Raw genomic sequence first — 70,400 nt, 5'->3', positions numbered from 1 at the left:
ACTGCTGGACTTACGCAAGTAATAATCCTCATTATAGAATGGCGTGTCAAAGTCAAGACGTCGTTTGACTGGGGTTGGATCTGTTGCTTGTACTTGTGGGCCAAGTCTCCCGAACACTTGCCAGCTTTGGCCGGCACCGAGTTCCTTCAGAGGTTTTACTGCGGTCGTGGACGGCTAACATGAAGTTGGAGCCTGAGGTGTTCTCTCTTCAGGTTCGGTTAGGGCAATTTGTGTTTTACAACGGCCGCACAAACCCATTGGTTCATCAGTTTCTTCGAAGCTAGAACCCGACATAGGTTTGACGATGGCCGACCCTGAAGATTTCGTAGGTGGTTCATTTGAAAATAAATCAATCTTAAGTCTCGACTTACCATTCTGCTTACGGACATGTTGTACTGGGACGAATTTAGCCTTCATTTTCCCTTTGTTTTTAGGGAGATGAGCATCCACCATGCCAATTATGGTCGAGGGGAAGGGATTGACATCAATCGCCATCTGTTTCTCAGGAAATTTTAACTTACCTTTCTCAATCCAACTTTGAATCGCATCACGGAACACAACGCAATTATTGGTAGCATGCTTGTTCAAATTATGGTACTTGCAATACGTTTTGCCTTTCAACTCTTTGGCCTTAGGAATGTTGTGTCCTGGGCCAAGTTTTATGATATTTGCTAACAACAACTGGTTGAAAATTGCATCGGCCTTGGTGATGTCGAAAGTGTAAACTTTTGATGTTTTAATCGTCTCTTCAGAGGCCGAGCGGGTTTTGGTATCCTTGGGATTGATTTGAGCTAATGCTTTGCAAATGTATGGTTTGTCTATTACTATCTCGGCCGCATCTAGTGTATTGGGGATCCTCGCTTTCGGCCAATGTGTAGCTGACCGTAGGATTCTTGTATATCGTTCCCCGGGATGGGGACTTTGAGATTTTTTCCTATCGGATCAAATAATCATACTTCTCAATGTACTGAGCCAATTCGTACATATCTCGGATATTTGCCCCCAGGAATTTCTTTTTGTATTCCACGTCCAGGACGTTTAGAGTGATTCTGATGAATTCAACTTCAGGGAGAAGTATTCGGTACCAATTCCTGGCCAACTTGAACCTTGTTAAGTATTCTATTGGCGATTCATATGAAGCTTGAACCATCCTAGCTAATGATGAAACAGACATTTCCATCCCTGGTCGATATAATTGTTCATGGAATTTCTCAACCAATTCATCCCAACTCTGGACGGTGTTTGGTGGGAGGTTGATGTACCAAGCAAAGACTGAACCCGTTAGTGAGAAGTTAAATAGCCGTAGTTTATGGAAGTCGCTATTAACGTTTCCACATTGTGCAGTGAACTTAGCTACATGTTCTAACAAAGATAAGGACGACTCTCCGGCAAAAAGATTGAAGTCTGGGATCTTGAAGCCTTTAGGATATTCGAACTTTTCCACATAAGCCGGGTACAGATGAATGAACTTTGGGAACTTCGGCCCCTTTTTTAAGGCCGAATCAATCATCCTTTGGACCTCGGTCATATTGACGGATGCTGCTTCCACTCCCTGGTCAGGTCCATCAGATCTACTGCTTGATCCTCCTCTTTTTTTCAAGTCAATTGGTTGGAGCCGAGCATATTCTTTCTCGGCTTGTAATGGGGCACTCTTAAAAGGAAGCTGTCGAGGTTGGCCAATGTGGCCATCTTCGAAGGCTTTACTGACCTATAGTTCGAGCAACCTGGTCTATGTATCACTATTGATTTGTATTGCCTCAAGTAAATTATTCATTTTCTGGCCAATCGATTGCTCGACCTACCAAGATTGTTCATCAAGTCGTCTTTGAAGAAACGACCTAGTTGGGGGATCAGAACCTTCCCCAACGTCTTCGTCGTAATCTTCCATTATTCCTTTGATGAAAATGCATGCAGTTTGGTTGGGAATTTCTGGGTTACGATGCTGTCTGCCGAGACAAACTTCATTTTCTTGGTGTGTCACATTTGTAGCCTCGAGTGGCACAACAATGAGGGGATTTTGTACCTAAGACAAATCTTGTCCAGGGCCTTGTACTGGCAAGTCAATTGTTGACTTTCCCATGATTGTTTTCTTTTTTACGGACCGTGTCTCAATGGTCATGAACTCCAAAAGTCTAGCACAAGGTCCCACCGGGTGTGCCAAAATGTTGACCCTAAAAATTACAAAGCCTAAGTGGCGCGCAGGCCGAGTAACTAATGAGCTAACTACATCCTTCTGTTGATGCGGGGCTTGCCAACTCGTTGGCCGAGCCTGGCCGAGGAGTATAATTTGTTGATGTTGCGTTGAGCGCGTTGCTGACTTCTTTATCTTGCGATTGCGGCCGAGGAAGGAACAAGTCTTGGCTTGTGGATTCTCGAGCTTGAAGACAAGGCTGCCAGTTCTGCGAATTTTACGAATCGTCAGCCTCGGATTCGGTCACAGTGATTATACTCGTGAGAGTATAAACACGTCGAATCGACACCAGACTATATGGACACAAGTACTCAAAGGTGATGTGTGTCTTGATGGTAAATATGGTTCGGTCATTAGAATGTCGAACTCTGAAACTCACTTGTGAATATCCAATCATAAAATCACTCGGCGTTCAATGTGCCGAATATTGCAACTCGTAACACCTTACTTCGCCGAGAAGGCTACTAAAATGACCTCTACCAATAAGGATTCGAAAAACAGTCTTGACCGAGACTTGGATAAATAACCAGTTGGCCTCGACACAGTGCTGTTTATCCAAACTGAAGATGCTCCGGGAACGGCTGATTCTACTACAATAGTGTTGTTTATCCAAACTGAAGATGTCACTGGTTGCCTTCACAGTGCTGTTTATCCAAATTGAAGATGTGTTGGCGGAAAACGAAAATAAAAATTCTCAAAATGTTTGAGAGGTTTGCGCAGGGCAATTGTGTGTTGATTTGGAGGAGCCCTGAATGATACACTTTGCTCTCTATTTATAGCCACAAAACCTCCTCAAGATCAAGTCGAAACCATATTCGAACTGGGACTTTTTTTTCCAACTTTATCTCGACTAATCCTATTCCTATTTGGACTTTGAACTCACCCTCATTTTAAGGCCGTATTCATTGTCGGTCAAGAATCCGTATTGCACTAGGCTTCCTTATCGTATTGGGACTTCTTCGACCCATCCGCTCATCCAAACTACTATTTCTTGCAATAGGACTCGATCACCTTTTCTGAACAGCCCAGGGCCACTAGGCAACCCATAATATATTTGGAAAAGCTTTGGGCCGAACCTAAGCTTGGCCCAAAATATTATTTTGGGCCCAAACAACAACATCTTTAAAATATTTCAATTTCATACATTTAGTTATATTTCTTTTTAGTTTCATACATTCGTTAAAAAATTTGTTAATAACCGTTAAGTGATGACGTGGCAAATATAAGATCCATATTTGTGCTGACATAGATGCCAACTTTGCACCCTGTGAATTAAAAATAAATAAAAAAAGATTAGTGGATAAAAAAATCAATTTAGATTATAATTAAAAACTAAAAAAATTTGAAAAAAGGATCTGGGCAAAACTTGCCCCGATAACCCCATCTCTTCCTCGACTCCATCCCATTTCCTATGTGGTTCTCCGCAACCAAGAATTTGATTCTTGGTTTGGGACGCTTCTTCCGTCGCCGCCTTCTCCTTGATTCGACTCCATCCCCATCTGCATGTTCATCTCCAACAAGTCCATCAACGACATCCTTATCGGCTTTGCCGTCCTCGACGCCGCACCCATCTCTATCGGCAACATGTTATTTCTCGTTTCTTCTCCCCCTTCGTTGGCTTCTTCCGTCACAGACGATGCCAACGCGGCAACCTCTTGCACTACTACAGCTTCCCGCACTGACAACGATCCATCCTCGTTAAGCATCATCCTTAATCGCCGTCTTGGTGAGTCTTTCGTGACCTCATTGGCCGCGAACTGCACGGAGCTATAGCACGAGAACATCAAGGTGAGGGGTTGTCCACATCCACCTCGTCGAACGAAATCGAGGTGTTGGGGCTGAACCGAGTGCAGGCCTGCCGCCGGATCTGCCTTTCGCCCTACTGAGTCATGTTGAGATCGAACTCAGGTTGACGAAATGGACCTTGCTGCGAGCGAGTTGTGAGATCGTGGGTTCTGGTGGTGGTGATTGAAAGTGTATAGGAGTGTGAACTAATGTAAAGGACTGGGTTATTGGGACGACAGCCAAAAAAAAAAAAGAAAATTCCTTTACCAAGCTGTCCAATCCTGTTTTCAAATTTTTAAGTTTTTAATTATAAAAAAATTGATTTTTTTATTAAATAATACTTTTTTATTATTTTGTATTCACTTGGTGCAAAGTTGGCATTCATGTCAGCACAATGTGAACCTTACATTTGTCCTGTCATCATTTAACAATTAACTTAACTGATTTTTTAACAGATGTATGAAACTAAAAAGAAATATAACTAAGTATATAAAATTGAAGGAGTGTGCTATCCACACACCTCTTTTTACTTCTTACACATCCTTTGTTAATTTCCATCATTTGATCTTCTTCAACTCATCCGATCCGACGGTTGAAAATTAAAAGGGTGTATGAGAAGTAAAAAAATGTGTGTGGATATCACACTCTAAAATTGAAATATTTTAAACATGTTATATGAGATTGCAATTGATCTCATACTTGAAGAGGTAAAATATAATTTACTTAAGAAATTATTGAACATGACTAACTAGCTACACGGATCGAGATCTCGGCGTATCGATCATAAATATATTTTGACAAAAAAAGATCATAAATATAAATGAAATAAATGTGTGTTCTCAAAAGCATTTGCTGCATGTGGCCACTAGTGGCAGCGTCTCCATTATTTATCACGTGAAGGTTATCCTTTGTCAGCCAACTACAATTTGTCAATTATTTGCCTTGATTTATTGTTCTTTTGCTTTTGTTCGTCAATTCTGAAAATCGTGCTTACCAGAATAATATACTCCTGTACAGGCAAATAGACAATTGCAGAAGATAAAAACAAATGATAACTGAAAAGGCTGTTGGAGTGAATTAGGATATACGGTTATTTCTATTTGAACAACCTAATATTAGGATATAGGGTTATTTCTAGCTTCATTTGTAGATGAAATATGTTGAAAGAGTGAATTTGACGTTGGAAAAATAAGGTATTTTGTATGTGTTTACAAGTTATTGGATTAATTCTGTATATTGTCAATTAGTTTTGTGATGTAATCTCAACTTACTCTAAACTTAGTACGGCTTACTTATTTCGTGGTTTAACCCAATTCACCACTTGTATAATTGGTTGAAAGGATGTCGGATAGTATGTAAACCTTAACATCAACCAGTCCCTATTTCATTTGCGAAGTACAAAACCTACTAGACATTGGCCGACTAATTTTTCTTTCGATTTGTAACTCTTGATTTAATCCTTGTTTTTTATATTTATTATCAAAGTAAATTCAATTACCCAGAAAACATACATATTTGGAGGCCTAGATACACTTAAAACAAAGATACAAGATAACAAACCTCAAAGCAATACCAATATAATTTTAGACGGTGGGATTTATTCTACTTATTATACTGACAATATGATTCAGACTGTATGTTTGACACATGTAAATTTGATTTAAAAAATAACTGGGTCGGTCTATTCTATGGCGAAGCATCCAAAGTATAACTGCACACTCTAACCTTAACTCGCTTATTACTTTGGTCAAGTTAGCACATGATATGAGATTCAGTATGTTGGTGGATCCTACCTATATTAGAGAGATCGTCCAAATGTTATATGTGGAAAATGTGGTAAGTGTAACATTATTCTGATCTCTTGTGCAACACATGTGAATCCTACCTCTTTAGAAAGTTGATACAAAATATAAAGGGATCTTTTGATATAGGCTCCTCAGTTTTGATTTTTTTAGATCAAACATCCACGTCTTTTAGTGATATGATTAAACTTTTTTTTTGTAATAATTTTGATGCTATATGCACATTATATTGTAACAAATTTCCTATAATCTAGCCTTCTAATTGCAATCTCATCTGTTAGAGATAATTGTAAAGAAAAACAAAAAAAGTTGGTTAGATTCAATTTATTTTCACAATAATGCTACAATTTAGCAATAATTATCTACGATTTAAGATATTTTCTTTCCAAAATAGTTTAAAATATTTTTAAATCCCACAAAATCAAACGTACTGAAATAAGTTTTTCTTTTAGTGCGTTAAGAGAAAATAGGATTGAGAATAATATAAACGTACCAATACACAACGTGTACAAAATAAAACGTACCAAAATAAAATTAATGTACCAATATTAACAATATGTATAAAATCAAACGTACCAAAATTGCAAATAAACATACCAATTAATGATTTTTGTAAATTTAAACGTACCCAGAGACGGATCTACAGAGGGTCCTGGGAGGTCCCAGGACCCCTCGGCCATCCTAAAATGTTGCTAGAAATTTTCCGCAGGACCCCTCGTACTCGAACACGAGACATGTGCAGGCTGTCTGTGTTGCTGCAGCAGCAGGTTGCAACTGTTGCAGGTTGCAACGCAGAAGAAGAAAACAGGGGAGAAGAAAGAAAACAGGACATTAAAAAAATTAGTCCAAAACGCAGTGTTTTGGCCTTTTTTTTTTTTTTTTTTTTTTTGTTAAACCAATGAAATCAACGTTTGAAATTGGTCCACCAAGGCACCGATTACATATTCTTTTTGAAGGGCCATCTTTCCTGTTGTCCCTTTCACTTCCCTTTCCCCGTTCCTTCCACTGCTTTTCCCCCAAATCCCCCCATCTTTCTTATATTCACCCAAAACCCTAAATTTCTAATCCCACCCAATCCAATATTATAATTACATTACTCCAATATTATACCTCCACTTGTTTCAATTCTCCAAGCCACCACTATTTGGTTCCAAATTCAAGTAAGTTTTTTGGTATTTTAATCTAATCTCAATTAAATTATATTAGATATTGGTGGAGATTTTTAGTCTATTATTGATATGATTGTTGATGTGTTTTATGTTTGTATACTCATTTTATAATTGAAATTTAGATGGAATTTTTGTTTATTGGTTGATTGGTATATGTTTTGTGTTTTTGGTTAAATGTGTAGTTTAGAAATAAGAAATATGGAAAGATTTTTCAAGCCAAAGCCAATAGCATCATCTACTTGTTCGGGTAGTTCGAGCTCAAGACAAAATGAGTGTGACATTGATTTTAATAATCTTGAGAGAGACCCGGGAAAAAGAATTCGAATGAATGACTATCCTTCTAATATTCAAGATGAGGTCCGCAGAGCATATTTGCAAATGGGACCTTGTAGGCCTATAAAGTATGAGTTCCCATACACTTTGCATGCAAAGAAAAAACGACGATTTGTTGTTTCGTGGTTTGAAGAATATGATTGGTTGGAGTATAGTATATCTAAAGATGCGGCATTTTGTCTTCATTGCTATCTCTTTAAAATCAACTTTTCACAATTAGGAAGCGATGCCTTCACTGGGGTAGGCTTTAAGAAATGGAAGAATGCAAGAGAATGTTTTGACAAACATGTTGGTCCTATTGGTAGTTTCCACAATAAAGCTAGAGAAGCGGCTAGTTATCTAATGAACCAAAAGACACATATTGAAGCAGTTGTGATCAAACAATCAGAAGAAGAGTGTATGAAATATCGTCTTTGCTTGAATGCATCAATAGATTGCACTAAGTTCTTGTTGCGACAAGGCCTTCCTTTTCGTGGCCGTGATGAAAGTGTCACTTCGAATAATAGGGGGAATTATTTAGAGCTCTTGCAATTCCTTGCAAATCATGATGAGAAAATAAAGGAAGTTGTGTTGGAAAATGCTCCGGGAAATCTCAAGCTAATAGCTCCTTCAATTCAAAAAGATATTGTCAATTCATGTGCCTTCGAAACTATTAAGGCTATTATGAAAGAAGTGAAAGAGAGTAAATTCTTTTCTATAATGGTAGATGAATCACGTGATATTTCAACAAAGGAGCAAATGGCGGTGATTTTGCGTTATGTGGACAACAAAGGTCAAGTAATTGAAAGGTTCGTGGGAGTCCAACATGTTACCGAAACAACTTCAAGTAAACTAAAGGAGTCCATTGATGAGTTCTTGAAACTACATGACTTGAGCTACTCCAACCTACGAGGTCAAGGTTATGATGGTGCGAGTAATATGAGAGGTGAGTTCAATGGCCTTAAAAAAAAAATTTTGGATGAAGAAAGTTGTGCATTTTATGTTCATTGTTTTGCTCATCAACTACAATTAGCTCTTGTTGCCGTAGAAAAGAAAAACTCCGATGTTGCCGCTTTTTTCACATTGACTAATAGTTTGGTAAATGTTGTTGGATGCTCATGTAAGCGTCGTGATGCACTTAGAGAGAAACAACAAGAAAATCTCTTGAAAGCTATTGAAAATGATTGTCTTGAAACGGGGCAAGGGTTAAATCAAGAAACTAGTCTCAAACGTGCTGGGGATACACGGTGGAATTCACATTATGGTGCTTTGATTAGTTTGATTACAATGTTCTCATCTGTGGTGGATGTGCTTGACATGATTGTTGAAGATTGCTACAATGATAGTGTTGGTGAAGCAAAAAGGTTATTAAAAGATTTACAATCTTTTGAGTTTGTGTTCCTCCTCTTTTTGATGAAATCCATATTAGGAGTTACAAACGATTTGTCACAAGCATTGCAAAAAAAAGATCAAGAGATTGTGAATGCAATGGCTTTAGTCAAGACATGTAAAGAACAACTACGTTGCATGAGGAATGATGAAAATTTTGATCTTTTGGTTGATAAAGTATCATCTTTTTGTGTTGAACATGAAATTGAGGTGCCTAATATGGATGATTTATATGTCATTCAAGGGAAGTCATTGCGTAAGGCTCCAAGAAAGACCAATCATCATCATTACAAAGTGGAGCTCTTTTTCGAGGTCATTGATTTCCAACTTACAGAATTAGATGATCGCTTCGCTGAAGGTAATACCGAATTGCTTATTTGCTTGGCATGCTTGAGTCCGAATGATTCATTTGTAGCTTTTGATAAAGAGAAGCTTGTTCGCCTTGCTCATATGTATCCTAAAGATTTCACGGATCGAGATAGATCGGCACTTCAAGATCAACTTGATATTTACATTCATTTTGTGCGTTCTGATAATGATTTTTCTCAATTGCGGGGAATTAATGAGCTTGCTAAGAAAATGGTGGAGAAAGGGTTGCATCGAACATTTGCATATGTATATTTGCTTGTTCAGTTGGCTTTGGTTTTACCGGTTGCAACTGCTTCAGTGGAGAGGGCATTTTCCGCTATGAATATCATTAAGGGTCCACTTCGCAACAAAATGGGAGATCAATGGTTGAGTGACAGCTTAGTTGTTTACATTGAGAAAGATGTTTTTTCATGTATTGGTAATGAAGCTATCATGGAACATTTTCAGACCATGAAACCTCGTCGTGGACGCTTGAATTAGGATTTTATAGCTTGTAATATTGTTATGCAAATGATTTTTGAATAAAATGTATTATATTTAACTTTTCAATGTTATTTTTGTCTATAAATTTTTTAACCTTTACTATTGGGACCCCCCGAGTTTAAAATCCTGGATCCGCCACTGAACGTACCTGCATATAATATATACGTAATGTATTGTACCTAATAATAATTCATCAACAACTATACTTAAAAAAACAGCAAAAAAAAAAAAATCACAAAAAAATTGAAAAAATTACACGGAGCTTTTATGTTGATCACCAACTATCTTGAAAAAAAAAACCATTTGGAAAAAAAAAATATTAAATGTTTGCATAACGAAAAGAAAAAAAAAACTATGATCGAAAAAACATATCTGGAATAAGAGAAAATATAGTTTAATTACTAATATCTCCACTAAATAAGGAAAAGTGCATCATACAAATAAAAGAATAAATTCAAAAATTATTTTAATTTAAAAAAAAAATTAATGACATGTAATTTAGCTTGAGATGGTTATTGGTCAAAACGTTTTAATCAAATTTTAAAAAGATCTAAATGATATAGAAAAACTATAAAACTATAAAGGATTCTAATTTTTCTAAATATAAAATATAAGGAATATGCCAATATGTACAGATATCAAATTTCTTTTCCACGTAACAAACCGAAGAAATACAAATATTAATTTTGGACGTTAAGTGGTAAGTTTAATAAACAAGTCAGCTTTGGCATGCCACCTTATAGTTTTGCCGATATCTCTCAGGAACAGTTAGGAAAAGTAAAAGAAAACAAGGAGAAGAAGAAGCAGCAGCAGAAGAGGAAGGGGAACATTAGAAAAGAAGAGGAAGTAGATATATAGCAATGTTGGCAAGCTCTGGAGGTTTAGAGAGGAGTGAAAATACTGAAGTGCTCTTAGTAGAGGCAGGTGGTGGTGGCGGCGGCGGTGATGGAGATCAAGAAGGAGCTAAAAATTTACCAAGGTGGTGGTGGAAGAAAGTGTTGGATGTGGAGGAGGCCAAGAAACAGGTCATGTTTTCACTGCCAATGGTTTTTACCAATCTTTTTTACTACTTGATCACTTTGGTGTCAGTCATGTTCGCCGGCCACCTTGGCGACCTTAAGTTGGCCGGTGCAACCCTTGCCAATTCATGGGCCATTGTCACTGGCTGCGCTTTCATGGTAACTTTTCCACTTTTCCTCATTCATACCATATTTCTCTTTACAATATTTTGTAATTTCTTCAAAATCTAATACAAATTTTGGAAAATGGTAGAAGGACGAACATAACGAAACATGAGTGTAGGGAGAAAAAGAATGTGCGGTTATCATTTTGCTTTTAGTATTCTAATTGTTTGAAACTTTGGTGTAGGTTGGGTTAAGTGGAGCTCTAGAGACGCTTTGTGGGCAAGGGTTTGGTGCAAAGTTGTATAAAATGTTGGGCATTTATCTACAAGCTTCCTGCATCGTATCTTTCTTTTTCTGTTTCATCATATCTATAATCTGGTTCTATACAGAATATTGGAAGAAGGACAGCACGGTGCTGTCACTTACAGACAGCACAACAAACATACAGCACGGCAAGCATGGGTAAAGGAAAGACAGCAAGGGTGTGCACTCTGGAAAGGAATGTGCATGTGGTTGCTGACTCATGGACAACAGGGAAAGGCATGTGTGTGCATGCTGTCTCTTACAGATTGCATGTGTGTGTGCTGTTAGTTTGTAGTTTAATGTGTAAAGGTGTATAGGTGGTGCTGCGGCATGTGTGTGCATGCTGTCTCTTACAGATTGCATGTGTGTGTGCTGTTAGTTTGTAGTTTAATGTGTAAAGTTGTTGTTGTGGTGTATATATCAAAGCCTTCTCGTAAGGCCTGAAGATATGAAATTTTGAAGTATTACCATTCAAATCAGAAAAATCAACATGGTATCAGAGCAGGAAAAATAACCTGTCTCTGCAAAGCCTCTTGCTGCTGCCTGTGCGCAACTTCTTGCTGCTGCCTCTGCACAGCTTGTTGCTTCTGCAGAGAAAACTCCAATAGCAACAGTGTCTCTGTAATACTCAGACTGTGGTATCCGACGTTTGCGACCCGGTATCAGCGCTGTACCGAATCGGGTTTTCCGGCGATGCACCGGAGATACCAAGCTCTCTCTCGCAACAAGGCAGGGACTTTGTCGCCAAGTGTTTGATTGGAGACCCACTGGAGAGGCGACCGCACTGCACACAGAGTGTGGGTCTTGTTCCTCCTCTTTCCGAAAGCAACAGGATAGAGCAGAATAAGCAATTGAAGCAATAAAGTCTTTTGATTGGGTTTGCTGGTGGATTGGTGAATTTGTTTTTTTTTTATATATATAAAATAAAAAATAAAAAAAAAGGGAAAAAAAAAAGAAAAAAAAAAGGAAGAAAAATTCTTTCTTTATTCTTATAGGTCTTTATATGGCGGAAGAGAATTCTTATTCGTTTGGAGATTCCCAGATACCTTCCTCCTCAACCGTGTCTGAGGTGGATGTCAATCCAAATCAAAGATTAAGCTCGATCTTGTTAAATGAGTTTAATTACTTACCTTGGTCAAGAGCAGTGAGTCTTGCCCTAGGTGGAAGGTCCAAGCTAGGGTTCATAAATGGAAGCATCGAAGTTCCTGATGTTTCTTCACCAACTTATGAAATCTGGCTTTGCAAGGATCAGCTAGTTATGTCATGGCTCCTAAATTCCATGGAACGTAAACTAGCTGAAATATTCAGTTATTCTGAATCATCATTCAAACTATGGCAGACAGTCAAGGAAATGTATGGCAGCCAGAACAATGTTGCACGTGTGTTTCAATTGAAGAAGAACATTTCCAACATACAACAAGAAGGAAAGCCCTTTGTTCAACTTCTAGGCAGCATGAAGAGCATGTGGAATGAGCTGGAAATGTATCGGCCTCACACAACTGAGGCGTCTTTACTACTAAAAAGGGCAGAAGAAGACAAGATATTCCAACTCTTGTCAAGTCTCGATCCAGGATACGAAGACCTACGAAGCCACATACTCATGAACCCCGAACTACCTTCCTTCACCAGCGTATGTGCAACAATCCAACGTGAAGAAGTACGAAGGAAAGTCATGAACACTGGCACAAAGACCAGTGTAACTGAAGCAATGGCTTATCTAGCCAAAGAAAGAAAATACAAAGTGAAGAATCCACACTTAAAGTGCCAACACTGCAACTATACTGGTCACGTTAAGGAGACATGCTGGATTTTACATCCAGAATTAAAGCCAGAGTTCATGAAGGATAACAAGGGCTCACAAAGACTGAACCGTGCACCACATAGAGCCAACAATGCAACTACCTCAACCTCTCATAGGTCTGATGCACTCAAGAGCTTCACTGCAAATCCAGCTGCACTCATAAATGAGTTTGCAGTGTATCTTCAAAGCAAGAAAGAAAGGATTAAGAGTGACCAAACGGTCGGCTTTGAAGATGGAAGTTCAATAGCTTTGTTAGGCAAATTTGCTGGATTTCTGACAGAAACACAACACATGGCCCAAGATGACATGCAAGGTATCATGACTGCTTTTAAAACTGCTCTTAATGTAAATATGATGCATGATTTGTGGATTGTTGATTCGGGTGCCACAGATCATATGACCAACCATGTTTCTAAGTTTCACAAGTTTGAAAATTTTTCAAAACCGTCTCAAGTCTCAACTGCCAATGGTGAGAGATCTAAGGTTTTAGGGAAGGGAAATATCAACTTAATATCGGACAAAATTGAGTCAGTAGCCTTATTTGTTCCTTCTTTTCCATTTCAACTTCTATCTGTGGGAAAAATCACCAATACCTTAAATTGTTTGGCCATTTTCTCTCCTCACAATGTCATTTTTCAGGATTGCCTCACCAAGAAGACGATTGGTGAAGGGTTTTACCTTGATGGCCTCTATTACATATAAAAAAACAGTCCCAGAGGATTTCAAGCCAAGTCCAGTCCATCCCAAGATAGTCAATTGTGGCATCAACGTTTAGCTCATCTTTCCCAACCTGTTTTGTCTTCCTTGTTTCCAAACTTAGGTAATGATTTAATTTCGTGTGAAACATGTCATTTGTCTAGAGCCACCAGATTGCCTTTTACCTCATCCTTATCTAGGACTAGTAAAGTTTTCGAACTAGTTCACTCAGATGTATGGGGACCAACGTTTGAATCTTTTGATGGTTATAAGTATTATGTAACTTTTGTCGATGATTTCTCTAGAGCCACATGGTTGTACCTTTTAAAGTCTAAGAGTGAAGTGATTGAAGTTTTTAAGGATTTTCACAATCTTGTTAAGAACCATTTTTCCTCTCAAATTCAAACCTTAAGATCTGACAATGGCACCGAATATATGTCCTATATCATGTCATTATATTTGAGCAAACATGGTATCATGCATCAAACAAGTTGTGTCGGCACACCTCAACAAAATGGTGTAGCTGAAAGGAAAAATCGTGACATTCTGGAAAAAAACGAGAGCATTAATGTTACAAATGAACGTACCAAAGAGATTTTGGTCACAAGGAGTCATGGCGGCTGTGTACATCATCAATAGACTTCCTAGCCGAGTCTTGGGGTTTAAATCTCCACTTGAAGTCATGAAAGGAAGAAAAATTGACCTTTCACATCTTAGAGTCTTTGGCTGTGTTTGTTTTGTTCATATACAGTCACACCATCGAGATAAGTTGGACCCTAGAGCTCTCAAATGTATTTTTCTTGGTTATTCATCAACACAAAAAGGATATAAGTGCTATGATCCTCAACTAAGAAAAATAATTGTATCTAAAGATGTACGATTCCATGAAGCTAACCCTTTTTTCAGCAAATCACATGAAGCCACAAGTCAGGGGGAGTGCATCTTAGACCTAATTCCTCTACCAAGAATCTGTACTTCTACACCTCCCATTGAAGTCAATAATGAAGGTACTCATCCTGATAATTCTGTGCATGATGATGACAACGGCAACATAGAAAATCCTCAAGGTGTGGATGACAATTTGAACGAGGATGAGACAAACCTCCTAGTACCTCGACGCAATCCTCGGCGTGATAGACAACCTCCCACAAGGTTTCAAGATTTTGTCACATATAAACCGAGGCATCCAATTTCAAATTGCGTGTCGTATCAAAAGGTAACTCCATCTCATGCTGCCTTTCTTAACAACATTTCAAGTCACAGTGAGCCTCAAAACTTTTATGAGGCTAATAATCAAGATGTGTGGAAAGAAGCAATGAGAGATGAACTCAAAGCACTAGACCAACACAAAACCTGGAGCATCACCAAACTTCCACAAGGAAAAAAGGCAGTGGGCTGTAAGTGGATCTATAAGATCAAGTTTAATTCTGATGGTTCGATTGAGAGGCATAAAGCCAGGCTGGTGGCTCGAGGATTCACTCAAACATTTGAGGTGGATTACAAGGAAACATTTGCTCCTGTTGCAAAAATGAACTCAGTAAGGGTTCTATTGTCTGTTGCCGTCAATAAAGGTTGGTCTATGTATCAAATGGACGTGAAGAACGCCTTTCTACATGGTGATCTTGAAGAAGAAGTCTATATGAGATTGCCACCAGGACACCCTCAAAGCCAAGAGCCTAATTTGGTGTGTAAGTTACATAAGTCAATTTATGGACTGAAGCAATCACCACGTGCTTGGTATGCAAAACTAAGTACTGTTCTTCATAGCATTGGTTTCAAAAGGAATAATGCAGATTCATCATTATTTGTTCGCACAAGAGCTGCAAGCAAATTAGTTGTGTTGATATATGTGGATGACTTAATAATTACAGGTGATAATGCTGCTGAAATCACCACACTCAAACAGTCACTTCAACAACAATTTGCGGTTAAAGATCTTGGGGTGTTGAAGTATTTTCTTGGAATCGAAATGGCATCTTCTTACAAGGGACTATTTCTTAATCAACGAAAGTACGTCATGGACCTACTTAAAGATGCCAATATGAGTGATGCCAAGCCTGCACTTACCCCTCTTGATAGCAAGCTCAAGCTTGACTTGGGAGGCACGCCACTCTCGGATATCAGCTTATATTAGAGGCTTGTTGGCAAGCTGATCTACCTAACGATCACCAGACCAGACATCTCACATTCAGTAAGTATTGCCAGTCAGTTCATGCACTCTCCCACCATCGAGCATCTGAACCTTGTCAAAAGAATCTTACGTTACTTAAAAGGGTAGGTTGGTCGTGGCATCCTCATGGCAAAGAATGACAACACTCAAATCATGGGGTACTGTGATGCTGATTGGGCAGGAAACGCAATCGATCGCAAGTCCACCACTGGTTATTGTACCTTTGTTGGTGGAAACCTGGTCACGTGGAAGAGCAAGAAACAAACTGTCATCGCAAGATCAAGTGCCGAAGCTGAATATCATGCAATGGCCTCAACCGCGTGTGAGCTGATATGGCTAAAAGGACTTTTATGTGACTTAGGTGTGTTCACAGCTCAACCAATGACCTTATTTTGTGACAACCAAGCTGCCATGCACATAGCATCAAACCCCGTCTTTCACGAGAGGACGAAGCATATTGAAGTCGACTGTCACTATGTCCGTGAACAAGTACAGTCGCAGGTGATTCAGACACATTATGTAAAAAGCTTCGATCAGCTGGCTGATATATTCACCAAACCTCTGGCTTCTCATCAGTTTCAAAGACTCATCTCCAAGCTTGGATCCATCAACCTACTAGATCCAGCTTGAGGGGGAGTATTGGAAGAAGGACAGCACGTTGCTGTCACTTACAGACAGCACAGCAAACATACAGCACGGCAAGCATGGGTAAAGGAAAGACAGCAAGGGTGTGCACTATGGAAAGGAATGTGCATGTGGTTGCTGACTCATGGACAGCAGGGAAAGGCATGTGTGTGCATGCTGTCTCTTACAGATTGCATGTGTGTGTGCTGTTAGTTTGTAGTTTAATGTGTAAAGGTGTATAGGTGGTGCTGCGGCATGTGTGTGCATGCTGTCTCTTACAGATTGCATGTGTGTGTGTTGTTAGTTTGTAGTTTAATGTGTAAAGTTGTTGTTGTGGTGTATATATCAAAGCCTTCCCGTAAGGCCTGAAGATATGAAATTTTGAAGTATTACCATTCAAATCAGAAAAATCAACACAGAACCTATACTTATTATACTCTATCAAGATCCTCAAATTTCCAAATCCGCTGCTGTTTTTATGAAGTTTCTGATTCCGGGATTATTTGCGTATGGATTCCTGCAAAACATCTTGAGATTTATTCAGACACAATTTGTTGTCCTGCCGTTAGTCTTTTCGCTTGTACCTGTTGTTATTCATGTTGGCATTGCTTATGGTTTGGTACATTGGACAGCTCTTGGTTACAAGGGAGCTCCACTAGCAGCTTCAATTTCGTTATGGATATCCGTGCTTGCGTTGGCCACGTATGTCGTCTGCTCAAAGAAGTTTGAGCATACATGGCAAGGATTCTCATTAGAATCATTTCATTATGTTGTTTATGATTTAAAACTTGCCCTCCCCTCAGCACTAATGGTATGGTAAGTATCACATTTTTCCTTACTTTTAGTGTTAAAAGTTAACAATGCTGCATTAAGCTTTTTGGAAACCTTTTCTGCATCAGACATAGAACCGTAACATAGAAGATAGAACTAATACTGAAAGAATATCGAAACCGAATTATAATCCAAATGAAGGGTTTATACTTTAAAGCATGGACATCAGATTCAGATGCTGCACAACAACTATAATTTATCAGAATTATTGTCAATAGGATTCAGAACTTAATTGCATTATTTAACTTAAAACTAGTGCAAAATATATCCAGTTTGGAGGAATGGGCTTTTGAAATTCTGGTGTTGATGGGAGGATTGATGCCGAATTCGAAAGAAACCACTTCACTAATTGCAATGTGGTAAGCTTCAATGTACCTTTTTTGTCATCTAAACCTATTCTTGCTTCCTACCTCAAGTAACCTTTTTATAATCATCTCTTCAGTGTGAATACAGAAGCAATTGCATACATGATTATGTATGGCCTAAGTGCTGCTGCAAGGTTGGTTGACTAACAATTCTTGTGTTGTGTTTTCCTTTTAATTTGTTCGATTATTACATTCTGTTTCGTTCATTGAAACAAGGTTTACTTATTGTGGCGTAGCACAAGGGTGTCAAATGAATTAGGCGCAGGAAATCCCAACAAAGCGAAGAATGCAGTGGCTGTGACTTTTAAGCTCTCTCTGCTTCTTTCTTTTGCTATTGTTTTGGCTCTAGCACTTGGTCACAATACCTGGACTCACTTCTTCAGCGACAGCCATATAATAGCAGATCAATTTGCTTCCATGGTACCATTGCTTACAATTTCCATAGTCGTGGATTCCGTTCAAGGTGTCTTATCAGGTTATGATCAACCACTTTTTTGTAGGGTTAGTTCTACATTGCTCTTTTTCCCGTAACTTAGCGGATTTTTGGTATTTCAGGTGTGGCCAGAGGATGTGGGTGGCAACACTTGACTGTGTATGTAAACTTAGCAACATTCTATTTGATTGGTATGACAATCTCCAGTCTTCTTGGATTTAAGTTCAAATTACATGCCAAGGTAAGATAATACATTAATAAGTTGATTTGTTTTGGTTTTATTTTATTTTTTCAAATCACATTTTGGTGCTTCATTTTTCGTTGCAGGGTTTGTGGATTGGTTTGATCTGTGGCCTCTCCTGTCAAGCCAGCACGCTTTTGTTCATAACACTGCGCACGAAATGGAGCGTGTTGGATTTACCGGATTTATCAGATGTTGAAGAGAATGAAAAAGCAGTTTTGGTGTGAACAAATTGTCAGAAATTAAGACGTGATAAGATCATATAACTGTGAGAAGTTTATGCATTGTTAGATGCATGCATTGCTTAATAGAAGGAAGGACGTTAGACTGACTGCAACAATGGAATCCGTGTGTTGTGCTTAAACTAAGCCTAAAACATGTATTTTGTTAACAGCTTCTAAATAGACAAGTAGGGTTTGATGCTTCATTGTGCGGTTCTTTGGAGAAATACTAACTGCAGTTACTTTCTCCCAATGTTTCAAAAACGCGCCTAGACGGCTTTGGGGCACGGTGATGATGAAAACGCCCCTACTGAGTGAGAGTACACTTAAACTCGCTTAGACGTGCGCCTGAGGCATTCGACTGGGGCCTTATTTTTTTTAATAGAGACTTGGCAATGAAGAAGATGAGCCTACTGAAACTCTTATGGGCTGTTAGTTATGGTATTGTGGGCCGGGTATTCCTTAGGTCCATTTTCATTTGGTCATTTAGAGACGAGTGTAGCAAGATGTAGTTATAGGCTACAATGAGTGGCTTTTTGTGGAGGTTTTGTACTAGAATAATGTTGAGATCAAAATTTTTAACAAATTTGCAAACTGATCAAAACTTAAGTAGTAATTCAATAATCACCATTCATATAATCTGGTTTGCAAAATTTGGCATCTCTAACATTACCCTTTATAAGGGATCCAAACTTTTTTTTGAGACCGTTGGATTTAACCTAACAAGGTAAAGTTACCCAAAGAGAAAGGGAAATCTCTTTTATTTTTTTTTTTTTTTTTTTTACAACAAACTATATTATCTACACTAAAGGAAGGGGGTGGGTTTAGCCTCACAATGTGCTAACAATAATATTGTTTAAATTCATCTTTAGCAAGAATCTAACCTAAAACCTCTCACTTACAAGTGAAGAGGAATACCACTAGACCGTAGTACAAAGTAGCGAAAAAGAAAGATTTTTTAATTGAAAGGGAAAGCTCCTTTTTATCAAAAAATAAAAGATAATGCTAGAGAGACTAAATTTGTAGACAAAATTTAAAAAAACTAAAGAACATGGAAGTTGATGATTGGTTTATTACTTAAGCGTTAATAAACATGTTCATTCTTATTGGTAACATATTATTTAGTTTGTAAATTTTATCTATAAACTTAGTCTCCCTAACATTACTAGGAAACATACTTGAAAGTAAAGTTACCCAACAAGAAAGGAAAAAGATCTTCTAATTAAGCCGCAAGAAACCGATATATAAGAAGAACAAATAGGACTAGAGAAAAGCAAAAACAAGCTGCATATATCAAGCAATAAACTCATAAAAAGCTTTAGATGCACTGCCATTAATTGTGGTTTGGTGGCCACTTCAAATTCGATTTAATATTCCTAGTAACTTGATTTCTCTTAAGTGGTGTTTTAATTAGGAATTGTGTTGTCATTTAGTAATAGTCATTTTGATGCAGTGTATTAAGGAGGTTGATTAAGTAGGGATCTTGATATTCTGGATGGTCCTTTAAGTTTTCAAATCTAGTTAATATCCTTAGTAATCAAGTATTTAGAATATTGTGTTTTTTAGTTATGTGGTTGGGTTGGAACTTGGTGATTATTATTTCTTATGTTGTAGTGGATTAGGAAGTTGAGCTAGTGTTTAATTGTGTTGAATTATTTTATATAAACAGATATTAGTTCTCTACATGTTCTTTGGGTCTAGTTGTGCTTGAGATTTCAATAATCATCTCTCTGTTTTCATCCATGCATTACATTTACTGTGCTATAGTGGGCTAGGAACTTGTGTTTGTAGTTCTTACTGTTGTTGGCTAGGCTTTCTAAATACTTGACCTATCTGGTCGGAAAGGAATACCAAAAGTTGGAATGGCAAGGAAACTAGTGAAGCATTCACAAAAGAAACAATCTTTCTACACCATCCTACTCGGTGATTACGCGCGGCATCTGGTATGTAACATCCTCAGACTTTTTTCTCACTATAATTTCAAGAATCAATAAACAAGATTGCCTCTTTCTTTCTGCCTTCTTGTTTTTTTTTAAGCTTAATGTTCGGCATGCCTTCAAGTTTAAACAATATGTTAGATTCGGAAAGATGCCCATGAATTCAGCTAGTTGAAGGTTGATGATAACCTGTTCGTGGTCATATTTGAAACTACTTCTTTTCACTAGAGGAAAAGCGAGGTTTCTGAGGGTCAAAGGCCCTCCCGGCGGGGGCCGAGGGGGGGGGTGTCACATCCCGGCCCGCTCCACCACCGTAGCACGATATTGTCCGCTTTGGGCCCCGACCACGCCCTCACGGTTTTGTTTTTGGGAACTCACGAGCAACTTCCCAGTGGGTCACCCATCATGGGATTGCTCAAGCCCCCTTCTTGCTTAACTTCGGAGTTTCTACAGAACCCGAAGCCAGTGAGCTCCCAAAATGCCTCGTGCTAGGTAAGGATAGGAATATACATTTAAGGATCACTCCCCTGGGCAATGTGGGATGTCACAATCCACCCCCCTTAGGGGTCCGACGTCCTCGTCGGCACACACGCGACCAGGGTTAGGCTTTGATACCAAATTGTCACATCCCCGCCCGGGGCGGACCACTTCCCGAGCCCGCTCCACCACCGTAGCACGATATTGTCCACTTTGGGCCCCAACCACGACCTCACGGTTTTGTTTCTGGGAACTCACACGAGAACTTCCCAGTGGGTCACCCATCATGGGAGTGCTCTCGTGCGCTACTCACTTAACTTCGGAGTTCCCATGGAACCCGAAGCCAGTGAGCTCCCAAAAGGCCTCGTGCTAGGTAGGGATGAGAATATACATATAAGGATCACTCCCCTGGGCGATGTGGGATGTCACAATCCACCCTCCTTAGGGGCCCGACGTCCTCGTCGGCACACCACAGTCAGGGTTAGGCTTTGATACCAATTTGTCACATCCCGGCCCGGGCGGGACTACTTCCCGGGCCCGCTCCACCACCGTAGCACGATATTGTCCGCTTTGGGCCCCGACCACGCCCTCACGGTTTTGTTTTTGGGAACTCACGAGCAACTTCCCAGTGGGTCACCCATCATGAGATTGCTCAAGCCCCCTTCTCGCTTAACTTCGGAGTTCCTACAGAACCCGAAGCCAGTGAGCTCCCAAAAGGCCTCGTGCTAGGTAAGGATGGGAATATACATTTAAGGATTACTCCCCTGGGCAATGTGGGATGTCACCGGGGGGGTTGTTGGTTGGGGTGGGCAGTATCCTTGTGTGTACCATGTTTCTATTGCCGTATTATATTGATAAACTGAATGTCAGCTGGAACTGGGACTTGCTCAAGGAGTTTGTAGACTTCTTGTAGCTCAAATTTGACAATCAGTGTTATGTTGTTTTTGTTAACACTAACTTGTCATATAGTCATCAGATCAGATGAGTTTCCATGTTCATAGTTTAGTATTGAGAAGCACATATATATTGGTTTTAAAAAAGCAATTAAATTTTGTAGCGTATACCACCTAAATTCGTCAAGAACTTCAATGGATGGTCACCTTGCAAATGTGTTCTTCGAGGCCCCAGTGGATTACGAAGGACTGTGGAATTGGAAGAGAGAAAGAATGGCTTATTCTTCAATGGTGGTTGGCAATATTTTGTGAAGGATCATCATTTAGAAAACGGGGATCTTTTGGTTTTCAAATATGATGGCGAATCAAAGTTCAAAGTCGCAATCTATGATACTACTGCTTGTGAGAAGGATGTAGAGATAGCTGACAGCTGGAGGATTCGCAGTTCTGTTCCTTTGTTTAACAACGGACATGCTCGAGTAAAAGAAGAAATTGTTGAACTTGAAACTGAAAACTACAACGAAAACCGTGAAAACAAAGTGTTCATTTCCGGAAGAAAGAAATGTAAGTTATTGGCTTCTACAAAAGATCTGTATGTGCTATTTATTTTCTCTAGCAGCTTTGTTTGTTCTTTTCTTCTCGAACTGTTGGTAATGTACAGGCAATCATCTGATATCGGGGAAGATACCTGCACACGATCACAGAGAAGCAACATCAACTCAATCCGTCTTGTTCAAATCGAAGAACTCGTGTTTTATAGCAATCTTTAACAATCCAAGGCGATATCGCGCGGTGAGTACGTTAATTATCATCCAATTCTGAGGCTAACTATATATATATATATATATTTTTATATAACTTTCCCTCTTATGATTGCAAATGGTAAAGAGATCGTTAGAATATCATAAGCACTGCACTATATATGGAATTTTTTTCTCCATTGACGTCGTTGATGTTCTAAATTGCAGACAATCCCAAAGAAACTAGCCGTAGCTGAAGATGTTTTAAATAAGAAGTGTATAATGATTCAGGATCCGACTGGGAGATCGTGGCTCGTTAAACTTGACGTTCGCGGCAAGGGTTCTCAGTGTCGTGTGGATATGGCCACTGGTCTGGGAGAATGCTGTAAAGCCAACCAGGTTTTACCTGGGGACGAAGTCGTTTTTGAGTTTGTCAAGCAAAGTCTTTTGCAAATTCATATCTACAGAGTGGAAGCATTAGGAGGCAAATCACTGCGATTACTTTCTCCGAATGTTATAGAAAATGCGCCTTAAGATTGGTCTAAGCGGCCTTGAAGGCGGAGCAATGATGAAAACACCTCTGCCCAGCAGATTAAGCTTAAACTTACCTAGACGTGATCGAGGTGCGCCTAAACGACTGAAGTGCTGCGTTTGACTATGATTTTTTTTTTTTTTTTTTTTTTTTAAATGGAAACTTGGCAACGAAGAAGAAGAAGATATTACCTTTAATTTAGATGAAGAGATTTGGATGAGTGACTCTTTTTTTTAGTATGTTTAACTTTTTTTTTTGTGATTTGTGCTTTTTTAAATGACAATGGGCATTTATTTTACATATTATATTATACATAATATATATATTAATAATTTTAGGTCTCGTGAGAATATCGTCTAATGCCTCAAAACTTTCGTCCAAACGAAGTTATCCATGAAATTACTTAACTTCGCCATCACCTTTTAAAACGACTTAACTTTACCTACTTGTGATTCTTTCATTTCATGCCATCAGTAATTCATTTGCAAAAAACAGACAAGCACATATTTTAACTAAACAAATTAAAACATTAGAAAACTAGCTTCTTGGCATGCTGTCACGGTGCATCAAGATTGGACATGTGATTATGTTACTTATCATCCAAGGAGATATCGTGCGGTGAGTATGTTAATTATCATCCAATTCTGAAGCTAACTATATATATATATATATATATTTTTTTTTTTTTTTTTTTTTTTTTTTGTTGAAAACTTTCCCTCTTATGATAGCAAATGGTAAAAGGGATCGTTAGAATATCATAAGCACTGCACTATATATGGAATTTTTTCTCCATTGACGTCGTTGATGTTCTAAATTGCAGACAATCCCAAAGAAACTAGCCGTAGCTGAAGATGTTTTAAATAAGAAGGGTATAATGATTCAGGATCCAACTGGGAGATTATGGCTCGTTAAACTTGACGTTCGCGGCAAGGGTTCCCAGTGTCGTGTGGATATGGCAGCTGGTTTGGGAGAATGCTGTGTAAAGCCAACCAGGTTTTACCTGGGACGAAGTCGTTTTTGAGTTTGTCAAGCAAAGTCTTTTGCAAATTCATATCTACAGAGTGGAAGCATTAGGAGGCAAATCCCGGCGATTACTTTCTCCGAATGTTATAGAAAACGCACCTTAAGATTGGTCTAAGCGGCCTTGAAGGCGGAGCAATGATGAAAACACCTCTGCCCAGCAGAGTAAGCTTAAACTTACTTAGACGTGATCGAGGTGTGCCTAAACGACTGAAGTGCTGCGTTTGGATATGAATTTTTATTTTTTTATTTTTTGAAATGGAAACTTGGCAACGGAGAAGAAGAAGATATTACCTTTAATTTAGATGAAGAGATTTGGATAAATGATTATTTTTTTATCTTATTTTTTAAGTATGTTTGAGAGTTAAATTTTTTTTTGTGATTTGTGCATTTTTAAATGACAATGGGCATTTGTTTTACATATTATATTATAATATATATATTAATAATTTTAAATCTCGTGAAAGTATCGCCTAATGCCTCAAAACTTTCATTCAGACGAAGCTGTCCATGAAATTACTTAACTTCGGCATCGCCTTTTAAAACTACTTAACTTTACCTACTTGTGATTCTTTCATTTCATGCCATCAGTAATCCATTTGCAAAAACCAGACCAGCACATATTTTAACTAAACAAATTAAGGGGTGTGATATCTACACATTTCATTTTACTTCTCACACATCTTTTTAATTTTTGGTTGTCGAATCAGATGAATTGAAGAAGATCAACGGATAGAAATTATCAAATGGTATATGAGAAATAAAATGAAGTGTGTGCATAGCACATTCCCAAATTAAAACATTAGAAACCTAGCTTCTTGGCATGCTGTCACGGTGCATCAAGATTGGACATGTGATTAGACTCCAAGCTTTTGGGCCTACTGAAAATCTTATGGGCTGCCTGTATGGCTATCGTGGGCTAGGTATCCTTTGGTCCATTCGCATATGGTCATCTAGAAAAGGTTAAGTTACCCAAAAAGAAAGAAAGGGAAAGCTCTTTTAATTGGAAGAGAAAGCTCCCTTTGTGGAGGTTTTGTACGGGGTGACAAAATTATCGAAAAAAATAAAACTAGGAAACATAAAGCTCCCCAAAACGAAAGGGAAAGCTCTTTCAATTGGGCCACAAGAAACCGATATATAAGAACAGATAGGATTAAAGACAAGCAAAAACGAGCTGCAGATATCAAGCAGTAAACTCATAAAAAGCTTTGAAGTGTCGGATTCACTGAAGACCAGAAGGGTTGTCAGCTGCTCTTGTTTCAATAAGCCAATCATCTGTTCTGTAGAGTCCCGAGCGAACTATCTAGTTTGAAAGGAATACCAAAAGTCGAAATGGCAAGGAAACTAGTGAAGCATTCACAAAAGAAACAATCTTTCTACACTATCCTACTCCGTGACTTCTCCCGGCATCTGGTACGTAACATCCTCAGACTTCTTTCTCCCTATAATTTAAAGATACATAAATCAAGAATCAAGAATCTCTCTTTTCTTTCTGCTTTCATGATTTCTGTGTGTTCGGTTCTTGTTTTCTTCCAAGACTATTCTTTGGCGCCCTTCAAGTTTAATCAATATGTTAGATTCTGAAAGATGCCCATGAATTCTAGCTAGTTGAAGGTTGATAATAACCTGTTCATGGTTCGTGTTTGAAACCACTTCTCACTAGCGGGTGCACATTAAGGAGGCAAATTTGCCACCATAGCACGTCTACCGGAAAAGCGAGGTTTCTGAGGGTCATACTGTTGGTATTCACAAGAGTTTGCTAACTCAATACCAAAATATGTGGGTGATAAGTTTACAAACTCTATCACACCTCTCACTTTCACTCTCAATAAAATTGGACAAAGAAATAGAGAAAGGAGGGAAGCAACAAGCTTTGACAAACAAGGCACTTGGACTTTGATATATGAAAAGAGAGTTTACAAAAAATCAATAGCTTACAAGCTGAAAATGAGAATGGGAAATGGGATTTGGATGATATGCTCTAAGGCTTAGCAAGATGGCCTATTTATACAAAACTGAAAAAATAAACAATCCAACAATACATATAATGAATGATGGTGTTCCACATCTTTACACCCTTTCAAACACATGCAGCAACTTTGATAGTTGGCATACACATGCATTGCATCATGGCAGGTTGTAATAACCACCTTTCGGCTTGCACACAGCAGCTCACATCTCTGCTGTCTTTCAATCTCCTTTCGGCTAGCACATGGAGGAAGCAATGATCTTTGTAGTTGCTGAAAAACACCCTGGAAAGAAACTGACAGCTTGTTTTAACCATTAACAACCTGTTTTTATTTGATTTTCCAACACACCTCCTCAAATTAAAACGCCTTTATCCCTAGCATTTCACGTAGCAACTTGAATGGCTCAACTGGCAGTGGCTTAGTGAAGATGTCTGCCACTTGTTCCTTCGTGTGACAATAGACAAGCTCAATTGTCTTTTGCTTCACATGATCCCTCAAAAAATGGAACCTGGTAACGATGTGCTTACTCCTTCCATGTTGGACTGGATTCCTAGCAAGCTTGATAGCTGAGATGTTATCCACATGAATCACAGTCGATTCCACTTGTGGATGACACACTGACTTCAACAGATTTCTTAACCAAATTGCCTCACACACGATTGAGGCTACATCAACGTACTCGGCTTCACACGATGACAAAGCAACAATTGATTGCTTCTTTGAAGTCCATGAGAAAGCTGTTGATCCTAGAAAAAACACATAGCCAGTTGTGTTTTTCCTTTCATCTTGGTCACCTCCCCAATCACTATCTGAATAACCAAATAATTTTGCATCTTCACCAAAATTATAAAATAGACCATAGTTTAGAGTACCTCTTATGTACCTCAAAATTCTCTTGGCGGCCAGCCAATGAGACTCCCTTGGTGTTTCCATGTATCGACTCACGAGTCCAACACCATAAACTATATCAGGTCTTGTGATTGTAAGGTACCTTAGGCTTCCAACCAAGCTTTTGTACACGGTTGAGTTTACAAACTCACCTTCTCCTTCCTTGGACCGCTTCAATCCAGTTGCAACTGGAGTGTTGACAATATTGCACTTGTCCATATTGAATTTCTCCAATATATCTCTCATGTACTTTTGTTAAGAGATGTAGATACCGTCACTTTCTTGCTTCACCTCTATGCCAAGAAAGTATGACATTAATCCATTGTCAGTCATCTCGAATTCACTGAACATGGATTGCTTGAACTCATAGAACATTGCTTCATTGTTTCCTATAAACAACAAGTCATCTACATAGAGACAAATAATTAAGAACTCCCCTTTTTCACCGTTCTTCATGTAAACTGAATGCTCGTATGGACATTTCTGAAATCCATTTTGGTGAAGGTAGTTGTCAATCCTTGAGTTCCAAGCTCGTGGTGCTTGCTTGAGGCCATACAAAGCTTTCTTCAAACGATACACCTTATCTTCTTTTCCTTGTACTTGGAAGCCTTCTGGTTGTTCCACGTACACTTCTTCCTCAAGAACTCCATTAAGGAAGGCTGACTTGACATCTAATTGATAAATTTTCCATTTATGCTGAGCGGCAAGAGAGATTAGTAATCTTACCGTGTCAAGTCTTGCAACTGGAGCATAGACTTCATCATAGTCCACTCCATACTTCTGTTTGTAGCCCTTTGCTACAAGCCTTGATTTGTATCAATCCACACTTCCATCTGCAATGCGTTTGATCTTGTAAACCCACTTGACACCAATAGCCTTCTGATTTGGTGGGAGCTTTGTTAACTCCCAAGTGTCATTCTTCTCGATGGCATGGATCTCTTCTTCTATGGCTTTCTTCCAACAATCTTCTTCCACAGTTTCATTGAATGAGAGAGGCTCATGATCTGCATAGAAGCAGAAAAAATTGGTTTCTTCTTCTTCTTGTCCATAAATCTCTGTGAGACTCCTTAACCTTACTGGAGTTGAGGAGCTGCTTTCCTCACTAGATGTAGGACCACTCCTTGCAATTCTGTGCACTGGAGTTGTTGTGATTGTTTGAGCAGGCTGTTGCTCAATACGTGGTACAACTTCTGGTTCTTCAAAATCAGTGGAGACGATCTTCTCTTTACTGACTTCTTTGTTGTTCCACTTCCATGTCTCTTCCTCACTGAAGATGACATCTCTACTAACCACTAGTTTGCCAGTTAGTGGGTTGTAGAGCTTGTATGCCTTGGACTCTTCACTATAGCCCACAAACACACACTTCTCACCTCTATCATCAAGTTTCCTCATCTTGGCTTCTGGAACTTGAGCATATGCAACACACCCAAAAATTCTTAGGTGTGTAACATTCGGCTTGTATCCACTCCAAGCCTCTTGTGGTGTCATCCTCTTGACACTCTTTGTTGGACATCGATTCAACAAATAAATCGAACAAGCTACAGCTTCTGCCCATAACTCTTTTGGCAAATTCTTCTCCTTAAGCATGGACCTTGTCATGTCAAGGATGGTTCGATTCTTTCTTTCGGCTATCCCATTTTGCTGTGGGGTATAGGCAGCAGTAAGTTGATGCCTAATTCCTTGCTCCTTGCAGTATGCTTGGAAAGCATTGGAGGTGTACTCCCCACCTCTATCTGATCTAACAGCCACAAGCTTGTGGTTACTTTCAGCCTCTGTGAGTGCCTTGAACTCCTTGAAAATTTTTAGGGCAGCTGACTTCTCCTTGAGAAAATAGACCCAAGTCTTTCTACAGAAATCATCAATGAAGGTAATAAAATACCTATTACCTCCATAAGACATGGGATCCAATGGACCACATATATCTGTGTGCACCAACTGCAGTGGTGCCTTTGCTCTCCATGTATCACCAACAGGGAACGATAGTCGTGCTTGCTTGCCAAGCACACAACCTTCACATACTTGGCGTGTGGCTTCAATTTGGGGTAGACCACGAACCATTCCTCCACTTGACAGCAACTTTAGGCCATTGAAATGAAGATGGCCAAATCGAAGATGCCATTTCCATGACTCATCTTCCATTACACCGATGTTGCAGCTTCCAATGTTTGTGTTCAAATTCAACGAAAACATCTGGTTCTTTGACATTCGAACACGTGCAATAAGCTTTCTCCTTGCATTCCTGATAGTGAGAAACATGTTCTCCATATGTATAATGTACCCTTTCTGGAGCAGTTGACCAATGCTCAGAATGTTGCTCTTCATACCTGGTATGTAGTAGGTATCGGAGATGTATTCTTCTCTACCATCCTTCTGGATGATCTTGATCTTCCCTTTGCCTTCAACTGGAAACTTTGAGGAGTCACCAAGACTTACAGATCCATAGGCCCCATCTTTGAGTTCGGCAAAAAAATCCTTCTTTCCACACATGTGATTGCTTGCACCAGAGTCCAAATACCAAACATCTTGTTGGCTACTGGAATCATGGTGTGCTAGCAAGACTGTAAGTTCTTCATCAGTATTTCCACTTGATTCTGCCATGTTGACATGCTCACCATTTTTATGTGAACATTCATTGGCATAATGTCCATATTGCTTACAGTTGTGACACTGGATATGCGCCTTTCCTCGAGTAGATCTCCACTCCTGAGACTGACCTTGATTTTGTGCATAGCCTCGACCTCTTCCTCGGGCTCGTCCTCGGCTACGGTTGGATGAACTCCCACGACGTGAGTTCCACTGCCCACGACCTCCATTTGGTTTGTCAATATTCAACTTTGACTCCAAAGCTTGCTCTAGCGTTGTGGGGCTTGCATTCTTCTGAATGCGTTGCTCGTGAACTATGAGGGATCCTAGCAATTCCTCTGTGCTCATTGTCTCCAAATCCTTCGATTCCTCAATGGCAGTCACCACATGCTCAAAGTTGGATGTGAGTGACCGAAGGATTTTCTCCACAACTCGTACTTCATCGAGTTTCTTGCCATTTCTCCTCATCTGATTTACTATCGCAATGAGCCTTGTGTGATAGTCGGAGATGCTCTCTCTTTCATTCATGTGAGCAGTTTCAAAATCTGCTCGAAGTGACTGTAATCTCACTTTCTTGACCCGATCTACTCCTTTGTAGATTGTACTGAGTGTGTCCCATACTTGCTTGCTCGTTATTGCTTCTGCAACCTTCTCGAACGTTGAATCTTCTAATCCTTGATAAAGAAGATACAACGCCTTCTGGTCCTTCTTTTGTAAATCCTTGAGAGTGTTCCTTTGATCTGCAGTATATGTGGCTTCTTGCTTGGTAGTGGGTACAACATACCCATTACTGACAACTTCCCATAGCTCTTGTGATCCAAACAATGCTTTGAATTGGATGCACCATCTTTCATAATTTTCTTTCTTCAATGTGGGAACTTGGAGTTGCACTAAGTTGGACGCCATAATTGCTGCACCTGCCAGAATGGTATTCTGGCTCTGATACCAATTGTTGGTTTTGAGGAGTTTACTAACTCAATACCAAAATATGTGGGTGATAAGTTTACAAACTCTATCACACCTCTCACTTTCACTCTCAATAAAATTGGACAAAGAAATAGAGAAAGGAGGGAAGCAACAAGCTTTGACAAACAAGGCACTTGGACTTTGATATATGGAAAGAGAGTTTACAAAAAATCAATAGCTTACAAGCTGAAAATGAGAATGGGAAATGGGATTTGGATGATATGCTCTAAGGCTTAGCAAGATGGCCTATTTATACAAAACTGAAAAAATAAACAATCCAACAATACATATAATGAATGATGGTGTTCCACATCTTTACACCCTTTCAAACACATGCAGCAACTTTGATAGTTGGCATACACATGCATTGCATCATGGCAGGTTGTAATAACCACCTTTCGGCTTGCACACAGCAGCTCACATCTCTGCTGTCTTTCAATCTCCTTTCGGCTAGCACATGGAGGAAGCAATGATCTTTGTAGTTGCTGAAAAACACCCTGGAAAGAAACCGACAGCTTGTTTTAACCATTAACAACCTATTTTTATTTGATTTTCCAACACATACCACCAATAGATATGTGCTTCTCAAGCACTGTGTTTTTTATGTGATTGTATTGTTCGCTTACTTTCATGTTAAACCCTTTTTTTAGATCCGCATATTTAATAGCACATCATATGTCATTTACGTTAATGTATAGTAGGTTTTATCCTGTATATAAATTAATTAATTGGTATATTGGAAGTTGGCATGACATCTCCATTAAGATTAGGTAATGTATTTGTAGACTTGTAGTCGTCAGATTGGAGTTTCCATGTTAATAGTTCTGTTTTGAGAAGTACATATTCTTTGGTTTTACAAAATCAATTACATTTTGCAGCGTATACCACCTAAGTTCGTCAAGAACTTCAATGGACGGTCACTTTGCAAATGTGTTATTCGGGGCCCCAATGGATTACGGAGGACTGTGGAATTGGAAGGGAGAAAGAATGGCTTATTCTTCGATGATGGTTGGCAATATTTTGTGAGGGATCATCATTTAGAAAAAGGGGATTTTTTGGTTTTCAAATATGATGGCAAATCAAAGTTTGAAGTTGCAATCTATGATACAACTGCTTGTGAGAAGGATGTAGAGATAGCTGACAGCTGGAGGATTGGCAGTTCTATTCCTTTGTTTAACATCGGACAGGCTCGAGTAAAAGAAGAAATTAATGAACTTCAAACTGACAACTACAACGAAAATTGTGAAAACAAAGTGTTCAATTCTGGAAGAAGGAAGTGTACGTTATTCGCTATATATTTTCTCTAGCAGCTTTGTTTATTCTTTTCTTGAACTGTTTATCAATTGGTAATGTGCAGGCAATCATGTTATATCGGGGAAGAGACCTGTACACGATGACAGAGAAGCAACATCAACTGAATCCGTCGCGTTCAATTCAAAGAACTTGTGTTTTAAAGCAATCTTTAACAATCCAAGGCAATACCGCGCGGTGAGTACGTTAATTATCATCCAATTCTGAAGCCAACTATACATATTTTTGAAAACTTCCCCTCTTATGATTACAAATGGTAAAAGAGATCTTTAGAATATTGTAGAATTATCAGCGAGGTGGGCCATACGACTCACTAGGTCTCGGTATTAGTTGGAGTAAGATTAGGATATTTAAACATGCCCATTCACATGAGACCCAACAGTGGGTCACACGTGGAAGATCCACACATCGACAACCACGTGGAGCCAATGAGACTTACCCTACACGTGGGGCCAAGGGATCCACCATCATTGCGCGGGGCCAAGAGGACTGGAGTAAGGTTAGGATATTTAAACTCTTATTTTCTCATTGATAAGATCAATGTGAGACATTTCAACATGCCCCCTTACGTGAGACCCAATAGTGGGTCACACGTGGGAGATCCACACATCGACAACCACTTGGAGCCAAGGGGACTTTCCCTACACGTGGGGTCAAGGGATCCACCATCATTGCGCGGGGCCAAGAAGACCCACCCATTACGTGGCAGTATAGTACAGGCTCGCTCCCTAACTCTGATGCCATATAGAATTATTAGAGAGACGAGGCCTAGGCGTCGGTATTAGTTAGAATAAGGTTAGGATATTTAAACTCTTATTTTCTTATTGATACGGTCGATGTGGGACATTTCAACATGCCCCCACATGGGAGACCCAATAGTGGGTCACACGTGGGAGATCCACACATCGACAACCACGTGGAGCCAAGGGGACTCACCCTACACGCAGGGCCAAGGGACCCACCATCATCACGTGGGGCCAAAGGGACCCACCCATCACGTGGCAGTATAGTATGGGCATGCTCCTTGGCTCTGATACCATGTAGAATTATCAGAGAGACGAGCCATATAGCTCACTTCCAACAACACCGATATTGTCTTCAACTTGGAAATTACCACTTGCACAATTCGTCAAGTTTGAGGTTTTATCACAAAAGGTGTTGGTACTAGTTGGAGTGAGGTTAGAATATTTAAACTCTTATTTTCTCATTAATACGGTCGATGTGGAACATTTCAACAAATACCACAAGCACTGCACTCTATATGGAGTTTTATCTCCCTTGATGTTGTTGATGTTCCAAATTGTAGACAATTCGGAAGAAACTAGCCATAGCTGAAGATCTTTTAAATAAGAAGAGTGTAATGATTCATGACCCAACTGGGAGATCATGGCTTGTTAAACTTAACGTTCGCGGCAAGGTATCTCAGCGCCGTGTGGATATGGCAACAGGTTTGGGAGAATGTTGTAAAGCCAACCAGATATTACCTGGGGACGAAGTCGTTTTTGAGTTTGTCAAGCAAGGTCTTTTGCAAATTCATACCCACAGAATGGGAGCATTAGGAGGCAAATCTGTGCTACTCGAAGAAGCTTAACTCCAAGTTTGATGACCTTGTCAATACTAATACTTTGAGAAAATGTTTTAACTACAACATTCACATATCTATTTTCACTGTCCCACGAGACATTTTTGTATACTCATTTGTGTAATTCACTTTGTTGATTGGCGCAACAAATGCCTTTGGAGATGCTTGTTTCAAACTAAAGACAAATAGGAAAAAAAAATTGGTGAGTTTTCAGTTTTTCTGTTTTCTAGTCTGACGCAAAATCTCAAATTTTGAGTGTGACAATTTTGTTAGTGTATTGGAGATGTTAGAGACAAACTTAAATCTTGTTTTCTTGATGGAATGTAAATATTCAAATTTTAGACCTCTATTCTCATATTTGGGTCTTAAAAAGGTGGTGGATATATATTTTAATTTTCTTCTCCAATGCAAAGAACAATTTACATGATACAGATTTATTCTGATCTGATATTTTCTATTCAATAATTCATTGCCAAATTCAAAATTTATCCACTATTAATATATTATTGGATCTGAACACTACGTGACGGTATACCTTATCTATGTAAATTGCTCTCAATCTTAAAACTCATTTTAAATTTTAAGTTTTTGCGTTGGAGTAGAAAACATAACTCATACGTGAGTTTTAACAAATTGATTTATGCGCATATTTGACTTTCGATACTGTAAAAGTTAAAAGCGGGATCCTACTTTTAAAGATAAAAAGTGACCTAAATTTTACTCAATCCATCTTAAACAGTAACTACCTGAAACGCTACAATTAGAGTCAAATACAGACTTTATAACTTTTAGTGGTTAAAAAAAGAGAGTGAAAGACAGGAGAGACATGACTCCTGAGATGAAAAGCATTGACGAAAAGTTGGAAAAAGTGACAAGTAGCTGAAGGTCTTGTCTCTCATGATTTCAAGTAGGACTTTGATTCTCTGCCACTTAAATTAAGAACCAGAAGAAAGTAGTTTTGGTTTGTTGAACACTTACTCGATTAAGCGGCAAGGTGGAACTCTCTCGAATCCTTGCCGAGTCGACACAGTTGGTTCAAATGGCAAGGAATCCAAAGAAACCGTCTTTTTTCAAGATCCTCGCCGGTGACTTCTCTCAGGGTCTGGTAAAAGATCCATCCTCCCTTTTTACTTTTCGAGATGTGAATTTTTGTGTTTGTATTTTTCTCACTTTTGGGGGTTCATTTGGGTAACATTTTAATTTTTTAATGTATTGATTAAATTTCTGTTGAAAATTGATATCCCAGTTCATGGTTCATGTGTGGGTTTAGGGTTTTTGTTGTCTGTATATTTTTCATATTTGTTTTAATCAAATATTGTTCATCCCTAAGTTTTGTTTTAATCCTTATTACTCTGAATGTTAGCAACAATGGTTATCATTCAATAACAGTAGGTCCATCTTTACAGAACCAATTTATGTGAGGTTTACAAAGATTTGGTTAAAGGTGCAGGATTATTTTTGTATTAGTATTAATAAGGTATTTTCTTGTTTGATCTCTCATATTACAAAGAACATATAATAAGGTCTTTTAAGAAGTTATTCAATTTTGTAGCGTATACCACCTGCGTTTATTAGGAAGAACTTCAATGGACGATCACTTTGCAAATGTGATCTCAAAGGCCCTAGTGGAATACGGAGGACTGTGGAATTGGAAGAGAGGGAGAATGGCTTGTTCTTCCGCAATGGTTGGCTGGGTTTTGTGAAGGATCATCGTTTAGAAGCTGCTGATGTTTTGGTTTTTGATTATGATGGTGAAACTAAGTTTGATGTCAAAATCTATGATAGAAGTGCATGTGAAAAAGATGTCGGAGCAGCCGTGAGGAATACACAAAATCAAGCTAGAGTAAAAGATGAAATTGGTGATCTTGACACTGAAAACTATAACGAAGAGCGCAAAATCAGACCGACTGGCAGAAGTTAAAATCTGTTTTAGTTCTCTGCAACCAGCGAAGATTTGTATATGATCTCTAACATTTTTTGTATCTGATCTCTAACATTTTCTTCGCTCCTTCAATCGTGTTTTGGATTGTGTAGGCAATTACCTCATTTCTAGGAAGAGGCATTATCATTTGGAAGATACAGAAACTGGATCCATCCTGTTGAAATTAGAGAATCAATGTTTTCTAGCGTTTTCAAACAAGAAACATTTACTACGTTGCGTGGTGAGTACTTTTTCACCCACTTCCTAAGTCAGTTCATGTTTCTGACAAAAAAAATTTGCGATTGGAAAACATTGAAACCGATCATGAGATACAATAAAAAACTACTGATGTTATTTTCTTGTAGTGTCAGTTAACTGGAGAAAATTTTCCAAGAAGTCTTTCTTCAGCGTTCCACTTCATTTTAGGGGTGCACTATATTATAAGTTTTAGGAAGGATTATGAATCGTTTACGTGAAAACTCTTCTAGCGCGAATAATTTTTTTAATTTGTAATTTCGTGGTCAATTTTCAAGCAAATTTACCCATGATGGATTGCAGAGGATTCCGAAGCAACTAGCTGTAGATCATCGCCTTATGTCTAAGAATACTGTAACGCTTCAAGATCCAGCTGGGAGATCATGGGTTATTCAACTCAGAATCAGAGGGGTTACTTCATCTCATCAGTTGGACATGTCAACAGGTTGGGTGCATTGTGTGAAAGCGAACCGGATTTCGCCGGGAGACACCATGATTTTTGAGTTTGTGAAGCAAGGTTTGATGAAGGTTCATATTTTTAGAAAAGGAGCAGTGAGAGGCGATAAGTGTCGTCTGGTGCTTGCTGGCCCTAATGTTAAAGCCGAAAGCTAGTTGATCCCAGAGTTTAACATCACAAATTTACCATCTTTCTGTAAAAATGTTGTGACTGCAGTATAATTAGCTTATCTATTTTGGTTAAACGATGATCTTATTTCATTTAAGAGTAAACTTTATATAAGTTTCGTTTTGTAAGTCATTATTGGATTTAGTCCACTTTCTTTGTAAAGTCCGTTCATTGGATTATCCACATCGACTCATTTTGATTATATTTTTTTCACTATCTTCAATAAAAAGTTTTTATTTTTATAGAAGCAATATTGGGATATCCGATCTTAGGATCTTGAATGCAATAATAAACATTCTTAACCAAATAAGCTAATAGTTTCTTGCACTTATGTTTAGTGCCCATTAAATTTTACTAAATATTTTGTGGTAGCTTTTTTATTCAGGATAAGATGGGCTAGAAATGTGAATGCCAGGTGAATTGGTGGTGGAACCTTTTCTTTCCCAATTTGTCACAATTGAGTTTGTATCAACAGTTACGTCCTAATTAAAGGAGCATTCGTGAATACTTGGTCAATCCCAAAATAGAGGTTGATTTTTTTTTTTTCGTTGTTTATTCAAGCATATATGCAGGAGGTGGGAATTGGAGTCGAAGCCTAAGGTGTAAGAATGATCGCTCTTGACCAACTAAACTGCAAGCTTGTCGCATTAAAATTTAACTTAAGAATGAGTGAGCTAAAAAACTTAAGGAGTTTTAACGAAAAGTCCGCGGTACTGTTCACTTTAATGAAAAATCACATTTTTACACTAAAAAGTCAATCCTCGTACTATTCACTTTACCCTTTATTTTGTCTTTATCGTTAAAACTCAAAGTTTTCAAATCATTTTCATTAGTTTTCCTAAAACCTTATTGAGGAAAATAGTTGTTGATTTCAGCATAACCTAAAAATAATTGTACTTGGAAAATTATTGAACCATGTACAAGACTGAAATGTCTGAAGTACAATAAATATACTGATAGAGACAATAGCGGTATGAAGGGGTACTGTTTTGTAAAAGCTGAAGGATATACGTCTTGCCAAAGTGACCATAATAGTTTAACTCTGCCAACCAACTTCATTACATTCAGGTCATAACTTGGTAGCAGTCAATTGACAAAGAGAAACAACGTCGTGACTTGTACTCACAAAAGAGCCAAATCGTGCCACAACCTAATTTCATGTTTATTTACAAGAGAGTCATAACTTTGGTAGATGGCACATTAATATACAGTACATGAGATAACCAAGATGGTTCATTTTCTACCTAAGTGTAAAAACAAGGAAACAAGAGAACGCATTCATAGCGAGATGATTCACCGCTTTATCGTTTGCACGAGAAAAATATGAATGTATATTTTGCTGTTAATGTAAATTTTGAAATTAGAATTTGTTTAGGGGAAGGGATGCAAGAAACTCGCTCTTGCTCGTCAAGATAGGAGGAGGAGGATGATGACGTCTGTACCATTATTTTGCCCAGAACCAAACTAATAACCTGTTAGCTCGCCTAGTTTCTTAGCTCCCTATCCTTTTACCCTTCTGCAGAAAAGAAGTACGGAACGTAGAGCCCACCAAAAGATATCGAAGTCCGATTGAAGCTGCTAGTTACTTTTATAATTACTGTACTAGCTAGCTGCAATTTTTCTGATGAACTGCACTAATTACTTTAATTGTTAAGCAACTAGCCAACTACCCTTCTTCAGCGACTTTAATAGTTACTGTACTAGCTACCTGTATATGGTGAACTGTCAATTTAGTTCATGAATTATCATTTGAATGAAAATTAGGTCCTTAAAATATTTTTTTCAGAAAAATCAGTCATTAAATTATAATAATCTACCAATTACATCCTTAATATTGTATTTGAAGCTACTTATTCAATTTTCCGTATATTTAAGTCACGTTACTTGTATTGTATGTGATAGACGTTAGATGGTAGATTGATAATTTTACGTAAAGAAATAATGCATGGAGTTAACTTTAGAAGGTAAATTAGACCTTAGATTCACAACCTATATGAAATATTAAGGGCTTATAGGTGAGAAAAGAACAGAATTATACTTTAAAGTGTGTCAAGTGAATTTAGTTAACGAAAAATTGGATAAAATAGCTTTGAATATAATAGTAGAATAATACTAGCAATTTTTAATGAATTTAAAGACTTATTTTACCGAAAAAATAATTTAAGTACCTAATTTTTACTGAAATGATAGTTCAAGAAGTAAATCGGTACTTCATCCTTATATGTGACAAAGTAACAGTGATGCAACATATTATGAGTTACGCTTATTTTCTTTCCCATTAAATTGACCGTGGTCGAGATATTTTCTGTCATTACAACCCAAAATCGAGTCGAATACTGAGTTGAGTCTATGAGCTTTAGTGCAATTTTAGTATGTAAAGGTCTTTAATGAATAGTAATTGCATATTCTTAAACTATAGCCAAGGTAATTCGTATTAAAATATTAATATTTTTATATTTTATAAAATAATAAAAATAATTTTATTTGTAACTTTGGAAAGAATTTTTAACTGATCTTATCACACCATATGTTATTATTCAAAAATACAATATTTGGTGATAGATTTCGATAAGATTTTTATCAAATTCCGTTGCGCCACGTGCAGTTACTTGTTTAGAATCGTTGATGATAGATTTCTGATAAGATTTTTAATCAATCATATCGCGCCATGTGACATTGTCTGTTTAGAATCTTTGAGAATAAATTTTGATAAAATTTTTAACGAATCGTGTGCCACGTGACATTATCTACAACCTAATTCTTTCTTTTTTTTCTCCATATAACACACCATCTATCCTAAGAAAACACACACAAAAATCAAAATCTCTATCCTTTTTTTCATAGTTTATAAATGTTAAGTTCTTACACCATCTTCTTCAAGAATTTTGTGGGAAATTGATAAGCAAGAAAAAGAATTGTTTAAGCAAGGAAGAAAGAGAGCTAAGTCAACACAACGCTGTTGAACAAAAAAATATCTAGGAAGTCCGAAGTACAAAGTGTTGTTTCAGCTTTCAGGCATGTGGTGTAGTGAAGGCACAATTAATATCCCATCTATGTTTTATTCTGTAACTTTGTATATCTTATCATTAGCATTCTGTCAGATGTCCACTACTAGAATAATAGAATTATGTCCATAGGACACCAATGTTTGCACGCTATTTGCAAATGGTGACTATAGATAGAAAGATAGCACTCCTAACAATTTTTGGTCTTTTTAGTTGGATGCCACTGATATTAGTAGCCTTCAAATTTGAGACACCAACCATTAATGTATGCTTTATTCTTAAAAAGTAATTTCTTGTGCATTTGTAACTAACTGGGGCGTCAAAATTCTAGTAGTGGTTTAACAGCTTGAAAGTTTACCGATTCCTGCTTTTTATATATTGCAGGAAGTTCTGTTAGTCGGGGCCGTACTTATTTGCAGTATTGGGCGTTTTCACCATAGTCACTGTGTGGGCAGTCGTGGTGACTGAAGGTTGCATGCAGCTGCAGTACTATGCCTTTAAGCTTGCTTCTGCTGCAAGGTAAGGTAATACAAATATTTTCCATTTTGATGGGCTATGGCTATTTCTAGTGAGAGAAACTGTACAGTTGATACGTTTCTCTCTATACATGGTGTGGTTGGTTATAAAGATAGTTGTTTTTTATAGTAAATGTTAGATGTATAGCGTTTATTGTTTATTACTCATTTGAGTTATCTAGGTATCGATTAACAGCTTAGTTGAAGCCATTCACTCCATACACCCTTACCTTCTATATTATGACTCTTTAATTTTTGAATTCTCGGTTCAAAAATCCATAGTAAATATGATATTTATACATTTAGAGAGTGTTGCAAAGAGTAAAACGTATTAATCAACTTCATGCCATACGTGGGATTCACCCATCAATGTGGCCTCATTTGTAATCCAATGAACTTACATGCAGCTATAGTTCTCTACCAAACCAACTACTAGCCTAGTTGGTGTGAAAATTTAAGAAACATAAAATAACATGTGTGCGTTCTCAACTTAACCAACTACTAGCCTAGTTGGTGTGAAATTTTAATAACCATTAAATAACATGCACGCCTCAGTTGTAATCTAATGAACTTAAACATAATTATAATTCTCAGCTTAACAATTGTAAAAGAACGTGCGTTCCTCATTTGTAATCCAATAACTTAAACATAGTTATAGTTCTCCACCTAACCAACTAATAATTAACGTAGTTCTCAGCTCAGCCAACTACTGGCATAATAGGTGTAAACTTTTAACAAAGGGTACACAACAAACTAACTATAAAGCTGGAATACCAGAGGTCCATCCCTGTCTGCCTCAGATATATCCAGCATTAAAAAAAATTTTAAGTAAATTTTTTTTTCTTTTCTTTAAAAAAAAAAAGAAAAGAAAAGAATTATAAGTTAAAAAAAAAATTACCCAGAAGAAGTCCTCCTGCGCCAGTGTCAGCAATTGCAGGCCGAATGCAGAAGGAGAATATTTCATTAAGTACAGTTCCAAGTTGATAAACGACCTCGGTGGAAAGTACAAAGTTACCCATGCTTATATACCAACAGATACATAAACATTAGTTTAGTTTGTTTTATTAAAAAAAAGAAGAAAAAAACGAAAGATTAATTAGGGAGAAAAACTATTGCATTTGGTATACTCACAAATTGGCAGCTCATCCTGCCTTGAGAGGATTCGACCCCTGATCATATTTTCCTAGTGTTGTCTCAACACAGATCATCACGGGCACAACATTTTGTGGGTTCCATCCAAGGACCAGGAATCCAACTTGTTTCGGAGTTTCATGAACGTAAATCCTTTGGGAAACCCACTGCACTGTGATGGCCACCCCATCCAAAATAGCCAAATTCATTTGCTATAAGTAAAACCAAATTGGGTAATTAAACAGAATGGTACATAAAATAAATATTGAATAATTGAACCATTAGAGAGATTTGTTAAAAACTTATACCTAATGTCAATATGCCTGTATATGAGCCTTGTTTAGCTGGAAAAGCAGTTAGAAAGCCTTTTGGAAAGGCTGTTCAAGTTACTCAACCATTAGAGGTAATCTACTCTGATATTTGTGGACCAATGAGTGTGAAGGCCTGTCATGGCGCCTTTTATTTTCTGACTTTGATTGATGATTGCACACAATATGGTTATGTGTACTTGATCGCTCATCGCTATGAAGCTTTAGATTGTTTCAACTGCTTCGTAGCTGAAGTTGAGAATCAAAAAGGGAAGACCGTAAAAGCTCTTCTCACTAATCGTGAACACGAGTATTTGTCTGACCAAGTTAAGGTTTTTTGTGAAAGTAAGGGGATGCGTATACAACTTTATGTTCCTTACATGCCACAACAAAATGGTGTTGTTGAAAAGAGAAACAGAACTTTATTAGACATGGTCAGGTCTATAATGGCGCATGCATATCTCCCCATATCTTTCTGGGGTAATGCATTGTTGACTGCGATTTATATACTTAATCGTGTGCCTTCAAAGATGGTTCCCTCAACCTCATACGAACTTTGGAATGATGTAAAACTCAATCTAGGTAATTTGTATCCTTGGGGTTGTGCTAGATTTGTTCATAATCAATCACATAAGTTTGGAAAGTTGGGTCCTAGAGCGAATAAACATATCTTTATAAGATATTGTGAAAACTCGAAAGGTTATGTGATGTATGGTGAACATCTAGATGGAGGGAGAGCCTAGATTGATTCACGTGATGTGGACTTCATAGAGAATGACTTCCCAAAACTTGGCGATACTATCAAAAACCTTCATCTCCATGAGTTGGAGAAATGAATAACTCGTAACATACTTACTCTGTATGTTGATGACATCCTAATAGCGGGAAATGACAAAACCTTCATAGAAACCACGAAAACGTGGTTTCATCCCATTTTGAGATGACAGATATAGGTGAAGCATATTATGTGTTTGGAGTTAAGATCACGAGAGATCACTCAAGAAAACTTCTAAGTTTGTCTCAAGAGACTTACATTAAGAAGGTACTTAAATGATTTAAGATGGAGAACTCCAAACCTATAGACACTCATATGGAAAGATGCGCGATATTTTCCTTAGAACAACGTCCAAAGACTAAGAAAGAGAAAGAACAAATGGCAAACGTCCCTTATGCCTCTGCAGTAGGAAGTCTGATGTACGTAATGCTTTGTACTTGTCCAGACATTTGCCATGCCATGGGCATGGTAAGCCACTATCAAAGTAATCCTGGACAAGTTCATTGGCAAGCCGTTAAGAGGATTATGGGATACCTACAAGGAACAAAAGACTTGGCCCTATGTTACCAAGGAGTGGATATGAAGTTGAGAGGATATAGTGATGCAAACTGGGCAAGTGATAGAGATGAATGCAAGTTCACCTCAGGTTATGCTTTTGTCCTTGGAGGTGGAATTGTTTCTTAGTGTAGCAAGAAACAAACTTGTATTGCTCTGTCCACAATGGAGCCAAAATATGTTGCGCTTGGATTAGCTGTTCAAGAAGCTGTTTGGCTTAAGAGATTTCTAAGACATATGGAAGTTACGACTTATGCTCAAGAAGCTGTACTTTTCTACTGTGATAGTATTTCGACCTTAGCATACACTAAAGATCCTAAGTATCATGGCAAATCTAAGCACATAAATACACGATATCATTTCTTTAGGAACAAGGTTACCAAGGGTGAAGTAGTATTGAAACATATCTCGACCAGCAATATGCTTACTGATCCCATGACTAAACCCATAAGTAGAAACTAATTTCTGACTCATGTAAAGAGTTGAATAAAAAGGCATTGAAGTTTTTCATTTCATATTTATTTATTTATTTATTTTTGAAATGATTGTTTACACATCTTTACAAGTGTCATCAAGCTAGAATCGGTTTTTCACACGAACGATTCACCCTAACACTGAGATAGCTAGTAGGATGAGATATTTGTGTCCTCAACGCATTGGACTACGAAACCGGACACGTGTATGTTGAACGTACCAATACGCACAAGGTAAAAGTCGCCTTAGAAATGTCTAAGATGAGACTTAACAAAAGTCGAACATGAGATTTGTTTCATGTTGAAGCTTGTAAAGCCGGATATGAGTATCTAGGTGGGCGCCGAAAGGCGACTAGGCTAGAAGACTCAGGTTGTAGCGACTAAACTAAGATCCGTATGGTGTATGTCTAATGGACATGTGACACACTCGTTGAAATGAAGATACACCATAGCATACAAATCATACTATATGTGCTATAACCGACTGATAGTGGAAGTGATGAATTGATCCATGCTTCAATCACTGTGTGAACCACAAGGAATTTATACGATTCCACCGTTATGCCCTTTGAACTAAAGTCTATGTTAGAAAGATAAGGTTTAATGATCATTACTTTAGCACGTTTATCTAAGACGATCAAGTTAGCTACTGTCCCAAGAGGCATGTTTAGGCAAGCAGTTAAATCAAATTAGACTAACATGAGAGCTTAAGGAAGACAGTTCAAAGAAAACACCATGTGTGATTCATTAGCGCTGCGCGGCGTCTTTTGATATTTGTTATCAAACATAAGACATGGATACATGATATTTGTGAGACATGACATTGTTTTTTTATTTCATAACGAGGGATAAAGAATGTCAAGTCTAGTGTGTGACAAACAGTCTGGGGCATAAAGCGATAAACTTCCAAGTGATGCACTGTTGTTAGTTTAGTGATAGCTTAATGGCAATGCTCCTGGTTATGTACGTTCTTTCTCGCGAGGTCGTGCGTCCCATTGCCTGTATGAAGAGATACATTAGAATGGATGTGAACTAAGTGTGTTGATTGAGACTATGCCTCACCCTATGTGGGTGAGTGGGAGATGTAGGATTTATCTTATGAGATAAATAAATATCAGAGGATATTCCACCCACATGAGGATATTAACCTCCTAATTATCTATATGATAATTAGATGAAAATCAAGAGATATTCATATTAGAATATATTTGGGATTTTCATGGGCTTTTTAGTCTTTGTGCACTCTTTCCAACCACTATATAAGGAGGCTTTGGAGTAGAGATAAAACACAAGAAACACAAGCTTTTCCACAGTTCAAAGATTCTAGTTAGGTCTTTAGGGCTATCACTTTCGGCTCTAGGTCTTGGGAGGCGCAAACTAAGGGGCAACCCGACATATCATAGCCAACTCGACGACCTGTGAGGTTCTAGACGTGCACGGAGGGTCAAAGCAATTGTTCGTGGTTTGTAGGAGCGTGTTGAGATTTAAGCTTCCGCATAAAAGGTACATATGTTCTTCCAAATTTATTTATAGTCTTCCAACCGACTTAAATTAGGACTCTGATTCTCCGCCACTTAAGTTAAGAACCAGAAGAAAGTTTGTTGCCACTATCGAATCCTTGCCAAGTCGACACAGTTGTTTCAAATGGCACAAAAGCAAAAGAAATCATCATCTTCAATGCGAAGTATGAGAGTTATTCTCCTTCCTAACAAATTTTTCATTACTAACACATAAAGAAAAAATCAATTAAGTGCGTTTCAGGTTGAAAATATGTGTTCTATTTACCAAAAGTGGATACGTGTATCACATATCTGGACATGTACTAAAAAGAGGAAATTGTAGCAAGGCTCTATAGATTTTAATTCAATTGGAAAGATGGTCCTTAATTTTAACTCCATTGAAGCAATAATTCTCATAACATGACTCGTTTTGACAAAAGTTCTAATGGAATTGAAAAAAAAGAACCATAACCGCACGTTTTGATAAGTTAAGAGATCAATAGTTATATATATTAGTTGAGAAATTATATCTCCAATTAGATTAAAATTGAGGGACCAATCTTACCATATTCTCGCTAAAAATGTGTTAAATAGGTTTTTGAGTATATATAATTAAACCTAGGCTTGTTTTTGTTATATCCTTTGAAACTTTATTTTAATCTCACTTTATTCTTTGAAACTCAAATTGCACCAATTTGCCCTCCAAAGCTTTATTTTGTATTATTTTCTCACATTTTGTTAATTTTGTTAAAAAATCGGTTAAGTTAGGTTTTTATTTTTTATTTTTTTATTTTATTTTTTGTTGAAAGGGTTAAGACCCACTTACTTCAATTGTGATCGCACCTTTGGGTAAGAGGTGCGGCGTTGATATAGGGAAAGAAGGAAGAGTTGGGAATTTATGCATTTTTCTAGTTTAGAAATATCAAAAATAATTTATAGAGAATTAAAAAAAATAGGTTATTATGATTTCAAATAAGCCAACATGGCAACTACAACAGAAATAAGTGGGCCTCAGCCATGCATATCAGCGATTCGATGAACTTCTTAACAGAATTGACGGAATGTGAGTACGCCATACAAAAATTGAGTTTCATGAGGTAAAATATTGCAATTTGAGTTTCATAAGATAAAATGGAATTAAAATGAAGTTCTAAATTACACAAGAAAGAGGATAATGCAAGGAAGATTAAAATTTAAAACTAAATTTTACAAACTAAATGATATGATTGTTGATGATTGGATTGTTAAGTATAAATTAACGTGGTTATTTCCTATTGGTCACACATTATTTAGTTTGCAAGTTTAATTTAAAATTTTAGTCTCTCTAGCATTAGCTCAAGAAAAAATAAGGGTGAAAGTTTTGGAAAAAAATAAATATGTCAATCATAATAATTTGATATCGAATGTATCATTTATTAGCGTAAAAGCTTATTAATGAACAATATTATTAGACTATATTGTAGTGTTATGCAAAACCATGCCTAAAAAATTTCTATCTCTAGAATTTTCTCTGTGACTTCCCTTCTTCAATCTTTCCTGTTTTTCTTCCCTTTCTCTTACTTGTTTTCAGCTTTCCTCCTCAATTTATAAGCTTGCCTCAATCTTCTTGAGTTTGTCTCAGATCTGGGCTTTTATGCTCCTTTCTTCCTCCGTTGCTTCTCTTTGTTATTAGTTCTTCATCACTGACCTTCACGACTCGATCTATTGCGTGTCTCCCATCGGCCGCACACTTTAGTGTTAGATGGTCGTTAAAGTGTTGCTTTTAGTACTATTTGGTAAGATTATGGGAACGATTTTGCGCGGGTGACTTGCTCACCCCCATTTTCCGTTCATCTAGCTTGTTCGTGAGTTCTGCCTGTTGGCAGTGGTGGCGGATCGACGATGGCGGCTCTGCTGCTGTGGTGCAGTCAGCTGTTTTCCAGATCTAAAGTTTTTGTTATTCTGAGCTTGCTCTTTTTGGATTTTTATATTGTATTTCCGTTTCGACTATTCTTGGATTGGGACTGCCTTTAAATTTTCTAGATCATGTAATAGTTTTTATATTTAATGAAAGTTTTTAGTTTGACCAAAAAAAAAAAGTTATGCGTGTCACATGTGAAAAGAGTTTAAGGGCTGGTTTGGTATTGCTGTGCTTTGAAAAAAAGTTAATTCTGTTGTGCTGTGAGAATAAGCGGCTGTGAAATAAAGCAGCAGAGTGTTTGGTAAACTTTTTTGTAAAAGTGTTTTTGAAAAAAAAAACAGTATTATAGTGTTTGGTAAACTTTTATGTAAAACAGATGTGAAAAAAAACCAATTTTTCAAAGCTGGGTTTTGCAGCTTCTTGTTTTTGGCTTTTTTTCACCCAAAACTGTGAAAAAAAAAGCTGAAGCTGAATGTTTACCAAATACAAAAACAGCTCCCAGCTTTTTTTTATACCAGCTTTTTTCAGAATCACCTCAATACCAAACCAGGACTAAGATAGAAGAGCGGCAATGCAAAATGAGCTGACGAAAAGTACAAAAAGCAATAAATTGCTCCAGGGTCTCGTCTCCTCATGACATGACCTATATACCATAGCGAACCAGAAAAAGTTATTTGGTGAACTCTTCTTTTGTTTTGTTCTTTTATTTTTTATTTTACCGAAGTTCTCGTGAACTCTTTCTAAGAACCGGGCGCAGCAGCTAGAGCAGGTACACTCTTGAATCTTTGACGACCAGTTGGTTGAAATGGCTAGAAAGCCAAAGAAACCATCTTTTATCAAGATCCTCGCCGGTGACACCTCTCAGAGTCTGGTAACATCCACATCCTCCTCTTCCTTAACTTCCTTTATACTCTTCAAATGGCTAGAAGGCCATAGAAACCATGTTTCATCGATATATTCTCCATCAGGATTATGGTTCATGTGTGAGTCCGCTTATTTTATAGCAGAATTCTTAGGTTTTGATGTTCTTCTTATAGTTTTGAAATTTGCTTTGATCAATTTATTCTGAATGTTTGCAAAACCGAATAGAGTCATATAGCCGACTCTACTTAATGGATAAAGTTTTTCTGTTGTTTGCCTATCCTACTTAGTGAGATAAGAATTTGTTGTTGTTTGCAACACCGGAGCACTATTCCTTTTGTATTAGTATTAATCACCATTTTATACAATTTAAATTCTGGTTACTGCGAATTTTTTCTTGCTTGATCTCGCATAGTCTAACTAGCTATTGACATTTCTTGCTTGGTTTTATGGCTTTTAGAATCTATATGACATGGACTTTTGGATTTTAAAGAAATTACTAAAATTTTGTAGCGTGTACCGCCTGCGTTTATTACGAAGAACTTCAATGGACGATCACTTTGCAAATGTGATCTTAAAGGCCCGACTGGAATTCGGAGGACTGTGGAATTGGAAGAGAGGGAGAATGGCTTGTTCTTCCATGATGGTTGGCAGGGTTTTGTGAAGGACCATCTTTTAGAAGCTGGGGATTTTTTGGTTTTTAGTTATGACGGCGTATCGAAGTTTAATGTCAAAATCTATGATAGAAGTGCATGCGAGAAAGATGTCGAAGTAGCCAAGATGAATGAAGGAAATCAAGCTAGAAGAAAAGTTGAAGTTGTCGACATTGACACTGAAAACGTAAAAGCTGAAGTTGTTGACATTGACACTGTAAACTACAACCAAGATCGTGAAAAGCAAATGATATTTTCTAGCCGGAGTTGTAAGTTTTACACTATTTTACTTCTCTGCATCTAGGAAAGATTTGTATTAGTGATCTCTAACATTATTTTTTGTCACTCCTTTCGTCCAAAATTGTGTCTCAAATTTGGATTGTATAGGCGATCATCTCAAATCTCGAAAGAGACCAGTAAGTAATTATGTTGAAGATACATCAACAGCATCCATCCTGTTGGAAACAGAGAATCCATGTTTTCTGCACTTCTTAAACCATCGGAATCGTCTATATAATGTGGTGAGTACCTCGACACCTATTTCCGAAGTCAATTTATGTTTCTGAAAATTTTCCGCGATTGTGATTGGAAAACAGTGATAGAGATCCTTGGAATACCTTTCAGTGACTCAGATTTATGCACTCTTGAGTAAGCATTTGCCTTAAATATTATCCATGAAGATGAAATATATTAGTTAAGCTGCATTGTGGAAGTTTATTGGAAAATCAGATTCAAAAATATTTCCTCAAAATTCAACTTCTCAGGGGTGCACTATATTATTAGTTTGAGGCGTGAGAACTAAGATTATGAATCGTTTACATGAAAAATCCTCTAGCACGAATATGTTTTTAGTTTTTAGTTTCGTGGTCAAGTTTCAAACAAATTTATCCATAGATGTTCCAAATTGCAGAGGATTCCAAAGCAACTAGCCTTCGATGAAGGCCTTATGGACAAGGATTCCGTAACACTTCAAGATCCAGATGGAAGGTCATGGTTTGTTCGACTCAGAACCCTTTACGCTGATCGTTTCGATTATTTGAATCTGTCAACAGGTTGGAGAGAATGCGGTAAAGCGAACCAAATTTCACTTGGGGACACCATAGTTTTTGAGTTTGTGAAGCAAAGTGTGATCCAAGTTCATATTTTCAGAAAAGGGGAAGTGAGAGGTAATGTGTGTCGTCTGGTACTTGTTGCCCCTTATGGTAAAAAGAAAAGATAATTGACCCAAAATTCAACTTCAGAAATTACCTTGGTTTTTGTTTTTTAGAAGAAATGTCGTGACTGCAATGTAAGCTTAGGTATTTTGCACCTTTTTTGGCTAAATGGATGCTGTTGCTTAAATTAGTTCCCCAGTTACACTTCTGTGTCTCTTCAGTGCCTTCTATTCTGTTCATTGCCAGTGAAATATTTGGTCCGGGTAATGCCATCTCCAACCGAAGGGTCCAGAGGTCTGAAAATAGCCCGAAAATCATCTCCAACCGAGGGCTAGACCAGAGGGTTGTGGAATCTGAGAGGGCCTCAAGGAATCGGAGAGGGCTGGTCAGAAAATAGAGCATTCCTGTCGGTTATAATGGACAGGAATATATTTATATTAAAATTTAAATGTATTGCTATCGGTTATAACCGACAAGATTGCTTAAAAAATTTTTTGAATACAACGGCTAGTCAGCTAGCCGTTGTATTCATTTTTTTTTTTTTTGGGGTTTTTTGGGCCAATTTTTTTTTTTTTAAATTCTTAAAAATTCTATTTTTTTTTTCCTATAAATACCTAAACCATTCATTAAATTTTAATTCTAATTTTTTTTTATTTTTTGGGATAGTTATCGTTGTAGTTTTTAAATTTAAGTTGTTGGATTTGAATTTAAGTTGTAGTTTTTAAATTTAAATAATAAATTATGTTTGGCCCTATGGCCTTTTGATCCTCAGTTGGAGACGATTTTTCGTGACAAGGTTAAAACGAGCCATATTTCCCTCGGTTGGAGACGGAGGCAAATATGATCCTATACTGTTTATTAAAATATTAATATCTTGAAGAATCTTGGAAGGTTAGAAGGCTCGGTTGGAGACGCCCTAAGATGCACGGTTTCAAAAACATTCATTAAATTAACCCTCCAGTGCCACTATAGGCTTATCCTATTTTTACCTCCTTTAACACATGCACGTAAAATTTGTTAGTTAATAGTGGTATCAATTTTTGAGAAATGCTTAAAGACTCTCCATCACCTCATTTTCTTTATACAATTTTCGTACTAACATTATAATATATTATACAAAAAACATGAAATAATATAAAGTTCATGGTAAATTTTATTTTGAGAATCTCTTTAATGTTTTTCTTTGTTTCTACTTGTTTGAAAAGATTACACGGACAATGAGGATAAATTTAATCATACATATAATTTTTAATGAGTAGATGTGACCAATCATGTTGTAGATGACACACCCCAACCCAGAAAGTCCACTTGGACCCTGAATCGAGCTGTTCTGGCCAACACCTGGAAGGTGACGAAGCCATAAAATGTGATAGTGTATAAAAAGTGAATGAATTTGAATCCAAAAGTGTCTAAATACCATAGTGCGCTACGAGTGGGAGCGAACCCATTTCACGCGCGATGTCAGAGCATAAGTAAGGTACAGTAATGTGGGTAAGAATCATACCCTCAAAAATATCCATCAATACTAAGATTCGTCACAGATTCTTGTCGATACAAACTCAGCAGCTAAAACCTGGAGGGCACCAAACAGAAGGTGTGAGTAAGCAATAAAACCAAGCTTCCCAAAGTTACTACCTCTTTAAAAGTAATGCCCCTAAATGTAAAACCCGTATCGTTTTTCATAAGACAGTACAACATATATACATATATCCAAACCATACTCGGAAATGACCAAAACCACGGTTTGCCATCAATCCACCATACATTAATAAGTAGGCCAAATGAATTAAATCAATACAACGTGATATATCAGTCAGAGTCATCTAACATGACATGTACCACTTATCCATATCTCATCAATCATGGCTAGCATCTAAGTCGGAGTCACCTATAGTGACCTGTACGACTTATCCATATCTCATCAATCCTGGCTAGCATATAAGTTGGAGTCACCTATAGTGACCTGTACGACTTATCCATATCTCATCAATCATGGCTAGCATATAAGTCGGAGTCACCTATAGTGACCTGTACGACTTATCCATATCTCATCAATCATGGCTAGCATATAAGTCGGAGTCACCTATAGTGACCTGTACGACTTATCCATATCTCATCAATCCTGGCTAGCATATAAGTCGGAGTTACCTATAGTGACCGATACGACTTATCCATATCTCATCAATCCTGGCTAGCATATAAGTCGGAGTCACCTATAGTGACCTGTACGACTTATCCATATCTCATCAATCCTGGCTAGCCCATAGCTCAATAAGTATACCTGCACACGAGTCGGAACCACCTAAGGTGGTCTGTACGACAGGACTGGGTGTAAATAAATACGCTCGAGTGCTACGATCACGTGAAGACTGGGCGAATAATCGCAGGTCACCTACGAGTCGGAACCACCTAAGGTGGTCTGTACGACAGGACTGTGCACCTACCTTGGATCCAAGGTGAGCATAAGGTGCGGGAGGTGAACATCACGTGAAGGACTGTGCCCTGGCCACGGGCGGGAGCACTAACACGGGGGTGCAGGTTTATGAGCATTCAATGCATCTCAATATAACATGTGCAACTCATGGCAACCAGTACGACAGTATCGAAGTTGCCTAACTCATAATTGTAGTCATGCTATAACGTAATCGATTCAACTAATACCATAAACTCACCTAAATTTACCTGGGTGTCTTGAGTTCACCTTTGCACTTGAAAGCATTCCCAATAATTATATGCAAGTAATATACATATGGATATATCATGATGCAATCTACTACTCAACCATGTCGTAGCATTTTCAATTATAAACAATATGGTGTGAAGTGTACAATCAGTAACGCCCTACTCCCAAACTACTTATTTTCAGGGATAATTATCCATGACAACCCAATTAACTCTAATTTAACTAACTAATTCACAAAACTAAAACTTGTCTTTACCAATTTCCTTCACATTACTCAATTTTCCAAGCAAGGCTTTTGTCTCAAATATTTTATGGCTGGATCTAACGTCTCGTTAGACTGCCTACGTACCCTAAACAGGGATCAAGTCATTCGTAGTTCATATAGGTACTTCAAGCATTCACAATAATTATATGAAGGTAATATACCTAATCAATTTAAAAGTATCGATAGAACTCTCAATAATATGCACAATAAAAAGGAAAAGATCCACTCACCTGGAGTCCATGCTATACTTCTCTAGCACGCGCATCGAAGCGTCCTGAATGATCGGTCCCTGTGGCCAATTATCAAATCACATCTCAGAACTCTTATCCGTAGAATACGCAATTCACATAAAACACAACCTCAACGACATTCTGAAATAGTTTGATACCCATTGACCACAAGTCAACCGTCGATCAAAGATCGACGGTAGGGTTTACAACCTTGTATAACTTGACCTGGAAGATCTGCATATCAGATTTTCAATCCACAACTCCCAACGATCCACAATATGTTTCTAGAATAACATATTAAAATTTCATTACGATCCAACGGTCAGATCTCCGCCAATTGCCTAAAACAAGTGGCCGTGAACATTTATTTTACTAACTTACAAATCCAATTCAGGAAGATCCGTAAGTCGGATTCCCGATCCGTAAATTCCTATGATCTTTAAATATTACGTATTATAATGTGTCCAATTTTGGTGACGATCCAACGGTCGGATCATCGATTCACATTTTTATCAAGTAACGTATCATAACGAATTTAGGTTCCAACGATCAACCTACGTCATTCAAATGGCAAAACTGAATTCAAAACATTCGACATAGCCTAAAAATAGCATTGGCGGCTCACTGGCCACGCGCCGCCGCGGGTGGCGGTCGGCCGCCCCGACTCGCCGGAAAATCCAACTATTTCCAAAAAGTCTCAAACTTCACAGAAATGAAGATCTCAGTGAGTGGAGCAACTTGCATACCTGCCACGAAGTCCAAAAGTGGACGGAAGATGGTCAATTTTGCCCACGAAGCCGGCAGGTGCCTAAAACTTCCCGACGTCGATTCGTCGTCTACGGTGGTCCAACGGGGTCAAGGTTGGTTGGGTTTTGCTCCTGGGATAATGGGCTACAAAGCCCAAGTGGTGGCATCGGCCATTGCTTTGCCGATTTGCCGGAAAATCGAGAAGGGTGGCCAGAGCACCATTGATTTTCGTCAACTTTCGTGGCCTCAAACTTCCACATCCCATGGTTAATCAAGATGGTTCTTGGGTGGGTTTTGTAGAGGGGAATGAGAGCTTCAAGATAGTGGTGGTGGCATCGAAAAACTCCACCGGAGTTGGCCGGAATCGGCCTTGGAAAATGGGCACCCGCGGTGGGTGCGGGTGGACGAAAACCCATTTCCCTTTTTTTTCTTTTTTTTTTTCTTTTTTTTTTCTTTTCTCCCTCCATTTCTGATTGGCTTCCCCCACAAAGTGGGGATTTAATTTAAATAAACACTAACCTTGAATAACCAATTTTGAACGTCCGTAACTATACCGTTATAATCCGGACTCGCAAACGGCTTTCGCCTATAAGTTCGTACCAATGAGTACTACGAGGATATGCTAAAAGAATAAGTCCCACATCTTTCAAGTCGATGGTCAACGGAAGTCAAAGTCCTTGCCTCTAGGACAATTTCGTAAATTCACGCTTTTATAATAAAATAAAAACGTAAAATTTGGAACGGGTTGTCACAGTAGACCTACGTGGTAAATATTAGAAGTAAAAACTAAGGTTTTTTTTTTTTTTTTTTTTTTATTGTTTGTAGAAAAGGAAAAACTATAGTAAAGGGAAAAACCTCCACGGCAGCCTGTTTGAATACAATCAAATAGAAAGGTTGGACGAGCAGTCGTTGGAATAGTTCTATCCCAAACATAAACATGAAAATCATTAACTGAGAGACCAATACTTGTGATATCATCTGCCAAAAATCTAGTCTTTCTAAAAACATGCTTCTAGCTAATGTCCTTGAAAAAACCCGCCAGTCGACGAATATCATTCAGAATCATCCTCAGTCTTCAGGGAGCATTAAAGACCTCGCGGATAGACTCAATAACTAACTTAGAGTCATCATTCACAAGGATCCGCTTGAAACTTCTAAGAGTTACTCAAACTCTAGCAAAAGTAGGTTCAAACTGCAACTTAAATCTAAGCTAAAAATTACATGTGTCAGCAAGTAAGTCCCCCATTGGTAAAAGAGTGTCAAGGCATCGACCAAGAATCGACAACAATCTTTGGGAACATGCTAGCAAGGAGTTCGTGCTCCGCCGTCTCCGCCTCGTCCAATCTCGGCAAGCCTTTCAACCTCTCAGCCCTCATAAACGAAACCCTAGCTCCACCTCTACTGCTTCCGCCTTCTCCTTCTTTGCCGCCGCCTGATGTGGTCCAGAGGTTCTGCATCGTAGACGAGAATGACACCGTGTCTGACGAGTTTGAGGTCGGGGATTTCGATCCCGATGAGGTGTTGGGTAATTGGGGCAGCCAGAATGGGACTGTGGCGGAAAGTGAGCCGAGCAGGTCGGCCTCCTCGATCCCTGAAGAATCAAAACGCCGAGTTTTGTGGGTTTAGGAATCGAAATAGGGATGATCTGAGAGGAAGAGTGAGGATGAGTGCGGGTATGTGTGGCCCATGAAGAAGACAGTCACCGATGGAGGTGTAAAATTTTTTGGGTAATTTTTTTTTTTTTGGGGAGTTTTAATAAAAATTCAGGTGGATCCTATATTGACACGTAGCGTCTGATGACTGTTTATGTAAGCATCATTTCAAAATTATGATTTTAGGTATTACTCTGGGTTGGAAAAAAATGATGTATCAAATGTTGACTTCAAATAATAAATTAAGATTAATCCTAGTTTTTAAGTGCATGTTATACACATGGCAGCAGAAGAGTAAGAAAAGGTGAAGCATCATTTCTCCAATTTCTCCTGCCTGGAAATTAAGTACCAGAAAAATTGTTTCAGTAATCTCATTGCCACAGATAGGAGAGAAGAAGATTCAAATGGCGGGAAAATCTTCGCCAAAGAAACCATCATTTTTCAAGGTCCTACTTGATGACTTCTCTCAGCATCTGGTAAAACATGCATGCGTCTTATCCTTTTATTTTCACTTTTCTAAATCAATTCCTACATTAATTAATTCATAATTGAATCCATGATTGCCTCTTTAAAGAAAATAAAATTATGTGGAGGATTTACTTGGATAAGATCTTTCTGTTTGGTTTTAAGTTTGATTAGTACATTAGAATCTGAGTGATGCCCAAAAGATTGCAGTTGGGCATGTACATGTTTGAGCCCATTTCTTTTAGTGTGAGGATGTCGAAAAGTGTCCCAGCTTAGAAATTTGAGAAAACTTGCATAGGCTCACAAGCAGTTAAAGTTATTCCGCCATTGGCAACGGCTTTAAAGTTAAAATCCCAATTTTCTTTGTGACATCAAAACATATGTAGCCCAACACTGGGCACATGCACTAGATGCATAGTTGTGTTGTTCCTATGTTTTGCTTTAGCATTGCCAATTGGAGTTTGGGATAGACGGTATGACTAATGGCTGGTTTGGTATTACTGTGCTTTGAAAAAAAACTACTTCTGCTGTGCTGTAAGAATAAGCAGCTGTGAAATAAAGTAGCAGAGTGTTTGGTAAACTTTTTTGTAAAAGTGCTTTTGAAAAAAAAAATATATATATATATTATAGTGTTTGGTAAACTTTTATGTAAAACAGATGTGAAAAAAAACCGGTTTTTCAAAGCTGGATTTTGCAGCTTCTTGTTTTTGGCTTTTTTTCACCCAAAATTGTGAAAAAAAAGCTGAAGCTGAATGTTTACCAAACACAAAAACAGCTCCTAGCTTTTTTTTATACCAGCTTTTTTCAGAATCACCTCAGTACCAAACCAGGCCTTAACTATGACTGAGGAATCGTAGAACAAAGAGGCCTTTTAACATGACAATTTCCCCTTGCTCAATCAGCTGCCAATGGCCGGTGCAATTACTTAATATGGCTGCTATTTGATTGAAACAGTTGAATTTGTTCCAAGCTTAATTATTATTTTCCATAGGATAATGATGTGTGAAATATTTTTGGCTACGCTCTTCTGTTGGTCCCATAGGATATGATGTGAGATTTTCTCGATTTTCTTGCTTTGTATGTAGTCCAATATCTTAGTAGATAAGGCGTTGAGTTTCTACTCATGCATCCCGAGTTTAAAAGTCCATCATCCCCTTAATTATTGTAATAATTTTAAACCATTCCCCTCCCCTTAATAATAATAAAATTCTAAGAAGCAATATATATTTTTCATATACATGGTTTTCTAAGAGCTATATATTTTTGTAGCGTATACCACATGCATTTATCGAGAACTTCAGTGGACAATCACTTCACAAATGTGCTCTTAGAGGCTCTAGTGGACAATGGTGGGCTATGAAACCGGAGGAGAGAGAGAATGGTCTGTTCTTCCATGGCAGTTGGCAAGGTTTTTGGTGTATGCAAACAACCAACTGTTACCTCTTTTTTATCTACATTGTACAAAAAAATAAAATTTTCGTTTGTAAACCTATTGCAACCTGTGTGTTTTCAATAGTGTTTATATTTTGTGATGTTATTTTTACATCTTCTGGACATGCTGCTAAGTATACTTTCAGTTGGCACCTACAATCTTTTTCAATTGGCATACAACCAAGTTCTGGTAAGCCTTTTTATCTCCATGTGGCCCATTTCTCTACTTATTCTTCTACTTATTTCAGTGTTCAATTTATAGATAAACTTTATGTTTAAATTTTCTTTTTTTGACTGTAGATTTTGTCTCTACAATCAGATATTACATGTCATTATCTCATCTCATTCTTCTTTGCTTTTAACAACCGCCATCATTCCAATTTTGTCTTTTGTTCAAGGTATATAATCTATTGAAACCTTTAGTTTTTAATATATTAACCATTTTGCAATATCTATATTCTGTTAGTTTTCTTACTGCCTACGTTTTTCTTCCTATTTATTCATTTTTCATTTTTCATTTTTCATCCATTTCTATTGGACTTTTATACAACCCATAATCCTCATTTTCGATTCTTTCATTGCATATATTTGATTACCCAATGTATATTCAACCGGTTTAATCTTTAAATTGTTTAATGTTAACTCTAACATTTTATTCCCATTCTGTAATCGTTTTGATCATACTTTTGGCTTCCGATCTGCATTCATTCACATTAAGTTTTTGTAACAACATTGTCTCAACCACTTTCTTGAAAAGTTCCCTTTGGAGACATTAAATGCTAATTTTTCTCAAGTGGATGCATTAGGAACAGACTTAACTACTACTAAAACATATAAAACCTTTAACTATACCATAAGTATCATGTTAGATAGTAAATGTTTATGAAGATTGAAATCTTATGATCTATCATATAGTTTTCAATCCCGCAGCAACGCGCGGGTACAAATTCTAGTGGTTTTCTAAGAGCTATATATTTTTGTAGCGTATACCACATGCATTTATCGAGAACTTCAGTGGACAATCACTTCATAAATGTGCTCTTAGAGGCTCTAGTGGACAATGGTGGGCTATGAAACCGGAAGAGAGAGAGAATGGTCTGTTCTTCCATGGCGGTTGGCAGGGTTTTGTGAAGGATCATTCTTTAGAAATCGGAAATTTTTTGGTTTTCGATTATGATGGTGACTCAAAGTTTGAAGTCACAATCTATGATAGAAGCGCAAGCGAGAAAGATGTAGAACTAGCCAGGAGGAGAAGTGGCAATTCTGTTTCCTCAATGAACAAAGGAAGTCGTGCCAGAGTGAAAGATGAAATTCTTGACCTTGATCAAACTAAAATCTACAACGAAGATACAGAAAATAAAACTAACATTGCGGACAAAAGAAGTTGTAAGTTGAACTCTTGATTTACTTTCTCACAGCTATGAAAGTTTTGTGTGTGGCAAGGAAGGGTTCACGAAAGGAACAATCGTTTTTCAAGGTCCTACTTGGTGACTTCTCTAAGCATCTGGTAAAATCCTGCCTTCTTTTTCTTTTTGAACTTTTCAAGATCAATTTTTTATAGTCGCGCTTGCAAGTTTTCATTTTTTTTTTTTTTTTTTAAGTGCGTTTTCAAGGTTAATCAGGAATTTGAGTTAATATTAAAATACCCTTTTCATGGTTTCTTGTTTGGATCTACTTCTGTTTATATTTTAGTGATTGTGTCGATCAATAATGGAGAAATTAACACGTGCATATCCATGATATCTGGGATCTGTGTGGACTTCTTTCTCTAAGGACATGATTTGTGATTGCGACTAGATCGGATTAGGATTAGACTGCATTGGATTGCACTGAGTTGTATTAGAGATGATAACATTAATCCAATGCTGTGTTTGGTACTGCACAGGATTGTGTGCCAATGCCAAATTATGGGTGAAGAAATCACGGGAAGTCAGAACAAGAAAATTTTGCCACATTATGTCACCCTATCTGCTCAGGATTAGTCAATATACACAATGATAGAATTACTTGGAAGGTTTACAATGAATGGTTTCCATGTATTTAATTATGTTCTTTGTTTTAGTGTTAAATAGTATGATGTTATCCAGTTTGAATTTTGTTTATTACTGATGCTAAGCTTGCTTAGTTTTATTCATATATAGTATGGTCTTTTAAGAAGCCGTCGAATTTTTCAGAATATACCGCATGCGTTTCTCAAAAACTTCAGTGGACAATCACTTGGCAAATGCGCTCTTAAAGGCCCTGGTGGAAAACGGTGGATTGTGGGACTGGAAGAGCGAGAGAATGGCTTGTTCTTCTATGCGGCGGGTTGGCAGGATTTTGTGAAGGATCATCTTCTGCAAGTTGGGGAATTTCTGGTGTTCCATTACCATGGTGAATCAAACTTTATATGATAAAAGTGCCTGTGAGAAGGATGTAGAGGAAGCCGAGGGGAGGAGTAGCAGTCCAGTTACCCAGGAAAATAAAGGAAATCAAGCCAGAGTAAAAGAGGAAATTGTCGAATCCGAAACTGAAAACTACGATGCAGACTGCGAAAATAAAGGGACTATTGCTAGCAGAAGTGGTAAGTTGTAGATTTGTATGTAAATTTTCTATAATGGCTTTCCTCGCCCTTTTGCGTAATCCTGGTTCAATTTGGTGCTGTATAGAGAGTGCCATGCCTGAAAAGAGACCTTCAACTGGTTATGTAAAAGAAACATCAACCGGATGCTTCACATTCACATTCAAATAGGAGAATCCATGTTTTATGGAAACTCTGAAGAGGTATCAAGAATACTGTGTGGTGAGTACTCTGTCGCTGATTCTTAAGCCATTTTTTGTTTTGTGAAAACCTTTTCTTGTTGTTTTGGAAAAGAGTAATAGATATAATTTTTCGGGGAAACATTTTCAAGAAAATTTCTTTGAAAGTTCCACCACTTGTTAGGGGAGTGCACTAAGTTGAGTATTAGACTTCGGTACAAGGTTAGTGAATCTGTTCTATATTTAACTTAATTTGGGTTAGTTTCCAAGCAATTTATATCATTCAGCACCTGTCATGATCAGGACAAATGGACTCTCCTTCGATATCAATCATGTTTGAGATTGCAGATAAGTCCCAAGAAACTATCCATATCTGAATGAGCACAGGCACTGTAATGCTTCGAAATGAATCCGGAAGATCATGCTGTGCAAAGTTATACTCCGTCCCAAGTCATCTTTCCATCGCGTGGAATTGACAACATGCAGGTTGGGCAGAATTTAGTAACATGAACCAGATTTCAGTTGGGGACACTGTAATTTTTGAGTTTGTCAAGCAAAGCGTAATTCAGATTCATGTTTTCAGAGCAGTGAGAGGCAAGAGATGTGCTGTGGTACTAGGTGCCCCCAATGTGAAAAACGAAAGCTAGTTAAAAATATCTGGACTGCAATATTCATTTTTGCATTCTGCGCAAACGGCGATCTTCTTGTATTTTGTTCCCCAGCCTCCGGCAGCCAGTCTTCTTTTTCTGGGAATCTATTGATTGTTTTGTGGTAGCTTTATGTTTCTATGATGCAGAACTTGAACTGAGAGAGATGATTGAGTAGAGTTTGTGCACGTGTAAATTTTATCCATTCATCCAACGCTGGGACTAAATTCAAATGCCATTATATTTTGTTGATTATATTATATGCCACGTCTCATCACAGAAAAACCGGCTTCAAAGTTCGCTTCTTTTACACGTGCTGAATAACAATCCCATGATGGTTCAGACTCAACTTTGTTTTGTTGTAAAAAACTTGAGAGTTTTTATTTGAACTAAAGGTCTGACGTGGTCTTATCAAATATGTGGGGTGAACTCTGATAAAAAAAACTTGAGAGTTTTGCAAGTGTAGTAAAGGCAACGCATCCTAAAAGACTTCACCATATGAGCTTAAATTTTAATTTTTTTTACCACATAAGCTATCTTTTAACTACCTTATTTTCATAGAAACTAATAATCCAATTAGGTCTATGTATTATATCATGAGAACGAGAAAGAGTGAGAAAATTGAGTTGTTCAGAAGCAGCAAGTACTCGATCAAAAGAGAAGAAGAGTTGAAGAAGACTAGCAAACTAGCCTAGCAATTTCACATTACTGTTTATCCCTTAAATAGAAAATCAAGAAATAATTCATGCAATTATGTATCAAATAATGCATGCACACGAGTAACCAATGTTAAATGAACACGACATAATGAATTAGAAAACCCTGGAAATACGATCGAAGCAAATGTTAGACACTCTGTCCTTAAGACAAGTTTATGCCCTACTACGATGCTCGTGGTTGATCAGCGCTTGTCTCCCAAGATATAATGACCACGTCCTTATAATAGTAGCACTCCAAATCACAAGGCTCCAATGAATCATGATTGTATTGAATACTCTCTCATATGGACTCAGTGGGATAGTACAAAACTCTCTAAAAATAGTACTCTACGTGTATGAATATGTGAATGTAGAAGGTATTCAATGATTATAGGGGGCTTCCTATTTATAGAATTTGGAATACCTCTTTTTAAAATATATGACTATTCATGAAGAGTTAAAAGTTGCAACTCTTCATTTAAATAGACACATTTTTTCTACCAAAATTTGCACCACTTCTAATTTCTATTCAATTAATAAATTAATATAATAATAATAATAATAATATAAACAATAATTATATTAAGTTTTCCAATATAGTAATAATATTAACTTTTCCAACATTCCCCTGCATGAATGGCAATTGACTCAACACTACATAATTGACAATGTAGACATTAGAGAGAGAATTCAATAGGAAAAGTACTGTATCGAGATAGGTAGCTTTTGGTTTTGAACCTTCCGTAATGAATTACTATCGGATTTACTTGGATAATCAATGAACACGATGTCTTCAACTGCTCATCCGTTTGTGTAAACCAAGACTCTAATAATCACACGATACCTTCCCAGACACCCCGTGGTTGATCAGTTGTGTTCACTTCAACAAATTAGAAGTGGTGCCTTTTGGTAGAAAGATGTGTCTATTCAAATGAAGAGTTTCAACTTTTGACTCTTCAAGAATATATAGTCACATGCTTTCCACAGAGATATCTCAAATTCTATCAATAGGGATGCCCCCTATAATCATTGGATGACTTCTACATTCACATATTCATACATATATTGTACTATTGTTAGAAAGTTTTGTAGTGTCTCACGAGTCTATATGAGAGAGTATTCAACACAATCATAGTTCATTAGAGCCTTGTCATTTATAGTGCTACTGTTACAAGGACGTGGTCCTTGTATTACGGGAGACAAGTGCCGATCAACCATTAGCACCGTAGTGAAGCATAAACTTCTTTTAAGGACAAAAATGTCTAACATTTGCCTCGACTGTATTTCTAGGTTTTTCTTATCCATTATGTCATATTCATTTAACATTGGTTACTCATGTGCATGCATTTCTTTATAGTGTTAGCGTTCAAAGCAAGATACAATTGGAGATGTTTTTGCAAATGTAAATAGACAAAAATAATTGACAAATATTTTCAAAGAAAAGGAAATCTTAACATATATATCAAAGCATTTTTAATCATCTTCAACAACCACAATATCACTAGTGGCTACATTCTTTAAAACGAATTTGGTTTAGAAGTAAAAAAATCAATCCAAAGGAAGATATGAAGACGGCAAAAAAATACAAGAAACTCCACAATCACCGAATTCTTGTGTCTAAACCCTAAAAAAAAACTAAAATCAAACAAAAAAAAAAACTTGCATTAATCGATTTATACCTTAGTTGGATGGTTCAACCTTCAAAATCACCACCCATCGGTAAAAAAGAGGTTGTTTTTCTCTATGAGAGCTTTTAGGGTTTTAGTCAGATAAACGTAGGATAAACATTGCGTGATGGTAGAGTTTGATTATTGAGTGTGAGTTTATTTACAAATTTTAATTTTATTATAAATTTCATCTTATACTTCATGTTAATTATGCAATAAGATAAAATTGACATTCACATTTAAAGTTTAAAATTTTAGTGTAAAAAAATGTTATAAAGTTCAAATAAAATTTCTATTTAAATTTTATATAAAACAAAAAAATAAACAAAGAAAAGGGAGAGAAGGAATGAGTGACGTGAAAGAGAGGGAGAGAAAAAAAAAAAGTAAAAATAGAGAGAAGAGAGAGAAATGATGGTGATGGGTGAGATAGGAGTGAGAAAGATGATGATGATGAATGGAGAGAGAAAGAGGCCTTTATGGGAACGGTTGAGGGAGGATGTGAGAGAGAAGGATGGGCGGGGCTCCTACAAAGGATCCCTCATATGTATGATTTTGTTTTTTTGCCAAATATAATGTTTGGATTTTAGTTGTACGTTAAGGGATAGGGGTGTTTACATTAGGGTTAGGATCGAATCCGTTCCCTAGCCCCATGGACTATTTGAGTTAGGAACTTTGCCAAACATTAAGCACAAGTACCCTACCGAATTCATATGTAAAGAGGGATTACGATCGAAGCATATACCAGAAAGGTTGTACCGAAAATATAAAATATACCAGAAAAAATGTCTCTGATTGAAGTTCTTAAAAACTAAATCAAGGATTTATGGTTGAAGTCCTGATCAGAATAGAAAACAAAAGTCTATCGTTAGACTACTTAATTTCTGCGATCATTGACACCCTCCTCCTCCTCCTCCTCCTCCTCCTCCTCCTCCTCCTCCTCCTCCTCCTCCTCCTCCTCCTCCTCCTCCTCCTCCTCAGCTCAGTTGGCTATTTAATTTGTGAGTCTTTTTCTATGTTGTTATTGTTGATTTTTACTCTCAACTTAGCAGTTTAATTTATTATTTTTAATTTTTATAATATATCTCTATTATTGATCTTCCAGGTTGCGGAAGAAATGATTGCAGAAGGTGTGAGAAATTCAACATTTCTTTCTAACCACTTCATTTCTCAAAAATTTATTTTATTGAGCACTTCTAGAGAATAACTTAGACTTACAAAATTGACGTTTGTATACACTATAGTTTGATCCTACGTATGTTATTAGAGAGTGTATTAGATATGTATGTATAAATAAATATTGTTAATCAAGTGCAACCAAAGATAAAGGTACAACTCCCCTCGACTATAACCAGACTAACTTAATTACAAAACAATATTTTACAGCATATAAAATTAGCTATATTTAACACTTTACATCATATAACTTAATTGCAAAACTATTTATAATATAGAAAATTAGATTTTAATCCCTAAATAAGATGAAGTTTAGAAAAACGTCTAATACAACATTAAAAATTGATTTTAGTCCCTAGACTCTATTAAATGCTAGCATATATATTCAATGTCTATCTTTTTTATTTATAATTTTATGGGGTTCATAAATTAAATTTTATGAAAATATTATAAATTTTAATTTTCATTATGGTGAGTATCTTATATGAGAAAATATTTTCGTAGAGATTTTTCGGTACACTTATGTTTTTGCATATTTTCTTATGTGCCACTAATTCATTATAATATATTTAGGTACAAACATTTCGGTACACCGGGTTAGTATAATATGTTTAGTTACGGACATTTAGGTACACGAGTTTAGTATAATATATTTAGGTATTGACATTTCGGTACACTAGTTTAGTATCATATAGTTAGGTATGAAATTTTCGGTACACTTATATTTTTGCATATTTTCTTATGTGCTACTAATTTACTACAATATATTTAGGTACAGACATTTCAGTACACTAAATTAGTAAAATATAGTATGATACAGACGTTTAGGTACACTAATTAGAGGAAGTTAAATAAAATTAATGAATTAAAATGTGTATAATAATAAATTTAAAATTTAATATAATGACATTAAATAAGATATCTATTAAATATTAAAACAAAAATATAATATAAATTTGACACCAGATTAAGGAATTAAAATCAATATCCAATCTAACACCAGATTTTTATTAAATTTGAATATTCTTAAAGGATTAAAGTTCAAAAACTCCTTTATAATATCACCATTTCAACATCTTTTCGCAAAAACCATACTTTACTAGTCCCAATCCCCATTAGTTACGTACATGTTTCAACTTTCAAGTGCAATAAATATCAATTTATTTGTTATTGGGTTGCCCTATTTTTACTTACTTATAAGTTATAACAGAATATTATCCTTTTTTTATAAAAAAATTTGGCTCCCAGAATTGAATAATAGTTTATAGAAAAATAAGTAAATTACTATAAACTCTTCAGAAATCCTTGCTTTGCCCTTGAGTGTAACTTTAGAGTGCAATTATTATACTGGAAATCAAAAGACCAAAACTTGTATAAGATCTCCAACTTTAAGACATTACTAATGCATCCGTATTAGAGCTATGCAGGTGGGCATGGAGAAGAAGGATCAAAAGGAAGGTGGTGGAACAAACTGTTAGACGCTGAGGAGGTCAAAAAACAGGTTCTTTTTTCATTTCCAACGATTCTCACCAATGTGTTCTTTTCCTTGATCCCATTGGTCTCGGTCATGTTTGCTGGCCACCTTGGTGAGCTTCAGTTAGCAGGCGCAAACCTAGCCAATTCATGGGCCAAAGTTACTGGTTTTGCGGTCGTGGTAATTTCTCAATCGTTAAACTGTTCTATTGTTGGAGAGTATATAATAACATGTTGTAGTTTAATAAGGGATACAACCATACAACATGTTCTATTTTCTCAGATAGTATATAACATGATGTGTTGTAAAAATGGATATAAAATGTTACATTTTTTTACTGTCAGACAATCAAACAGTATATGACATCATGTGTTTTTAGTAACGGACTTAAAATATTCTATTGTCACACTGTTGTGACAAGATAATTTCATAATATTAAATCTAATAAGATTGTAAGTACGAATTTTCCTGCAACTAATAAAACAAGAACATGCGTACAAAGTAATATTAAATTTTTATAAATGAATTTAGAATTACAATCGTTTTACAACTTTGAATCATATGATTTGATCTTCGGATGAAAAAGGTGTGTGTTGTTGATATGAGGGTCACAATGGCTTGATCTCAAATGAACGAACGCGTTAGGTTTTGGTATGTGGCCATGCAGGAATTGGCAAGTGTTGGGTTGATTGGTGTTTCTTCACAAGTGTGGAGAAGAATGCAGAGAGCTTTTTGAATTTTCTAAGTGTCTGAAAATTTGAGAGTTTGGAAGTTTGAGGGTCTTGGTGTTTGGATGAATTCTTTTATTCCTTCCTTTGTCTTGGAGCCCTGTCTTTATATGTTCTCAAAGTCTTGCTTGCAGATTGGTATGACCTTGATAGTGGAGTTGATTCAAATCTAATAAAAATCAAATAAAATCAAGCTTTCCCGGTTTAGCATTTTATTTGTTTTTAATTTAAATCACTTAATTTCTTTTTTTTTTTTTTTTTTTTTTTTTTTTATGGAAACTTAATTTCTTATTTTAGGTTGGGCTGAGTGGAGCTCTGGAAACACTTTGCGGGCAAGGCTTTGGTGCAAAATTGTATAGAATGTTGGGAATTTATCTACAAGCTTCTTGCATCATATCGATCCTAGTCTGTTTCTTGATATCTATAATCTGGCTCTATACAGAGCCTATACTAATTTTTGTTGGATTATGTGGCCAAGTGGCCATATACTTTAGAATAAACAAACCAAAGGTGGACAACACCTTTCCTTGTTTTGGGGAGGAAAAAAGGTTAAGTTGTTTTGTTTATTTGGTCCATGTGAAAGCCACGGGGTGGTTTTAGCCGAAAGCAAGAAATAAGAAAATGATGAAAGGAACATCATGATGAGGAAGAAAACATAAAGAAAGCATCCAAGGGGAGAGCATTCGGCTCTCCCATGGGAAAAGTTGAACATTCTATATTAAGGCATTTGTTATGCCTTATGGTAGTAGAGAGAGTTGCAGAGAGAAATCAAGAGAGTTAGAGTGAAAGGTCTCTTGTGAAAGAACTATTGGGGTAGAGTGAGGTTCTTGGGAAAATTCTGTGAGTGGGTGTACAAGGGATATGGGATTGGGTTATGTCGATTTAACTCATGTGTAACTTGTACTGTTTTTCTCATAGTGAAGAGCAATATCTCTCCGAGGACGTATGCAGGTTTTTACCGAACCTCGTAAATTTCTCGGTGTCTTTATTTCTTGTATTTTAAACTATTCAACTGTGGGTTTGTATGTTGGTGAAGATAATCAGCCAAGGCACAACAATTGGTATCAGAGCTTTGTTGGAAGCTTTGGTTCATTGAAGGTTCAGATTTATTATTCACCATGATGATTACAAACATGTCGTTTTCAGTTGAGAAGTTTAATGGGAAGGGCAGTTTTACTCTCTGGCAGATGAGAGTAAAGGATGTCTTGACTCAACAAGGCTTGGTTAGAGCTTTGAAGGGAAAAGATGGGAAGCCTAAAGAAATGACAGATAACCAGTGGGAGGAGCTGGAGTCGCGTTGTGTTAGCACGATTCGACACTGCATAGCTGATAACATTATCAACAATGTTATGGATGAAGATTCTGCGCCTGCACTGTGGGAGAAGTTGGAAAAACTCTATATTGCTAAGAGTTTGACCAACAAGTTACATCTGAAGAAGAAGCTGTACAAGTTGAAAATGGATGAAGGCGGGAATCTCATGGACCATATGAATGTGTTCAATGGATACTTGGATCAATTGAGGAAAGTTGATGTTAAGGTTGAGGGAGAAGATAAAGCCCTCTTACTTCTTACCTCACTTCCAGATTCGTATGAGAATCTTGTGACAACCTTATTGCATGGAAAAGATACAGTAAGTTTGGAGCAGGTGCAGGCTTCTTTGGTGTCTTATGATACACAAAAGAGGAAGACCATTGTTGATGGTGGGCACGAGACTGCTTTAGCTGTTCAAGGTTGGAATCATGGAAGAAAATTGGGAGGAGGATTTGAGAGAGACAACATGTTCAAATCAAGCTCCAAAGGCAAGGGACCACAATGCTATGACTGCAAAGAATTCGGGCATAAAGGGATAAATTGTCCTTTGAGAAAAAGAAAGGATGATCTTGGTCCAGGTAGCAGCAATTTTGTGGCGGAAGACTTCGAGTATGCCCTCTAGGTACTCGAAGCAACACATCTCCTGGTGATGTATAGTCTCAAGTGTTGCAGGGGTTTTGCAGCAGGTGGAGCTATGGGATTCACAGGTGATGAGATGGTCCTGAAGAATGAGAAGTGTGAGGAATGGTTGTCTGGCTCGACGGGTGTTGCTGGAAATGGGTGCACTGACAAGTTTCCAAGTTGCAGACAATGAAGAGGAGGAAAACCTGCTGGAGGAGACGAGGATGTGTCGAGATCCTGTCTGAAGCTAAATTTTTTTTTTTTTGCTTGCAGCAGCTGCACATGCATTGGCAGTGACTGAATCGGAACAGGACCAACGAGGTTGATTCAGAGTGTGCATGCTGGTACGTAAGGCCAATGGACTTTGGTACAGTTTGAGTCGAGGTGGAGATCATTATGAGTACCAGAAAGTTTGGGGAATTTGATTTAGTTACCGTTGTCCTTAGTTTGTACTTTGGGTGCTTATGGTGAGTGTTGATTCGAGTCTCTGTGATGTTTTCGGAACTTGGCCAAGGTGGAGATTGTTGGATTATGTGGCCAAGTGGCCATATACTTTAGAATAAACAAACCAAAGGTGGACAACACCTTTCCTTGTTTTGGGCAGGAAAAAAGGTTAAGTTGTTTTGTTTATTTGGTCCATGTGAAAGCCACGGGGTGGTTTTAGCCGAAAGCAAGAAATAAGAAAATGATGAAAGGAACATCATGATGAGGAAGAAAGCATAAAGAAAGCATCCAAGGGGAGAGCATTCGGCTCTCCCATGGGAAAAGTTGAACATTCTATATTAAGGCATTTGTTATGCCTTATGGTAGTAGAGAGAGTTGCAGAGAGAAATCAAGAGAGCTAGAGTGAAAGGTCTCTTGTCAAAGAACTCTTGGGGTAGAGTGAGGCTCTTGGGAAAATTCTGTGAGTGGGTGTACAAGGGATATGGGATTGGGTTATGTCGATTTAACTCATGTGTAACTTGTACTGTTTTTCTCATAGTGAAGAGCAATATCTCTCCGATGACGTAGGCAGGTTTTTGCCGAACCTCGTAAATTTCACGGTGTCTTTATTTCTTGTATTTTAAACTATTCAACTGTGGGTTTGTATGTTGGTGAAGATAATCAGCCAAGGCACAACAATTTTACTTCACCAAGATCCTCAAATTTCAAACTCTGCAGCACTTTTTTTGAAATTTTTGATCCCCGGATTATTCGCTTATGCTTTCCTGCAAAACATGTTGAGATTTCTTCAGACACAATCTATATATGTAATGCCAATGGTCTTCTCAGTGATAGCCATTGTTATTCATATTGGCATCGCCTATGGTTTGGTGCATTGGACAACTCTTGGTTTTAAGGGAGCTCCACTAGCAGCTTCAGTTTCTCTATGGATATCTGTTCTCATGCTGGCTTTCACTGTTAAGTGCACAAAGAGCATTGAGAACACATGGGAAGGATTTTCATTCGAATCTTTTGATTATGTCCTCACCGGCTTGAAACTGGCCCTTCCCTCTGCAACAATGGAATGGTAAGTGTACAATCCTCTTAAAAATTTCGTTACTGTGTATGTCAAGTAATGTTCTCATTCCGATATATTGGGACATGCATTTAGAAAAAATTCCTATATGATTAATGTATCAGATTCATAGCCTAACAACACAACACCCAAACTGGGTGACATGCCAAAATTTTCTCTTTTCTGTTTATGTTTAAAGTTTAAAGGCCACATTTTAATTTACTCGTTTCATCATTTCTAGTTTGGAGGAATTGCCTTTTGAGATTTTGTTGATCATGGGAGAACTGATGCCAAACTTAGCAAAAAACACTTCACTGCTTGCAATGTGGTAAGCTTTATATATTTCTACTTAGATCTATGTCCTCTAATGTGTCTATTATTTCTGGCTTAATCAAGCTGCATGCCTTTGTTCAATATACCTCAGTGTGAATACGCAAGAAGTTGGTTACATGGTTACATATGGCATCAGTGCCGCTGCCAGGTTAGGACGTTCTTCTACTTCTATTCCTTTATAATAAGTTTTTCAATATCCTCTTTTTATTTCATGGATTGAAACAAAGCGTACACATCGTGGCAGCTCAAGAGTCTCAAATGAATTAGGAGCAGGCAATCCGGACAGAGCAAAGAATGCAATGGTTGCCAATCTCAAGCTCTCTGTGCTTCTTTCTTTCGCGGTTATTCTGGCTCTTGTGTATGGCCACAACATTTGGGCTGGTTTCTTTATTGACAGCAACACGAATTACGCAGTACTGAAAGAGGAATTTGCTTCAATGGAACCATTGCTTGCAATTTCAATAATAGTTGATTCTGTTCAGGGTGTCTTTTCAGGTTGAAATTCCCCACTGTTTCTAGTAGGAATAGTTCTATTTGATTCGAATTTTCATTTTTTTTTCCTGCATCTTTTCTTGGTGTCCATTATTTTGGTTATCCCGGTTTTCAGGTGTGGTTAGAGGATGTGGGTGGCAACACTTAGCTGTGTATGTAAATTTGGCAACGTTTTATTTCGTTGGTATGACAATTGCTGGTCTTCTTGGATTTTCTTGAAGTTTTGGTTTCAACTTGTTGTTGTTTTCTTATGAAACTGCTACAACGGCAGCATGGTTTATACACATTTTACATACACGCATGCACACATACGCATGCAATAAACAAATGCAATACAGGGTGTTGTGCTTCCTGTCCATGATGCAGCAACTAGAGAAAAATAAGCAGCAAACCATGTGGTGTTTAGCTGTCAAGGAATATACAACATTCCTTTTCACGTGCAATATTCCCTTTCATACTGTCCATACTGTCAATACTCCCCCTCAAGCTGGATCAAGGGGGTTGATTGATCCAAGCTTGAACAATAACCGTTGAAACTGTGTAAAATCGAGAGCTTTCGTGAAAAGGTCCGCAAGTTGATCATGACTTCTAGTGTACACAGTTTCGATGACTTTGGATTGAACTTGAGTGCGGATGAAGTGGCAGTCAACTTCAATGTGTTTAGTCCGTTCATGGAAGACAGGATTGGATGCAATATGCATTGCAGC

General features: G+C 37.5%; 7 protein-coding genes, 1 long non-coding RNA gene and 1 pseudogene across 9 annotated transcripts; 8 read left to right on the top strand and 1 right to left on the bottom strand.

Moving 5' to 3' along the window:
• The first annotated feature begins 6,650 nt into the window (after positions 1–6,650).
• LOC137737320 (uncharacterized) lies at positions 6,651–9,566 on the top strand. Its single transcript, XM_068476763.2, has one exon. The coding sequence runs from the start codon at positions 7,122–7,124 to the stop codon at positions 9,495–9,497; it is 2,376 nt and encodes a 791-aa protein (XP_068332864.2). The 5' UTR covers positions 6,651–7,121; the 3' UTR covers positions 9,498–9,566.
• Positions 9,567–10,258: 692 nt separating this feature from the next.
• On the top strand, positions 10,259–18,447 carry LOC148693229 (protein DETOXIFICATION 18-like). The gene is made up of 8 exons (XM_088680064.1): positions 10,259–10,678; positions 10,869–11,016; positions 16,641–17,034; positions 17,322–17,408; positions 17,492–17,548; positions 17,651–17,889; positions 17,970–18,088; positions 18,175–18,447. Exons 1-8 carry the CDS (start codon positions 10,361–10,363, stop codon positions 18,313–18,315), a joined length of 1,503 nt encoding a protein of 500 aa, XP_088536190.1. The 5' UTR covers positions 10,259–10,360; the 3' UTR covers positions 18,316–18,447.
• A 1,724-nt stretch (positions 18,448–20,171) lies between these two features.
• On the top strand, positions 20,172–23,909 carry LOC148693228 (putative B3 domain-containing protein Os04g0347400). Its single transcript, XM_088680337.1, has 5 exons — positions 20,172–20,252; positions 21,781–22,180; positions 22,278–22,408; positions 22,585–22,869; positions 23,709–23,909. Exons 1-5 carry the CDS (start codon positions 20,172–20,174, stop codon positions 23,907–23,909), a joined length of 1,098 nt encoding a protein of 365 aa, XP_088536463.1.
• A 1,331-nt stretch (positions 23,910–25,240) lies between these two features.
• LOC148693227 (B3 domain-containing protein REM5-like) lies at positions 25,241–33,217 on the top strand. The gene is made up of 4 exons (XM_088679122.1): positions 25,241–25,321; positions 31,194–31,593; positions 31,673–31,803; positions 32,933–33,217. The coding sequence occupies exons 1-4, from the start codon at positions 25,241–25,243 to the stop codon at positions 33,215–33,217; spliced, it is 897 nt and encodes a 298-aa protein (XP_088535248.1).
• An 835-nt stretch (positions 33,218–34,052) lies between these two features.
• On the top strand, positions 34,053–36,162 carry LOC137743467 (B3 domain-containing protein LOC_Os12g40080). The gene is made up of 4 exons (XM_068483361.2): positions 34,053–34,313; positions 34,761–35,124; positions 35,243–35,370; positions 35,688–36,162. Exons 1-4 carry the CDS (start codon positions 34,248–34,250, stop codon positions 35,994–35,996), a joined length of 867 nt encoding a protein of 288 aa, XP_068339462.2. The 5' UTR covers positions 34,053–34,247; the 3' UTR covers positions 35,997–36,162.
• A 10,663-nt stretch (positions 36,163–46,825) lies between these two features.
• LOC137741394 (putative B3 domain-containing protein Os03g0621600) lies at positions 46,826–49,040 on the top strand. Of its 2 annotated transcripts, XM_088679232.1 has the most exons (5): positions 46,826–47,041; positions 47,545–47,953; positions 48,072–48,205; positions 48,595–48,850; positions 48,952–49,040. In XM_088679232.1, exons 1-5 carry the CDS (start codon positions 46,976–46,978, stop codon positions 48,963–48,965), a joined length of 879 nt encoding a protein of 292 aa, XP_088535358.1. In that variant the 5' UTR covers positions 46,826–46,975; the 3' UTR covers positions 48,966–49,040. The 2 variants fall into 2 exon arrangements, with proteins under 2 accessions (XP_088535358.1, XP_068337216.1); XM_068481115.2 differs by having other exon boundaries at positions 48,595–49,040.
• A 1,180-nt stretch (positions 49,041–50,220) lies between these two features.
• On the bottom strand, positions 50,221–53,222 carry LOC148693226 (uncharacterized). Its single transcript, XR_015953672.1, has 3 exons — positions 52,763–53,222; positions 52,017–52,075; positions 50,221–50,411 (listed from the first exon to the last, which is right to left on the bottom strand). It is a non-coding gene; the product is annotated as an uncharacterized LOC148693226 (long non-coding RNA).
• Positions 53,223–54,819: 1,597 nt separating this feature from the next.
• LOC148693225 (B3 domain-containing transcription factor VRN1-like) lies at positions 54,820–59,955 on the top strand (annotated as a pseudogene).
• Positions 59,956–68,442: 8,487 nt separating this feature from the next.
• Positions 68,443–69,912, top strand: LOC137742812 (protein DETOXIFICATION 19-like). Its single transcript, XM_088680336.1, has 5 exons — positions 68,443–68,880; positions 69,110–69,196; positions 69,293–69,349; positions 69,446–69,696; positions 69,809–69,912. Exons 1-5 carry the CDS (start codon positions 68,459–68,461, stop codon positions 69,910–69,912), a joined length of 921 nt encoding a protein of 306 aa, XP_088536462.1. The 5' UTR covers positions 68,443–68,458.
• The last annotated feature ends 488 nt before the right edge of the window (positions 69,913–70,400 follow it).

This window comes from Pyrus communis, chromosome 11, assembly GCF_041283825.1.
Source record: "Pyrus communis isolate YQ-2024b chromosome 11, ASM4128382v1, whole genome shotgun sequence".
Taxonomy (NCBI): domain Eukaryota; kingdom Viridiplantae; phylum Streptophyta; class Magnoliopsida; order Rosales; family Rosaceae; genus Pyrus; species Pyrus communis.
The sequence above is the reverse complement of the archived record's forward strand: the minus strand, read 5'-3'. Positions and strand labels throughout refer to the sequence as shown.

Coding starts and splice junctions, on each gene's coding strand:
- LOC137741394 (XM_068481115.2), top strand. CDS start 46,976: ATGGCTAGAAAGCCAAAGAAACCATCTTTTATCAAGATCCTCGCCGGT. Junction 47,042..47,544: donor GTGACACCTCTCAGAGTCTG/GTAACATCCACA, acceptor AAAATTTTGTAG/CGTGTACCGCCTGCGTTTAT. Junction 47,954..48,071: donor GATATTTTCTAGCCGGAGTT/GTAAGTTTTACA, acceptor TGGATTGTATAG/GCGATCATCTCAAATCTCGA.
- LOC148693228 (XM_088680337.1), top strand. CDS start 20,172: ATGGCAAGGAAACTAGTGAAGCATTCACAAAAGAAACAATCTTTCTAC. Junction 22,181..22,277: donor CATTTCCGGAAGAAAGAAAT/GTAAGTTATTGG, acceptor GGTAATGTACAG/GCAATCATCTGATATCGGGG. Junction 22,409..22,584: donor ATCCAAGGCGATATCGCGCG/GTGAGTACGTTA, acceptor TCTAAATTGCAG/ACAATCCCAAAGAAACTAGC.
- LOC137743467 (XM_068483361.2), top strand. CDS start 34,248: ATGGCAAGGAATCCAAAGAAACCGTCTTTTTTCAAGATCCTCGCCGGT. Junction 34,314..34,760: donor GTGACTTCTCTCAGGGTCTG/GTAAAAGATCCA, acceptor TCAATTTTGTAG/CGTATACCACCTGCGTTTAT. Junction 35,125..35,242: donor AATCAGACCGACTGGCAGAA/GTTAAAATCTGT, acceptor TGGATTGTGTAG/GCAATTACCTCATTTCTAGG.
- LOC137742812 (XM_088680336.1), top strand. CDS start 68,459: ATGTTGGTGAAGATAATCAGCCAAGGCACAACAATTTTACTTCACCAA. Junction 69,197..69,292: donor ACTTCACTGCTTGCAATGTG/GTAAGCTTTATA, acceptor AATATACCTCAG/TGTGAATACGCAAGAAGTTG. Junction 69,697..69,808: donor TGTTCAGGGTGTCTTTTCAG/GTTGAAATTCCC, acceptor CCCGGTTTTCAG/GTGTGGTTAGAGGATGTGGG.
- LOC148693227 (XM_088679122.1), top strand. CDS start 25,241: ATGGCAAGGAAACTAGTGAAGCATTCACAAAAGAAACAATCTTTCTAC. Junction 25,322..31,193: donor GTGACTTCTCCCGGCATCTG/GTACGTAACATC, acceptor TACATTTTGCAG/CGTATACCACCTAAGTTCGT. Junction 31,804..32,932: donor ATCCAAGGCAATACCGCGCG/GTGAGTACGTTA, acceptor TCCAAATTGTAG/ACAATTCGGAAGAAACTAGC.
- LOC148693229 (XM_088680064.1), top strand. CDS start 10,361: ATGTTGGCAAGCTCTGGAGGTTTAGAGAGGAGTGAAAATACTGAAGTG. Junction 10,679..10,868: donor TCACTGGCTGCGCTTTCATG/GTAACTTTTCCA, acceptor ACTTTGGTGTAG/GTTGGGTTAAGTGGAGCTCT. Junction 11,017..16,640: donor AATCTGGTTCTATACAGAAT/ATTGGAAGAAGG, acceptor TCAACACAGAAC/CTATACTTATTATACTCTAT.
- LOC137737320 (XM_068476763.2), top strand. CDS start 7,122: ATGTGTAGTTTAGAAATAAGAAATATGGAAAGATTTTTCAAGCCAAAG.